Source organism: Gopherus flavomarginatus, chromosome 13, assembly GCF_025201925.1.
Source record: "Gopherus flavomarginatus isolate rGopFla2 chromosome 13, rGopFla2.mat.asm, whole genome shotgun sequence".
NCBI classification, from domain to species: Eukaryota; Metazoa; Chordata; order Testudines; family Testudinidae; genus Gopherus; species Gopherus flavomarginatus.
Window position 1 is genome coordinate 29,333,856 of NC_066629.1, and position 66,028 is coordinate 29,399,883.

Here is a 66,028-nt window from a genome sequence, read left to right on the forward strand (position 1 = left end):
AGGCTTCTTTCTCATTTGGCCTCAGATGAGTGAGTGGCTGGGTTTGCAGTTTCGCAACAACAAAAACAAACCGGGCTGGAGGCACCTGCTGGTATTGCAGCAGCAGCAGCAAAGAGACCGGGGTCCGTGCTCTCCGTGGGGTCAGTGAGCGAGCTCAGAGCGAAGACAATTCTCATTTCCTCTGGAAGAGGCGGAGCGGCGCCTTGAAGGGGCCAGCCCAGCAGGAGGCGGGGCGCCCCCGATCCTGTGTCAGGATTAGCTCTGCGCACGCAGCCCCGCTTGGCTTTTCCCCGGCACAAGCTCGGTTCCGCCCCGGAGAAGCAGCCCCGGGAAGAGTGCAGATCCGGGTAGAATATGGAACCGAGCAACGTCGGCTCGGCTAGTGTGGAACGCGGAGCAGATACAATGTAGCGAGTGGAGGAGCTGGGGAGAGACCGGTAGCGTCCTTCCGCCCTTTTCCCGGGAAATCAGTGGTTATCCCTGGAGTAGCGACTGAGATTTGGGCAGGCCCCGGCCCTGAAGATGCTCCCGTACAACTGCCGGAGCTCGGGGTGAGGCCCGGGGCGGCTCCCCTCCCCCAGTCATGCCTCCCGGACCCCCGTGAAACCCTTACCGGCCTTCCCGAAGTTCCTTGAGCAGAGAGCACCATGGAGCTGGAGCTGGGCTGGGCGGCTCTGGTGCTCCTCTTCGCCGCCTCCCTGCTCACCGTCTCGGCCTGGCTGTTGCAGTATTCCCGGGGCGTGTGGAGCGGCCGGGGAAAGCCGGAGACCTCGGGAGGAGCTCTAAGGGAAGCAGGCATCTGGAAGTCCTTACTGAGGCTGCGAGTGGCTCGGGACGGAGCTCCCGAGGAGGCGGTAGCGGGGGCCAGAGGGCTCCTTGCCTCGCTGTTTGCCTTCAGATCCTTCCGGGAGAACTGGCAGCGAGCTTGGGTGCGAGCTCTCAACGAGCAGGCCTGCAGGCACGGGGTAAGAGGCAGGGAGTGGGTGCTGGTCCGGAGCCGGGCATGGGGCAGTAACTCCAACTGGATTAGGGGGTCGGGTGTTTGGGCACCTCACAGAAATGCCGCTTGAATAGCTGCTAATAGCTAACCCCATTCTCTTCCTCCCCCAGCTTTGATGAAATTGTCCCCCCAAGAACAAAATCAGGGTTGCCTATACAGTGGCAAGTGGAATGAAAGGGGTGGGGGCTTTCACCCCTTCTCAGATTAACTTGAAAGTGCTCTGGAGAACAGAAATTGCTGTGGATTTCCCTGACTCCTGTCCAAATAGTGTTTGAATGGACACAGGGGGTGGACCCTTCTGTAGCCTGAGTAAACTGGGACATGGGGAGCTGGGGTCTTGGCTTGTCCTTAATCATGCAGTGTTACTACTGAACATTTAAATGCACTGAAACCAGAAATGGAAAGTAAAATTCTCACAATCGCTGTAGTGGAAGTAGAGATGGAAAAGATCTTTCAGATCATCCCACTTTGTGCTAGGTCTCTTCCTTGCGGGACATCTGACCACTGGCATATATGAAGTTTTTTGTGGTATTGTATGTAATCTGTTAAATGTAGTGGGATATGTTAGACTAAAATAATATACAATAGTCACTTTCCTACTAATGCCCATAATTACTAAAATTGAGCATACTTTAAAAATGTCTGTTTTTTACGTTCTACCTTTTGCTTATCTGGAACAATGATAATAGACTGGATAATTTCATTTTCTGTCTTTCATGCAGTAGCCTAATACTACAATGCTGTGGTTGTAAGTACTGCAAGCATTTAAGAATACTTAAATATAAACTATTTTTGTTCTAAAAATAGTCAAGATTTCTATTTAACAGTAAGTTTTGTAAAACTATTTTTCTAGCCCCCAACTCTAGGTAATGTAAAACTATCTGACATTGCACTAGAAGGCTTCCACAGTAATCTTAACTTCTGAATTTGCTGGCCAATGTTCACTTTAATCTCTAATCCTTAATGTTGCATAATACTAGAACAGAATATTCCTAATTGATTTCTCATGGAAACAAATGTCACATCCCACAGTACCTGCAAGGTGATGACTTCCACCCTGCACCCAAAGAGAGTACAGGTATAGTGGGTCCAGTATTTGAGGTTTCCTGCTGTGGTGGAAAGGTTCGTGGCCTTTCTGGAGTGTTAAGATGTTGCTATAGGCTTCTAAAAGACTGAGACAAAATTCCCTGAAGGCTAGTTTAAAGTAATGTGCATGCCAGAAAAGGAGATTGAGGAATTTATTATCTTTGTCACATCCAGGACTTTGCTGCCTCAATGAGTGGAGAAGATTGATATAAAATTTGTGTGTATTTTTGGGGAGGGTGGGAATGTTTTATACAAGGGGAAAGCCCCATGATGTTGCTGATTGCATTTGAAAGGATAATGCATAACTATGCTGTGTGGAAGTGTAGCCTGATCAGTGGAGGTTTGAGGCCTAAACTCGCATGTTTCCATACTTATTTTCCATAGCATAAAGCAAGTAACTTTCCCCTGTAATTCTGTTATTAATTCACTTGCTTCAATGTTGATCTCAGGTGATTAATCTGCTGATACACACAAAACAGACCGGGTGGTGGGGAGGCCAAGTTAGTCAGTAACATTGAATGTAGCAAATCCTGCACAGCACAGGAAGAAACACTTGTCTTGTAATCTCTCATTTACATATAAAATTACAGTAATATACCGCTGATTTTTCAAATACAAAGTGAAACACACAAATTCAGTGTTCAGAAAGACAATCTCCTGATAGGATAATGAGGCTGACTATAGACTTTGTATATGTTTTAGCTTATTATTTATGTATACAGTATATCAGGACTACACAAATGTGGCATATTTTGTCATGGAGGAAATGTTACAGGAAGTGATTAAAATGACTTTGTTATCGAGACAGTAACAGTTAGCCGAATAGGGCTACCAAACTCCGTACCAACTGCCTTCCACAGTTTATGTAGCTGAAGTAGGGTTTAACCTGGACAAGAAGCAAAATGGAATAAATAAGAAAGCAATGTTATGAAATAAGGAATAAGATGAGAGTCTCTCTCAGCGTAACCACACAAGATGTTGTCAAAGTTGCTATCCAAATGCAGAGTTTGTGAAGTCTAACTTTTCACAAATGCTAAGTTGAATAGAAACACTTTGGAAAAAAAAATCAGGAAATATTTACTCAATACTCTTTCAATGGAGTTACTTTTTAATCTAAACATTGCACTTTTTAGTGCAGTGATGCACAGCCACAGGCAAGGAAAACTCACTCGCTGCTACTACTACTCTTGCTTGCCTTGTCCAAGCTAAAAGAAACACAGAACCTAAACAAGCAGCATGACTAAAAATTCTTTGTTTTAATAATCTCAAGTGTTACTGGGTAAGGAAAGTTAAAAATAATATATTTAACCTAGCAGTGCCCCAGAAGAGATGGTAAAAAGCATTTTATAAAGGTTAACAGACTTAAAGCAATGTGTTCGTGCCCATTAACTGCCCTACTGGGGATTTGGACTCTGCATCACAAAGGATGCAAGTATCTGGTGTGGATATCCATTCTGTTGCTGTGTTGTGGATTCCTGATGTGGTTGCACGGCCTGTCATATAATGCTATATCCAAAGGGTGACAGAGAAGATATTATCTCTTGGGGGAATTGTATGTTTTGATGTTTTCAGCATTGGTTTTTATCTTGTAAGATACCTGAAGAAATGTAACTAAAAATGCCTGGCCTCCTCCCTTTAGGTTTAGGGGTCTTCCCAGACCTTCCTTTTGGGCTGGGGATTGTCTGTCAAGCAGCACCCTCCTTGGTGCAGAGGCCCCCGGTGCTCCTCTTGTAGCTTTCCTCCAGCAGGACTGCTTCTCCAATTAGTCCCAGGCTCTGAGGGGTCGGCAGGGATGCAGCCTTCTCCGGCTAATGTGTGTGTCTGTTTTGAGGGAATGGGCAGACTATATACAACTCTCTTTCCCAGACTAACTCTACAAGACTCCTGCTCGTGGATCCTTGGGTACCTCACATTAAAGAGGCCATACCATGGGACAGGAGTGAGATGCCTCTACACCCTACTGCCTTTAAAAGGATGGACTACCCCTGTCAAAGAGGTGTTTTGATGTGAGGGGGGATTAGCTAAACAGAGACAAAGGGTGGAAGAGGGGACACCAAAAGACCTCCATGTTGCAAAAGGGTTAAAGCACCAGCTTTTCACCTCCTGACACTTTGGTTCAAAATTAGGTCTCAAGCGAAAATTACTTTTTCACTTGTCTTAAACACTTGTTCATGTTTCAGATTGTCCATTTGCATCACAGCTATGGCTCTTGGTTGGATGAACTTCAAGCTGGAATTGCAGGGCAGCTCCCAGTTAGGACAGAGATGTGTCAGCAGACTAGTGTGTCGGGAGCCCATGACTGAAAGAGCAATGGGACTCTGGGTCAGGATGGAGGAACATTGGCAGAATTTTGCCTGAGATCCCAGGACCATTGTAGCAAATGGTCTGCAGATTGGAACTTGGGGAGCATTTGGCCCATGCTCAGGGACCTTTATAGTTGGTGAGATTCTGCTGAGTCTGGAGATCACATCATGATTAGGTAGCTGCAGCTGGAATCATTTTTTTTTTTTCTGAAGCTGCAGGAAAAGCTGCAGTTTGGCTCTTATACTCTCTCCGGTTTTTCATTCCCCGTATAAGGGAGACATGTCCAGCCTTATACTGACCTCTGCTAAGGAGCAGCATCTGAACTTGCCTCCCAGCAGGTGAGCTGCCATGACACTGTAATGCCCAGTGTTTTATCTGCTGTGCTGTGAAATAGAAGCACAGGTCTAGGCATCTTGCTTTCTGTCTGTCCTCTCCTCAACCCTAGTCATCTCTGCAGACCCAGAGAGGGGGATCACTCCAAAAGCACAGAGCAGCTCACCTCTCTCACCCCCAGACTGGCTGTGGATGGAAATCAAAGTGAGGCGTCTTTCTGAGTGGCAAAAACAAATGCAAGGACAGGGATGCTCAGGTTTCTCCTGAGAGGACAGAAATTAAGGTCCAGAGTCCCCTCTTCTGCAGCAAGCTGGGGGTGCCATAGCTTGAGGGACTGAAATAGAGGGGAAGCAGAACTTGAAGGTGGTAGCTGCCATATTTACTCAATGTGGTGAGATGTCAGACATCCTGAGGGTATATTTCAGAATGGAAATACAAGTCTAGCAGCTGTGCTTGTGTGACAGCATGCTTCCCAGAAGCAGGTTGCAGCTGTGGAGAGGGAGGTACTTGCCTACTGCCACCTGGAGGCAAAAACTCTGGGAGTGGTGCCCATTTTTTCTCAGTACTGGACCCCACCACCACTTGTCTTCTCCTCCATATTTCACAGAGTTCTCCCTTGTGGTTGGAGTGTCATCTGCATTAAATGAACTGGGTTCATGAACGTAAAGCTTTATCAGAGCCTTCCCCGCATCCCTACTTCTCCAAATATGAAGATAGGCAACTAAACTAGAATTGATGCAGGGGGCAGGTAGACTCAAACCCAGCTTGAAATAATTTGGCCCCAAAACCAAATTATTAAAGCAAATTGGCATCAGCCACAACCCCCCACATGATCTGACATTGCCATATCTGTCATTGTGGTCCCTCTGTCTTTGACACAGGTTTCTTTCACATGATTTGTGTATTCAGGGGGCTCATTTCCCTCTGCCCTCTGCCACTTGGAACCTGTCTGCCTTAGTGCTTTGACCGAAACCCTCCTAGTGTGAATGCAGCTCCTATCGGTTTCTTGTTTCTCTCTTTCCCTAAAAAATCTTTGCTGCTGCCCTTAGTGAGTTTATGGGGTAACAAGCAAAGAACTGAGCAGATGCTCTTGGTGATGCTATTTCTTGAAAGCCACTTTGCCATGTAAGATGTTTTGGGATTCTGAAGTGTCTCTGGCCCCAAGGAGAACTGTGTGAGGTAACTTTGTAGCTGAGACTGGGTTGCCAGACACTGTTCTGAAATACTGGTTTTGGGGATGCAACAGCCATGGATGGTTGGGTTCAGATATCAGGGGTTGCTATAATTTCCATCCCTGCTGAGATCTGTGTTGAACGGATAATGCCTGTGTGATCCCTTTATGGTCCTTTTATAACATAACATCCTAGGACTGACTGCATAAGGAGCTGTTCATAAACAAAGCCTTTGTATGCTCTCCAGAGGGAGTTCCTCTCCCTATGCTGTGTGCACAACTGGGTAGTAATTCCTATCTGAGCCTGCAGTGGTGAACTTGTACCCTTCAGCATGATGCTGGCATAGCTACAGATATTATTTGTCACGGAATCCTCCAGCCCTTGTTTAAATCTACCAGGGCCCCCTCAGACTTGCAATTTCACAAGCCAGCTCCATGCCATGCAAGGAAGGCTTTCATCTTACTCATTCTGAATGTGCCTACTCTCACTGTTACCCACTTGTCTTGTGTGGATGCTGCTCTGCACTCTCACAGCTGTCCCATGGCTGCCATGTGGCAGTTCTGGAGGCCTCTCCTTGAAATGGCTTTTAGATAAATTAACCTTGTTTGGGGACTAACAAGATTCTCTTACCCCAGAGTTCAATCCAAATCACGTTTGAAGAGAGTCCTCAGCTTCCACCAGCGGTGAATATAAGTCACGTGACTTGCACAGACCAGGCAGACCACAGTATGGTAAGATACTGCCATTCTGCATTTTGTTGTGCTCTGTATCTTTTCACTGAGTGCTAGTGTATATTCTACAAGGATTATCTTGGCCTTTAAGTCTGGGACAATGCATGGGGGAATGGGGCTGCAGGCCAGGGTTGAGATGTCAGAATTAGGAGAAGGGTGGCCACTCAGTACTGGAATAGCTCTAGGGGCAAGCTCCAGTCTGGGATAGTAGTGGGGGTGCAGGTCAGGAGTTGACAGCTGGCTGAGGAAATTGACACAGTGCTTGTATCTTGCACTATTCTTGGCTCTGATCAGTGCTATTGGACTCTCAACATCATGGCCTTACAATTCAAAACAGAGGGGACCTTGTAAAACTGAGGAGATTCAATAAGAGTACATCAAAGACTTAAGCAGCAAATAATTGAGGTAACTATGGTCACACCATAAGCACCCCTTGACACTCCTCTCCAGTCATGAGTATTTGCATTCCCCTGACTTCTGTTACCACGTATGACAAGATTGGGCCTCACCACCCAGCGCCTCCTGCTGTTTATCTCCGGGAATTAGCTGAGTCCAGTGGAGCACCCTCTCCTGGTGGTGTCCCGCCTGTTGTCTGCCCTTGGTTGGCGTCTGAGCCCGCGTCACTCAGTGGCCAACCACAACCTCCAAAGTCTAGCCCCTTGTCTCAAGGGCCAGTTGCATTGGTTTCAGCCACCCTACTGCATGGCCAGGTGCAGTAGAAGGGGAAAGGGGGGATCCAGGCCTGCTCACTACTCTGGGTTTCAACCCAGGGACCCTTTAGTAGAAACCTCTCTGCCCTCCTTGTCTCCCCTTGTCCAACTGCCCCTGGGCCACTTTCCCTCTGGCCCCTCGCACCCTCTAGGCCCTTTCTATCAGGGCCTGCAGTCTGGCAGGTATTGGGCCGGAGCCCTACTATTCTCCCTCTGAGCCTGCCCAGCACTGCTCTGTCTGCGGTGCTGGTCTTCTGCTCTGGAGACAGATGACCTGCTACTCTCCTGGGCAGCCCTTATATAGGGCCAAGCTGAGCCCTGCTTGGATGTCTCCAATCTGGGCCCCAATTGGCTCCCAAGAAGCCCTTCTTTAACTGGCTGCTGGTCTGCACAGGCATTTCCCATTCAACCCAATTCTCCCAGGGAGGCTGCTGCAGACTCTTTTCTCTTTTGTCCAGGTGTTGCACTGCCATCTGTCAGCTGATGCTGTGAAGTTCCCAGTCTCTGTCACTCAGCAGTCTCCAGCTGCTGTTGCCCTGGATACCTATCATGTCACCTTAGCTCTGCTGCAGGCCCAGGTAATAGTGCCAAATCGATGGATTAAAGACTTCCTCTTTCCCTGTCCCTTAACCATTCTTCCAGTCTGCAGGAGGAGGGGAAGGGCTGGCATGAGAGTCATGTTAACAATCCTCCTGTCAAAACTGTGAGGTTAGCAGAATTTCCCTGAGCTGTGTGTTGAGGGAGCTGCAGTCTGAGAATCATGCTATGAAACTTGCTATAGACCCAGTCTATGTAGGCATAACAAAATCCAGTGACTGGATTTCTGAGGCATGGTAATGGCCTATTTGTGTTTTTGTAAGATGCTGTTTTTTGCCAGGCTGGACTGGAAGCATGGAGTCCACATAGTCAGGCTCTACTGCAAAATGTGAAAGAGCTCTGTGACCCATCTGTGTTATAAACAAAGGATTTTCTTGTCTGTCTGAAAAGAAATGCATAATTGGGAAACTGTGTGTTTAGCTCTGTTGATCCTGGGTTCCTTACTTCACTCATAAGACGTTTTCTCCCTTTTGAATGTTTCATTTATTGGGTATCTTCAAAATTTTCCCAGAGAACAGCCCTTTTAATCCCAAGTAAATTTAAAAGAAACATAACTTCCAATAGCTTCCTGCTGAGTTGTTGTTTGATCCTTCTTGAAAGACTCCGAGGTCTGGGCCTCTTCTGAAGAAAGCATTGTTGGAAATGCATTTTCACTGAGACTGTGTTGCTCAGTGGGATTGGGGAATGGAGCAGTGGAGCCTTCTGCATTGAAGTTACAGGTTCAAATCCAGCCCAGGTTGTATTTGCCCATTTCCAGGCTGTTTGGTGGCCCAGTTGGTTCTCAGTCCAGTTCCTCCTAAAAAGTTATTACTGTAAATGTCCACGCTCAGAACTGGCAATGGTTGGTTGATTGGTCTCAGTGAAGCTCCTGCATTAATAGCCAATTTGTTCTTCGTTGTGTGTCACCTGCCAGGCTTTCTGTTCAATCTGTGAAATAATGAGACATGTTATAGTCTTGTTCTCCTCTCACCAGTCTCTGTGCTTCACATAGAGGTGAGAAATCAGGATGGCTATTACATATCTGTCTTTGTGACTGTGAGGTTTTCTGGGATGGTTCTTACCTCTCTGAACTCTGGATATCATGCTGACATACCATAAGCAAGCCCTCTGTTTACAAAGTATTTGGCACAGATTGATTTGTGATGGTCCTCTTTGCCCTTTCACCATACTAAGTTTAATGATGCCCTGTCGGTGATTTAATCCCAAATCAATGAACAGGGCATCTAATAACAAGTTGATTCTTAATGGTCGTCTTTTGGCCTGAGCCAGGTGGAGATCCGTTTGGAGGAGCTGCAGAATGAGGGCCTGCTGGTGTCATGGACATTCAAGAACAGACCAGACTTGAACCTTTCAGTTGTTCCGAAACTTCAGCCCCGTGAAGTGAGCAAACTGGAGGAGGGAAGAAGTGGGGCTGGGGCTGAGAACAGGCATGGTGGGCTGAACCCATTACTGGGCTGTTACTTGGGAAAGGCGAGGAGCTCTCAGCCTTTCTTCTCTATAGCCTTGTTTGTATTAGTATTTTTTGAACGATTGATTAAACGGTAAGGGGTGGGATCTTCTACTCTTGAATTAGCGTTGGTGCAGCACCACCAGTGGCTGAGACAGTGGAAGCACTAATGTAGACAAGGTGCTAGTTCTCCAAGCATTGCTACCAGTGGTGGAGCTGCTACAGTAGGAGAGTTCCTGAAAAAAGTTAGTGCAGGCATAATCCACAATATTAACCGCTTAATGAAGTGGATTCTGGCACAAATGTGCCTTGCAGCATTTCCTGTTCAGTCCCTCCAATCCCATAAGTCTTAATTGTGTGGTGTGTGTGTATATTGAGTATCTGGCTTCCCCCGGCTTCTTCTTTCTGACTCATTGTAGCAATCCAACTGCTATTCCAAAGCGCAACAGGTTGGTCACCCATCTGTCTCTCTCACTTGTGATGGTGTGGGAAGCTTTAACGACTATTGTCATGATTTGGAGTGACTGCAGCTCTTAGGGAAATTGCAGGCACTTGTCCTTAACTCATTTGCGTTGAAACAGTGTGAGAGTGTGGATGTATGTGTATGTACACTGTGTATATAAGCTGTACTATGTACGTAAGCTGTGAGTGACACACCTGGTTTACCCCTTTTTAGGAACCCTAGAGGGAATGCAAAATAGACAAATGGAATGGGCTGAGTATGACTCTGGGAGGTGGATTGGGGCCACTTTAATGGCTTTGATGAGAAATCAGGACAGCAAATTATCTTCTTTGGAGGAAACTGTTCCAGTAACTTGTTTGTGGTTTTTTGGGGGGTCTTCTTCATTTTGGTTTGTTGGGAAGAAGAATGATGGGAAAGTGGATCTGTCCACCATAAAGGACCTGATTGAGGACTCAGTTATCAGCACCCAGCCTGCCATGATGGTGAATCTGAAGGCATGCACTGCTGGTAGTAATATGGTAAGGCTCTCCGTGTTTTCAGCCTGATTAGCCTGTGGAAGTCACTGCAACAAGATTACCGAGGTTGAGAGCATGGCAAGAATCAAAAAGCGTTAGATGTGTTTTGGGGAGGGTAATACTCACCATTATACCACTGGGATTAAAACTACATGGCTGTTAACTAATTTTTCAGGACATAAAATGGCTAGTAACTGCCAGGAATTAGGAAGAAACTTCCCCTGTGGGTTAAATCCATACCTGTCTATTATAGGCTTTTTCTGCCTTCTTCTGGAATAGTAGGTGCTTGCCACTTTGAGATGGGAAACCAGACTAGATAAGAAAATTGGTCTGATGTCTAGTAATCCTTTTTTCTTTTCCCATATGCCTTGAAAGCAGTGGGAATTGAGGAGGATCACTGGCAGGCTCAGAGATATCTATAATAGCAGGTATGGGCAAACTACAGCCCATGGGCCGCATCCGGCCTGCCAGTCATTTTAATTGGGCCCATGATCTCCTCCTGGGGAGCAGGGTCGGGGGCTTGCCCTGCTCTGGAGCTCCAGTGGTGGAACAGGGTCAGGGGGGTGCTCTGCAAGGGTCCCGGAAGCAGCAGCATGTCCCCCCTCTGGCTCCTACGTGGAGGTGCAGCCAGGGTGTTCTGCTCCACATGCTGCCCTCACTCCGTGCACCACTCCTGAAGCTCCCAGTGGCCGGGAACCACAGCCAATGGGAGCTCTGCCTGTGGATGGGGCAGCGCGCAGCAGGGCCGCCTGGCTGTGCCGCCGTATAGGAGCCAGAGTGGGGGCATGCCACTGCTTCTGGGAGCCGTTTGAAGTAAGCACTGCCCCGGAGCCTGCACCCCTGAGCCACTCCTCTGTGCCCCAATCCTGCTCCCCGCCCACCATCCAAACCCCTTGATCCCAGCCCGGAGCACCCTTCTATACCCCAACCTCTCATCCCCAGCCTTGCCCCGGAGCCTGCACTCACAGCTGGAGCCCTTACCCCTACGCCCTGTGCTCCAACCCCTTGACCCAGCCCTGATCCCCCTCCTTCCCTCTGAACCCCTTGGTCCCTGCCCGGAGCACCTTCCTACACCCTAAACCCTCACCACAGCCTGGAGCCCAATCCTGCATCCTGAATTCCTAATTTCTGGCCCCACCCTGGAGCCCACAGCCCCAGCCAGAGCCCTCACCCCCTTCCACACCCCAACCCCAATTTCGTGAGCATTCATGGCCTGCCATACAATTTCCATACCCAGATATGGCCCTTGTATTAGAGTGTTAAAGGAGGAAATGGAATCTGGGCTCAAGAGTGGGGACTGGATGTGCAGGTGAATGCAGAAGAGACCACACAGAAACAGAAATTAACAGTCTAATAGGATGTCTGACTTATTTCACCCATCGTCCATAGGCAGTGCAGATTTGTTCCCTATAGTCAGTTCCTCTGTTTGCTTTACAATGTCTTAAGCAATGATGCTCCCATAGTCACTTCCTTGACAGACTCCTCCACAGGTTAATAGGCTGTGGGACCAGCTCAGGTTCATGAGTGGCTTCTCTCCTCTATTCATGCCAGATACCATGAATTGCCACAGGGCAATCAGGGATGCATATCATAACTGTCAGCACTGTATTTCGTTGATTGAGGTTATTCAGCATCCTCCTTCTCACTGGGCTATGTCCTCTCTTTTAATGTTCCTATCTGGCCTGCTGTGGCCCCTTACTCCTGTCATGGGTTAGTTTTCTTTATCACTCCAATCTGCTGGTTGGGGAAAGGGATTAGAGAGAGTGTTTCATTTGGGCATGGTTGATCTGTCTACCTCCCATTTTGTTCCTCAGATGTCCTGTGAAAAACTGTCCCAAGAGTCCTCATCTAATATAGTGGCCTCTACAGTGTCCAAGTTGCTTCTCCGGCATATGCAGGTGCTCAACTTGAGCTGTGAAAAGGAAGGAGGTAAGAAGGGAGAAACCAGACAACCTTCAGGAGAGGGGGCGTGAGTGTGTTTGACTTCAGAGGATGAAAAGACACTTTGCTCTGATGGTCTTCAGGATTTGGGCTGGAGGGATGACAGCATGCTGAGCAATATCCTAATAATTCACTCTGTAGAATTCCAATCCTCTGGTCCTCGTTTCCGTTTCCGTTTCTTCTGATCCGTTCTCTCTATCCCAGGAGGTGGGAAGCTATGCTGTGTAGCCGAGCTAGACAGTCCTTTGCAGCAGAAATGGACAAAGCCAGCGAGAGCAAGCATCTCCAGTGCTGCAGCAGCGGTGGAGTGGAATGAGGAGCTCATGCTGTAAGGAGCTGGTGTTTGCTTTTTCAGCTAAGGGAGGGCTGCAGCCAGTGTGCCAGGTCTCTGGGGTTCATTAGGGATGGGTATGTGTCAGATGCCAACTATCCTAGATGCAAATTCCTTTGTGTTGGCAGAAGTTAGTGTTCATATCCCTGCTCTTCCCATCCTGAGTACCCATGCTGTTTTCCTAGTGCACCCCAATCCATATAATAATTTCACTTCTGATTGTACCACGGCTGTTCCACCTCCCCTTGTGTTCTTAGCAGCTGTGCAATCGCACCTCACATTTAGAGCAGGAGCTCTCTTCTATCATCACTCACACACAAAAAAGTGCACTAAATTCTGGGCCCTGTGAAGAGGTGGAGGTGGGTGAGGAATAGGGTCAGTAGAGGAAGAGAGTTCTTGGATGGAAGTCTTTTGACGTGTGCCGAGCGCCAATCCTTCTGCTTCTATCTTGACAGGGAGCTGGGGCCACGAAGCAAAGAGTTGAAGCTGAGAGTACTGGGGAACAGCAGTGGTGGGGAGAGTGAGTATGATCAGCCATAAACAGGATCCAGTAAGGCTCAAAATCACAGGATTGAAGAGTCATTCCTGGTGTTACAACAGCCCCTGAGATCTTTACAAGTGAAAGGATCATGAAATCTTCTCCTTGGAAAAAGGCTGGTCAGTTCATAAGACCCACATATTGAAAACAGAGTGTCTTAGTGCAATGCCACGATGTTCGGGTTGCAAATTCGGCAGGGACTGTTCACATACCAACCCAAACTGGACTTTTGACTTCATGAAAAACACTTTACTGTAGTTCTCAGGTTTGACATCTTCAAACCTATATTTTGGGCCAGATGCTTTCCTTTTCGCCCTTCAGATGCCCAGACACCCCCAAGCCATTGCATGCTCTAGCTGAAGGGGAAGGGGGGTATGAGCATTACAGAGAGCAGCTGGATTTCAAATCAGTTGCACTAAGCTATGCACTAGTCACAGGACCTGAGTTTGAAGGAACTTGCAAAACTCCACCTTATTTTCACAGAACGAGCAGACTCTCAATTGGTTTGTGGCATAGTACAAGCATAAGGCCCCATTGAGCCCTCCTGTGATTCAGGAGCTACTGCAACTCTGAGGCTGCCTCGTGGGGACATGGAGTTAGGTCCTCAAAAGCAAACGGGGCTTTTGGGGGTTTCTGGCCTGAGTTTGTTCTCCCTCTCACAGATGTGCTTCTGGGATATACTGCTGTTTCACTTGACTCCTGCACCAAACAGCCATCTGGGAGGCTGATCTATTCCCTGAGTCCAGGAGCTGGACAGCTGCTGACACCTGCGGCTACCCTTACGCTGGAGGTAAACATATGACCTACGAATAGCTGGGAAGTGTTGTCTAGATGACAGGCCACTCCACAGGAACTGGAATTCAGGATCTGGGAATGATACAGTGGCAGCAAACGAAGCTTCTAGAGTGAAGAATGGTGTTGCCTTCCCTTTTACTCTCTAGCTTCCCTACAGCTGACTGAAGGAGTGGTGGTAATGGATGGTGTATGGCTGGCCTTCCTGGTTTGAGGACAGTGTGATATAACAAAGGGCATATGTCTTTCTGGCCTGATGTAGCTGCTTATGAGCTATCACTTCCCTGATAGTGATGTTAGTTAGGACATTCAGTGCACAGCAATCGGATCCAGGTTCACTCTCTGATTTCAACACTGTAGGCTTAGCAGATAAAAGACGAGGCTTGGAAGCTGCTTGTGTGACTGGGGATTAGAGAAAAGATGCAATGGGTGGTTGGATGAGAAAGGGATAGTGGGCTGTGCCTCTCAGTTAGTAACCCAAGAGCAGTCTAAAGCTCTGGGGTCACAAGTTGCTGCTCTGTGCAAGCTCACACGCCGAGTCCTCTTACCATGTGAGCGGAAGTCAGGCCTTTACAGCCTTTCTCCCCTGGGATGTCATCAGAGAGAGACTCTCCGTGACTAATTTGCTTCCTGTTCTCTTTGAAGCTGCTCTACCACGAGTCTCCTTTGTCCCCGAATCCCCAGTATGCCACATCGCTGCGCACCAGCATCACTCCCACCAAAAAAATTGAAATGGACCGTACCATCATGCCTGATGGCACCATTGTGACCACTGTCACCACCGTCCAGTCCAGACCCAAGGTGGACTGTAAGCTGGGTAAGGACTGATTAGAACTTCATACAGAGTCAGGTGTCTTAAGACTTGGCCGGTGTTTGCTTTATCAAAATGAAGTAAACTCTTATCTTGCCAGGCTAGCTCTGTGGTAAGAAGTTAAATTTTTGTTGCAGTCAGATCCAGCAATCCCTGCAATCTGCTCCTTTTGCAGCAGGAAAGAAGGGTTGCTGTTGGCATCACAAGTGGAGATGGTGGTGGTAACACTGCTATTTCACTTCCTACAAGCTACTTAAGAACGGCCATACTGGGTCAGACCAAAGGTCCATCTAGCCCAGTATCCTGTCTTCTGACAGCGGCCAATGTCAGGTGCCCCGCAGGGAATGAACAGAACAGGGAATCAAGTGATCCAGCCCCTGTCACCCATTCCCAGCTTCCGGCAAGCAGAGGCTAGGGACACATGGGGAATCTCACTGTACCCTTGGAGGACGCTGTTGGTACTTTGCTAACACTGGGGAGGCAAATGTAAAATAAGCCTCTTAAACCACACATGATAAAGGCTGTCTGGAGATGTGGATTTTAATCCCTTCTCTGTTTTTTGGCTTTTGGTATGACTTTCAGTCAAATCACTTCCCCCTCTCTGCTTCAATTGCCTTGTCAGTAAAATGAGGATAATACTGAATGCATGTATTTGGGAGGTTAATTTGTCAGCACAGAGTGCTACATATTATTATTTTACAGACCCAAATCCCCTTCCACCCTGCTGTGGGATGATAAGAATCCCTTTTCTTGGCACATTTCTTGGGTGGGGTTCCAGGTGGAGTGAAGAGGAGATCTACAGTTTGCTCCTCTGGTGTCACTGTTTAAAAATATTTCCTGGGTTGGGGTGAGGAAGCAGGGTATGCCAGGTCCAGTGTTTGGGCTGCTACATTTGCCCCATCTCTGGTGAAGATCACCTATCTCAGTGTGTGTTTTGGTAAACAAGTCCTGCTGGATGTAAGGGGTCCAATGGAGTCCCCCAAAGAGTTCACCTCCTTGTGTCTGTATGGGGAAATGGTGAGTTCATTTCATCCTTCTCAAAAGACAGGTGACCTCAGCTTTGGCCCAGATCCTTCACTTCATCGTCATCTTAACTTTGTGCCTCTTTCCTTTTTGAGTCTAGATTCACCTTCGAGGTCCCCATCCAAAGTGGAAGTGACAGAGAAGATGACGACAAGGCTTTCAGAGAGCAGTTGTCCCAGCACTGCCTTAGCCAGCAACAGCTGTAAGTGCACAAGAAACCGAGATCTTAATCTGGAGCAAAGGAGCTCTCTCCTCCTTCACAGTGGAAGCTGGGGATTGAGTCGATGAGACTCATTAGCAGTGGCCAAATGCAGCTCATCCTCGTGGTCCCACTGTACCCACTGCAGGAGGAGCCTCTTGGATTAGAATGTTCCATATGGTTCTACATTCTGGACTTTGAATTGTTCATGATCATTGAAGCAAATTTCCTGAGTTTCTCTAAGGGGAAGAGTGGATTAGTTAAAAACCCAACCCTCTACTCCTTGTTGTCAATTGTGGGCTGCGTGTGTACATGCTGTCCCAGCTCTGCGCAGAGAGCTGACACTGCAGATCTCAATTGAACTGTCAAAAAAGAGACAGACCCTGTTCTGTAGGAAAGACGTTCAGCCAGGTTTATTGTTGACGAAGCACAGTCCTAGTATCCCATAGACTCTACAGGACCACTAATGCGTGTATTTCCGTTACAGTGGACTAGCTCAGTGAGTGGCGGGACTTGCAATTCTCCCTCCTCAGCCCCACAAAGACACCCCTTCTAGGACTCCCTCTTTATACACTGATACAGACAAGTTACCTATTACCCTTCTGACTTGGTTAGTTACCACCCATTACCTTGTACATGTTGGTTAGATCAAAACATCTCTGTCCATCGCTGCTGTTGTCCTGACCTTATCTTTAAGAGAGCCAGTGTGTCCCTGTACCATCTTCGGGGAATGTGTTTACACCATATTGTGGTATTGGGGTGTTCTGGCACTAACCTTGTGGAATGTGTTTACGTGAATACTTAGTGCCAAGAAGTCCTTGTGGTTTTTGCAGTACTAGCCCTGTTTCTGCCAGGTTCTGTGAACTTGCAAATAAGCATTTTTTGTAACCAGGCCTGACTTCTGCTTGACTCTTGCAAACTTTGTTTTCTTCATGTGATTGCTCATGTCAATTAAAAGTAGGTGTGTGTGCACCACGTGCACAATCGTCGGAAGGTTTTCCCCCTAGCACTACCCGTCGGGTCGGCTGTGGGGCTCCCTGGAGTGGCACCCTTATGGCGGTGAATATAGGTCCCTGCCAACCCACCGCCTCTTCAGTTCCTTCTTACCGCCAGTATCAGGGGGTAGCTGTGCTAGTCTGTATCCACAAAAACAACAAGGAGTCCGGTGGTACCTTAAAGACGAACAGATTTATTTGAGCATAAGCTTTCGTGGGTAAAAAACCTCACTTCTTCAGATGCACTAGTGACAATCATTGGAGCTGCTTTGTTTTCTTGCCTCGAGCAAGCTCTTCTCCTAGCGAACAGTTGTTCTTGTATCCTATATAGTTAGTTAGTTCTTAGATAAGTTTCTGTTGGGGGTTACCCCTCATCCCCTATTTTTCTACTTCCCTCTGGGGACTGGGGCTTGCCTTGGTCTCAAGGCTTCAAATCCTGCAGGTCTTGCCAGAAATCTATGCCCAGGGAGATTCTTACGACTCCTGCTTAAAGTGCTTGGGGGAAGTCCACCAGACCTACAAGTGTAAGATTTTTAGGAGCTTCCCCCCGTTGGACTCCCTGGGACAGGAGAGCCAAATCGGGGAGTTGGGCCTCATAGAGATGGCAACCCAGCACTCCCCGGGGCCGACAGAGCTGGCCATCCTCACCTCAGCACTGATCACCATCACTGTCCCACATGCCACTGCCGTGGAGCCTGAGATCAGACTCTGAGCCAGAGTCATATGTCTCCAGATGCAGCCAGCACCGGTCTCGTCGCTCCAGGCATAACAAGACCTAGCAACTTTTGATGATGCCCTGGCCACTATGGTGACAGGCACCCACTCAGTGACCTCATGGGTGTATCATCAAGCCCAGGGACCAAGCTCTAGGTCCCTTTTGGTCACCTCAGATAGATAGGGACCGCCATCTGCCTTTATGGTGAGGGAACCTCCCAGGGGTTCCAAGACCAGCGCCTGGGCCAGCACCAAACTCGGCACCAAGTTTGCGTCCAGCATCGCGTCTGCCACTGCACAGGAAGTACCTGCATGAGAGGACCTCCATGAATTGGAAGGTCAGGAGGACCCCATGCTGATGAGGGCTGCTTCATCCTCCTCCCCGGACAAAGCAGTAGCAGCCTTGTCTGTCTCTTTACTGGCTTTGGCCAATAGAGCTCATCAGGAGCTGCTCAGAAGAATAGTCCCCAATCTTGACCTGCAAGCAGAGGAGGTCTCAGAAGAAATGGACCCTATGGTGGACATTCTGATGCCAGAAGGTCCTTCCAGGATGGCCTTGCCATTGAGCAAGACCATCCACAACACTACCAAGACCCTCTGGCACACGCCTGTTTCCATTTATCCCACGGCTAAAAGGGTAGAGAGGAAGTACTTTGTACCCTCTAAAGGGTACGAATACCTTTTCACCCACCCTCAGCTGGGCACACTGGTCATGGATGTGGCCATCGCCAAGGAAAGGCAGGGTCACCAGGGCCCCACTCCAAAGTTTATCTAAAAAGAGGAAAAGAAGCTGGATCTCTTCAGCCATAAGGTCTATTTCACCGAGGGGCTCCAGCTTCAAATCACTAATGGGCAGGCGGTTCTTAGCTGCTATAGTTTTAACTCTTGGAACTCCTTGTTCAATGAGGAGTTCAGGGTGCGGGAAGGGGCTCCAGGTGAAGGAGTGGGGGGGTGGGATGGGGGCTCCGGATGGGGGTGCAGTCTCTGGAATGGGCCTGGGGATGAGGATTTGGGGTGTAGGAGGGTGCTCCAGGCTGGGACCAAGGGGTTCGGAGGGCAGGAGGGAAATCAGGGCTGGGCAAGTGGGTTGGGGTGCAGGAAGAGGTGCAGGTTCCAGCTGGGAGTGCAGGATTTGGGGTGCATGAGGGTGCTCTGAGCTGGGATCAAAGGGTTTGGAGGGCAGGAGGGGAATCAGCGCTGGGGCAGGGGGTTGGGGTGCAGGGAGAGGCTATGGGGTGCAGGCTTCAAATAGCGCTTACTTCAAGTGGCTCCCAGAAGCAGCGGCCATGTCCCCACTCCGGCTCCTAAGCGGAGCCTCGGCTAGGCGGCTCTTCGCACTGCCCTGTCCATAGACACCACCCCTACAGTTCCAATTGGCCGCAGTTCCCGGACAATGGGAGTTGTGCGGGCGGCGGCAGCGTGCAGAGTGGAGCCCCCTGGCTACCCCTACATGTAGGAGCTGAAGTGGGGCCATGCTGCCACTTCTGGGAGCCACATGGAGCACCCCCCAACCCTGCTCCCCAGCTGGAGCACCACAGCACTGGAGCAGGGCAAGCCCCGGACTCCTCTCCCCGGCGGGAGCTTGAGGACCAGCTTAAAACAGCTGACGTGCCGGATCCAGCCTGTGGGACATAGTTTGCCCACCCCTTTCTAGAGCAACCTTAAAGTCCTTGGGGTTTCATGAGCCGGCCCTGCAAAGGAAGCGTTTTAAGCCTCAGCTCCTGCCTTGCTTTTACCCCTCTTGGCCGAGGCAAGACTATAACAGGAGGTGGGGTAGGAGTAATAGAAAAAGGCCTCTCCTCCTTTACCCAGGGCCAAGGCTCGGCGAGACAATCGCTGGCTCCTAAGAACCTTCTCAAAGAACGTGTTTATTCCAAGACTCACTTGCCTCCCCTCTGTTGGGGTGTCGAGCAAGAAGAACTGAAGAGGTGGCAGGTTGGCAGGGACCTGTATTCACCACCATAATTGTGCTACTCCAGGGTGCTCCACAGCTTACCTGGCGGGTACCGCTAGGGGAAAAACCTTCTGTCAATCATGCATGCGGCGCTCACACACCTACTTGGAATGAACATGAGCAACACATCTCGAAGAACAACAACAGTTACAAAAGGTAGGTAACCATTTTTTATCTCAGCAGGGCCTGACTTTAGTTAAGGCTTTAGACCTTACACCAAGCCCCTCGTACCAGCCCTCATGTCTCAGGCTCTGTTTCTAATGCATCCTCTAATTTCCTTCCACACCTCCAGACACCTTGTCAGCCATCTTGCATGTCTGTAAGACGTCCCATCCCAAAGTGCTTTGCAGGTTGTATACCCGTGGATTGCTTCTCACCTCTGAGAGAGAACACACCAGTTGTTTAACAGTATACAACAAATCTTCAGGACGGTTTAGGACAGGAAGTGAAGCAGAATCTCACATCCATTTGAAACTGCATGGTAGATTTAAGGAGGCAAAGTGGAATTACCAGAGTCAGTAATTTGTGTCAGGGCACAAGCAACCAAATGCCTAATAATTTACAAAAAGTTCTAGGGGAACTTTGTTACCCATGAGTGGCTGGGACTCTGAATTTTTAAGTCTTACAGTTCAGCTGTCAACTCTTCCAAGACTTCCTTCTCCAGCATCATGCAGGTCATTCAGGAAAGTCTGTGGTAACTCTTCTTCTTGGGCCTATTTTCCCCCCTCTTCTCTCTCTATCTTCTCTCTCTTCCCCCACCCCCCACGCCTCCGCACTGGGTACACTTGGTTCACTGATAATGCATCTCAATCTGGAGGTGACTTATCTCTGCTCAGGAGCGCTGCAATCATGTCCGGGGGTTGTTTCCTCTTTTGTGTTCAGGGGACAGTCACATGTCCAATGGCTTGGATCCTGTGGCCGAGACAGCAATCAGGCAGTTGACTGAAACAAATAACAAATCTGCCAAGAAGACCCCTACAAAACGCAGCACACTTATCATCTCGGGAGTTTCCAAGGTAACTGATGATCTGGGAATTCTCCTCCAAAGTTGTTTTTGTGCACTGAGGGTTGTTAATAGGGGTATGAGTGTCATGATGGTTGGCCCTGCAGGGTACTCATATACAAAGGAATCTGTTTGTGCTGAATAATGACCTGCAGTCATGTAGCATCACCCCACAAAGGATCTCAAAGCACATTGCCGTCGCTGAAATGCAGCTGTCTTTGGGGGTTCAGTAGGTCACAGCAGTAGGATAGAAAGTTAGTGAAGATGATGCAGCGTCCAGTTGAAATTTCATGGGGGATTTAGAGAAGGGGAATGGGATTTCGCCAGATGTCCCTGGCTGGAGGACGGAGGAGGAGAATCATGCTGTGCTTTGAAATCCATGCACTTCAAACATCTCTCTCCAAATATTGGCAACTATACAAACATACACTCTCCTAGCACTACACTGACTGGGGCATTGGCTCCTCTGAGGAAACAGAACTTGAAGGCTTCAGAATCAAAACGTGGAGTTTCACAGTGCTTAAGAACATGTGCAAAGCCCATCCGTCCTGAGCCTCAGAGTCCCACCTAATGTTCCTCTCATGGGGCAGTCTAATGTTTTGAAATATCACTCTGTAGTTTCTCCTCTCCTTCCAGGCCACAGAAGCTCATTTTTCTCTAGATGGGAGAATTAGTAAGAACAGCTTGAGCTCTTTATTTTTAAAGAGAGGAGGAGATAGCCCAATGGAGACGAAGGTCATTTGTGAACTTTAACTCTCAACTTCTGTCTGTTTGACCTTTGCATCCCCTTCAGGTACCAATTGCCCAAGATGAAATGGCACTTTCTCTTGGTTATGCGGCATCTATGGAGGCCACCATGCATGGATACTCCATAATGGCAGGCATGTGTGACCACCCGCAGAGCTCCACTGAGCCAACCCAGCTGCTGGAAGCATCGTTCTCAGGACAGAGAGCTAGTCAGGAGCTGGATGAGACAACACGATCAGACATCTCTGAGAGACCCTCGGTGGAGGATGTGGAATCTGAAACTGGCTCCACAGGAGCCCTCGAGACCAGGAGCTTAAAGGATCACAAAGGTGAGGCTGAGTGAGCAATGTTCAGCGCAGCAGGGCCTGGGGAATGACATGACAGTCTCTCACTTTGGTAGTACAACATCCTCTGTCTAGCATCCGACGTGCGGGTCACGTTAACTTTGCTCGTGTTCTGTGTTTCTGCTTTCATAATGAGGGGCAGAAGGGAAATTTTTTTAATGAGTAGTTATGGCTATTTTCGTTAGGGTTTGGGTGGGATGTTAGGGGTTTTTTTTGTGTGGGTTTTTTTTTTTTTAAGGCAGTCACTTCTTGTGAGCAAATCAAGGTGAACGGTGTACTGTAATTCATGCTGCTAGCTAGGAGATCTTGCTAATTACTCAGCTGAGTAAGTGAACAAATAAACAAGCAGAATACATTACAAAATACCAGAAGAGTATAGTGTAATTTTTAAGACTAGCTCGCTAGTACGTATTCTACAGGTATAGCTCGTAAGTTACAATGGCTATATCATGGGAGACCTTGCTATAGTGTCTGTTCGAGCTTTGATGAGAATTGGAGCTGGTGTTAGGTGTATGTGTGTGAATTATGTGCTGGAGGTTCTGCTGTAGTTAAGGAACAGAACCAAACACTTCTGCCTAGGCTAAATATTGATTGGCCGTCTGCATATGAGGTAGTAGACTTGTGCTGGAGCCCCAGTTTAGACATAAGAAAATGGTCCTGAACGCATCCCTAACTTCCCCAGACCCATTGTCATGGATGTAAGACTAAAGAGTTGAAATTCAGCAAAATATGAACCATGGAAAAGTTTTTTTTATTAGGAGAGAATCTTGCCCTCATATTGATGAGCCTGAGAGAAAGGTGCAGGATTGCATTGTAGTCACTAGCAAAGAGCTAGCTCCAGTGATCACCAGTAAGAAAATGGAGACAGAAGGGTGAAAAAGGTAAGGAAGAAATGGCACACTAAATCATTGAGCTGATCTCTTGCCCACTCCTTCTTGCTCAGAGGTAGGCTAGTGTAGTGGTTCTCAACCAGAGGTCCAGGGCCGACTGGGGGGCTGCGAGAAGGTTTCAGAGGGTCTGCCAAGCAGGGCCTATGTTAGACTTGCTAGAGTCCAGGGCAGAAAGCCGAAGCCCCTGTCATAACATTTTTTTCCAGATCTGGACCTTAGCGTCCAAAATATGGGTGTTAGCATGAAAACCTCCAAGCTTAGTTACCAGCTTGGACCTGGTAAAGCTGCCACTAGCCAGGAATTATACAGTGCCTAGCTTACTGTGGTCTCCCCAAAACCTTCCCTGGGGGACCCCCAGACTCAGATGCCTTGAGTTCTACAAGAAAGGAAAATAACCCCCTCCCCTTGTTTCCTTGTTACTTCCTCCCAGGCTCCCCTCCCTGGACGACCCTAGGAGATTCCCTGCTTCTAGTCCTGGAAACATAAGTACCGAGAGAGCTAATCTCTCTCCCCACCTTCACCCACAGGGTATGCAAAGTCAGGCTTAGTAAATCAAACACAAAGAGATTTTCCCCCTGACTTCTTCCTCCCACCAATTCCCTGGTGAGCTGCAGACTCAATTCCCTGGAGTCCCCACTAAAGAAAAACTCCAACAGGTCTTAAAAAGAAAGCTTTATAAAAAGAAAGAAAAATACATTAAAAATAGTCTCTGTATAAGGTGACAATCTACAGGGTCAGTTGCTTAAAGGGGAAAAATGAATAAACAGCCTTATCCAAAAAGAATACAATTCAAAACACTCCAGCAACTTCACACATGTAAATACAAAAAAACAATATAAACCTATTGTCTTACTATCTTTGTACTTACAACTTGGAAACAGAAGATTAGAAAGCCAGGAGATAGAAAAATCACTCTCAGAGCCGAGAGGGTCAGACCCAAGACAAAGAACAAAGAACTCAGACCCAAAACTTCCCTCCACCCAGATTTTAAAAAGTCTTGTTTCCTGATTGGTCCTCTGGTCAGGTGTTTCAGGTTCCCTGTGTTAACCCTTTACAGGTAAAAGAACCTTAGCTTTCTGTTTATGACAGCCCCACCTCGTGGGGCTGAAGCTGGAGGCCCTGAGCCTTGCCACCTGGGGCTGAAGCTGAAGCCTGAGCAACTTAGCTTTGCGGGAGCCCCCTGTGGCATGTGGCCCCTGGCAATTGCCCTACTTGCTACCCCCTATGCCAGTCCTGGCTTTTATATGCAAAAAAATAGTAGTTGTGGCACAGGTGGGCCATGGAGTTTTTATAGCATGTTGGGGGGGTGGGGGGGGGGCTCAGGAAGAAAAAAGTTGAGAACCCGTGCGCTAGTGTATCCCCCAAGCTCAGACTGGAAACCAAGTGGTGGTACTCTCCCAAGTTGCAGGCACAAAGCAAGTTCTACCCACTTCAGATGCTGCTGAAAGCCTATTGTGTGGATGGTGAATATACAGTACAATCACATGTACTCAGCTCGTCATCTTGGGCCTGATTGTCCTTTAAATTACGTTTGAATACAACCTTGGGACTGGATTAAGGCATAAGCACAGTAGACACATACTGAGGGCCTGTGGTCTACCATGAGATTTTGATTCATTTCATTTTTAATGAAAGCTGTTTCTAGCCCTTGTAGTTTTTAAGAAAAACTTGAAAATGTGAACTGAGTGTAACTGGTGCAGTGATACCTGCCCAAGTCAGATTGTCTCTAGCAGAGAAGGAAGCAGCAGCCTCTAGAGCTGTGGTTTTCAAACTTTTTGTATTGGTGACCCCTTTCACACAGCAAGCCTATGAGCGTGACACACACCCCCTTATAAATTTAAAAACACATTTTTTTTAAATATTTAACACTATTATAAATGCTGGAAGCAAAGCAGGGTTTGGGGTGGAGGCTGACAGCTTACGATCCCTCACTTAATAACCTCATGACCCCCTGAAGGATCACAACTTGTTCCCTCTAGGCTGGGCGGTTGGGTGGCAGTCCAGGAGTGATTCAAATGCTGTGCACTTGATTAGCCCCTCCCCCAACTGCTTTGCTGCCACGTTGCTCCTGCAGCTGCTCCTGGGACCCTTCTGCTGGCTGTGCAGAGTGGGGGATGAAGTGAGTGCTGATGTCAGGGTGTCCCCCTTCCCCTGCCCCTATACCCTGTCCCCACAGAGAAGGGGAGAGGGGACAGCCTGATTGAGGACATGGAACAGGAGAAAGCTGTTGGGTCTGAGATCTGAACCAGCCTTTCCAGTAAATAAGTACCTTAAAGAGACCATGCACAGTCTCTGAGAGTTCCCCAGCAGCCGGCATACACTGTCTGTCTGTCTGTCTGTCTGTCTCTCCCCTCCCACTCCTGTGCCCATGTACCCCAACTCTGCGGGAGGGGAGACAGGGCTCAAGACAGAGCAAGAGAGCTTTCAGCGAGTGTCTTTAAAGAGACAGTGCACAGCGTCTCTCAGAAACTTCCCCAGCAGGCTGCGTGTGCACACTGTCTCTCTCTCACACACTCTTCCACGCTCACCTCCAAACACATACTTACGATGATGATGATGTTACTTCTTGATACTTCCTGCAATGCGCACACATTCTCTGTAATTTTCTTCTTTCAAAGCGTGTTGTTTTAGTTTTTTGACTGGTCTCTGCATTTCATAGTTTTTATGTCTCTTACACTTAAACTTAATTCTTTGAGTAGTGAGTTCTAAAATGCCTGACCTGTCCAGGCTGGAGTCGTCATCCCTATGGTAACTTTTTAAAAATATATATTATATTTAGGTTTTTTGTTTCTACTGGTGTGCACATAACAAAATTTATTTCACACATGGATGGAAAAAAATAGAGGGAACATTGGTCACGACCCCCAGTTTGAGAACCCCTGCTCAAGAGCCAAGGAAGAATCCACCTGGCCCCCCGAATCCATCATTGGAGCAGAGCTGGCCACTAGGGTTGGGGGCTGGCTGATGGAAAGACTTGTATGCCCTACTCGTCTTTCTGAGACTCGATCCCTTTTGGGACCAGAGCTTCATTCTTACTTTCTCTGGACTTTAGGCTTCTCAAGTCATATTATGGAGCAGGGTGATCAGCAGGGCCGGCACTACCATTTAGGCAGCCTAGGCAATCGCCTAGGGCACCAGAATAAATGGTGGGTGCCTTTTTGCCAGAGGGGGTGGCAGGCGGCTCCGGTGGAGCTGCCGCAGTGGTGCCTGCGGAGGGTCCGGTGCTCCGCGGCTCCGGTGGAGCTGCCGCAGTGGTGCCTGCGGAGGGTCTGGTGCTCCGCGGCTCCGGTGGAGCTGCCGCCATCATGCCTGCGGACGGTCGGCTGCTCGCATGGCTCTGGTGGACCTCCCGCAGGCACGACTGCGGCAGCTCCACCGGAGCCACGGGACCAGCGTGCGGGGTGGCGAAATTGCCATCCGCCTAGGGCGCTCAAACTCCTAGCGCCGGTCCTGGTGATCAGACAGCAAGTGTTAAAAATTGGGACACACTTTTTCAGGGGTTGGGGGGTATATAGTCACATATATAAGGCAAAGCCCCTAATATCAGGACAGTTATGATGTTATCGGGATGTTTGGTCACCCTAGGTGGGGGGAGTAATGATCCTTCTCCCAAATGCCACCAAAATACATGTCACTCAGAATAGCTTGTGTTCAGATCTTGGTAACATGATCCTCCCTCTCATTCCTTACATGCTTTGTGATAGTAGCAAAATAGCTAATGCTTTCAATATTTAAATATCAAAAGTATTATCTGAGTTCACCGCCTTTTGACAATAGTAGGGCAGTTCACATTTCTCTGAGCTATTGTCTGAGACTGTGTAGATAGACATTGCTACATCGGTCACACATTTTCAAGTTCCTCTGTGCAACACTGAAAGTCTTTGCTAGCAACTTAGCCCAGGTCTGCGCCAGGAAATTAGATCAGTATAACTAGGTCATTTAGGAATGTGAAAAATCCATGCCCTTGGGCTTGTCTACACACTACTGGCCGGATCTATGGGCAGCGATCAATCCAGCGCGGGTTGATTTTATCACATCTAGTATAGACGCGATAAATCGACCGCCGATCGCTGTAGTGTCAACTCTGGTACTCCACCTCAACGAGAAGCGCAGGGGGAAGACACCACAGTAAGTAGATCTAAGTACATTGACTTGCTGCTGAAGTTGCGTGACTTGGATCGATCTCCCACCCCCTAGCGTAGACAGCCTCTTGAGTGAAACAGCAGTACCAGTCCAACCCCTGGCAAAGACAGCACTCAGCTGATAGGATAATTCTCCTGTTGACATAGCTACCACCTCTTGGAGGTCGAGTACCTACACTGACAGGAGAAACTCTTTTTTGTAGACATAGATAGCGTATTCACTGAAGTGCTGCAGTGTTTGAAGTGTAGAGCTGCCGTTACTTTAAAAAAAATTTTTAAAAAAATCTGAGTGTCACTTGTTGGCTGCATGTGTGTGTTCTCAGTGTGTGCTGTCCCTGCTCTGTGCAGGTCGCTAACACAGCAGACCTCTATCAAACTACCCAAAAAGACCATGGACTCTGTTCCGTAGCAGAGGCGCCTGGCCAGATTTATTGCTGATGAAGCATGATCCTAATATCCTATAGATTCTACAGGACCAATAACGCATGTTTGCCCATTACAGTGGACCAGCTCAGTGAGTGGCGGAACTTGCCATTTCCCCTTCAGCCAGACAGACACCCCTTCTGAATTTTCTACACGGATACAAACAAGTTACATATTGCCCTTCTGACATGGTTAGTTACCACCCTTTACCTTGTACATGTCAGTTAGATCAAAGCATCTCTGTCCATCACTGCTGTCATCCTGAGCTTATCTTTAAGAGAACCAGTGTGTCCCTGTGCCATCTTCGAGGAATGTGTTTACACCATATCGTGGTATTGGGGTGTTCTGGCACTAACCTGGAATGTGTTTACGTGAATACTTAGTGCCACTGAGTGCTTGTGTTTTTGCAGTACCAGCCCTGTTTTAGCCAGGTTCTGTGAACTTGGAAATAGGCATTTTTTGTAACAGGGCCTGACTTCTGCTCATAGCTTGAATCTTGCAAATTTTGCTTTATTTCAGCAGGGCCTCACATCAGTTCAGGCCTTAGGCCTTACACCAGGCCCCTTATACCAGACCTAATGTCTCAGGCTCTCCTTTCTATTACACTGAGATTGTGCAAAACAAGAAGGCAATCTTTAAAAAATGTTGGATCGCTGACCCTCCCCAATTCAAACCTAGGCCATCTGTCTCATCCCAGGTATGGAGAAGGGGTATTGCACAAATTAGCACAAGACCCAGCTGAAAGGAAAGACTTCTAGGGAGAGCTCAAGGATAGTAGGAAATAAGTGACTAGCACCTAGCTAAGTTGTGACTCTCTTCTGCTGGCCTGTGGATGTCTCATCCTTTCTCCAGAGAGGAGACTTTGTAGTATAGTGTTTTAGAGCAGAGGACTAACTTCAGAGGCCCTGGTTCTAGTCACAGCTCAGGCACTGACTCTCTGCATGTCCCTTTTCTGCTGTACTTCATAAACCTGTAAAATCGAATTGATGATGGTCCTTCACAGGGAGGTGTCTGTAAAGCACAAAATCCTGTTGTTGAAAGCTCCCAAGGCAGGGCATGGTTATGTCTGTCGTCTTCTTCATTTTGTCTTATTCTCCAGTCAGCTTTCTCCGGAGCGGCACCAAGCTCATCTTCCGGAGGAAGAATAAGCAGAAGGAAGCAGGCCTGAGCCAGTCGCATGATGACCTGTCCAATGCCAGCACCAGCTATGCCACCAGGAAGAAAGCCAGCAGCTTCTCCCGGCGCCTCATCAAGCGCTTCTCCTTTAAGTCTAAATCAAAACCCAAGGCCAACGCCAGCACAACATCGATGGGCGAGAAGTAAGGTTGGGATGAGCCAGTCTGAAAGATTGCATTGAAGCCCCCTTTGTTTCTGTGTCTTTCCCACCCCAGGTATCTGTGAACTACAATCCAATTCCTTCCTTCCTCAGCTGAGGCGGACACTGCCCCTCCCCTGGTGCTTTATGTTGGTTGAGGAGGTAAGGGAGTTATGAACTGAAAGTTTGGGTTGATTAGCCACCCTGTTTCTGCCTCTTCTGGATATCATGACCCATTTGCTCTTGCATAAGACCTGATAGCTTGCTAAGCAGTCATTCTGACTGCTCCCGGCACTGGTGGAATGACTCCATATCCTCCTGATTGCCTTGCATCTTTGACTTCTCCAGATGACCTTCTAGAAGGGGGACAGGGCCTCTGAGATGTCTTCTCCAGGGTTAAGACTTAACCCTTTAGTTCCTGAAATCTTTAACTGTATGGCAAAAGAGACCTTTGAATAACTTTTTTGGGGAAAAGGGGTTAATCTATGGAAAATCAAGGCTCCTCCACTGTACGTCTGCATGTTGCAGAGTTCATGGCCTGACTGAGGAGTAACACCTGTTTGCTGCAGCCTGCCAGCTGAGGTAACTTTTCAGGGGAAAGAGTAACTCCATAAACCAGTTATGCTATTTGAACAGTGCCCCCCTGTTTTGTAGAGTATTTTGGGAATTTTTCTTTTAAATGAAAGGACGTACCAGAAAAAGGGAACACGAGATGAGACTCTGCAAGACAACTGGGTCCTTGCAAAAGTCCTCTTATTATCACTACTGCAGCAGCTGCTAGCCAGACATAAGGCTCCCTACTATTGCCAGGGTGTTAATAGAAAGATGAACTGATCCATAGATGTAGCTCCCCCAAATGTGGTGTCCACCACATCTAGCCGTCTGGACCAGCAGCTAGTCTTTGTGCATATGGCCTCCTTTCCTTACAGAGGTGTTTGGGGCCACTGGAGAAACAGATGTTCTTCGGTCTTGTAGGATGCAAGCACAGCTGTTGTGGTCCATGAGTGCTGTACTCTGAAGACCAACAGGATGCTTGGAAAATGAGGGGTAGATTTGCACTAGAGGAGTGTTTGCTATGTAACTTGAAGTTTATTTTAGTGCCCCATGTGCCCCATTCTTTAGTGGAAAGAGTGAAGGTGAAGTCCACCACAGAAAAGATTTAACTTGTTAAAATGGACCTTTCCCTAGTGACTCCTGATGGCACTGACTCTTCCTCCTGCAAATCTGATTCTGACTATGTATCTTTCTTTCAAGTAATATATGAATGTACTCGATTTGTCTTGTATTGGCAGAGGAAATGAAGGACCCTGCATTTCTTAGCATCAACTTCATTGCATGAAAGAGAATCAAGTAGACAGCTAGGCAGACTCTCTGCCCTGAATGTGGCAGGGAGTTAGAAGTCGCTGAATTTACTTGTATTGTGAAGTTCCCTTCAGGCCCACTTTGAATGAGTCAAACCAAGAACATTTTGGAAGGAACCAATGTCCTATGAGAGTATCATGTGGGAATAAATGGTTTGAAAAGGAGCATCTGCTCTTCAGCAGGATGTAGAAGTGCGGAGAAGGGAGACCAGAGAAGAAATCATCCTAAAAGATGAGGTCACCTGGGACTGGTCTTATTTTCCTCCTCCCCAAGTCACTAGGGTGGCTACTAGGATGGGAAATCATTTCTGCCTAGAAAGGGGATGTTGTGGTGTGTGTGTTTTTGTATTTTTTGTTTTGTTTTGTTTTAAAGGCAGCTTGTATGTGGGAAAAAATTATTCCTGGGTGATTGCAGGATGACAATTATTAGGTTTTGCAAAAATTACAGAGGAAGTCCTGTCTATGGGAAAATCCTTGAACAGTGATCGTGGGGCACATCAAAAGGCTAGAAGGGGGTTAGCAGTGTATAACTGTGAAAAGTTTAGGGCCAGGAACTATTCATGTTCCTGGGCTCAGGGAAGCACTAAGTTCTGGGTTGGATCCAGAGTGCTCAGCTATGCTTTGAAAGCTAACAAGTGGGACACCTAAGTTAGAGGTGCTCTTTAGCATTGTCCCGCTCACCCCAGCTAGACTGGGGTGTGCACAGTATAAAACTGATCCAGCTGGCCAGTAGCCTCCTCTTTTTTTCCCAGCTTTGGTCCTGAACAGTCTGTTCAGTCTTGACATCCTTTCTATTTTTCTCCCTTTTCCTTCCTTACTGAGAAACCATCATGCTTATGCCACTCCTTCCTACAGCACCTGCTATCTGTCACTGAAACATGAGCTCCTTGATGGAGACTGTGCCAAGATCTCAGTTGTGTCATGTTGGCAGTTTTGGATGACTCCTAGAAAGATGTACCACCCACCTTTCTGTCACAGCTCACCTTCCTCTGTGTCCTTTTCTGACTGGAAATCTTCCACCTCCCTCATTCTTTGTTTTGTTTGTTTTTTCTTTCTCAACTTTCGGGAGGTAGTTTGAGACTAAAAGTGGTTAATGTTCTGAAGCCAGACAACATCAAGATTTCTCCAACAGCTACCTATGAAACCCTTCAGTGGACACTGTAGCAGCTTCCCTGGAAGGCTGAAGATAGTGAAATACACATATTTGAGGTTAGACTGAACATAAACTACGATCTGAACATGACTTTGAATAAGAGAAACAAGCAACTTCTGAGCCGGAACTTAACTGTTTCCTAAGTTTTGAATTGAGCTTTAATTCTTCGTAAACAACAAATGGAATGGGCTGGCTCTGCTGGAGAGGATGTGACTATGGAAATGCCAGTGCAGGTTGTTTTGTACTTCTTGAAATGTAAGAATCCAGGCACTTCAGTACACCCAGATAGCCGTTTACAGGTGGCTGCAGGGCCTGGTGGATATCTCCTTAGCAGGGTTAAACAAGGAGTCACGTCTTTACTTTCTTATGAGCTTTTATTTAAAGTGTCTGGTAATTGGGTGATGGTATTCTTAGAGCAGGGTTGCTCAGTTGTATGGTCTTGGTTAAATGACACATTCTTCTCCTGTTCTGCATCTTCACATTTGTACCCAGTATTTTTCATAGGTAGCTGCTACCATGCACAAACAGTAGATTGTGGGACTTTTGCCCATGCCTTTTGTGTACTTCTGGGTACCTGATATATAAGGAATGCTGATGCTTCAGCCTCGCAATTAGGTGGGATTAGGTCAAGTAACTGATCTACCTTTGGCATACTTCCAGGTGAAAGAGGCCATGTACATCTTTAGCATCCAAACACTTTGAGAATTTGATGTGTTTAAGGAGCAAGTCCTGTGGGATTTTATTTTCAAAATTGGTCCTTGAGTCTTAAAAGATCTAAGTTTTTCTTTCTGTACTTGTATTTATTGCTTTGAAATGTTTGCGATGTAAACTACCTTTCACAGAGGCTGTCATACCCTCAGAGGGTTATTTATTCCCTCAACCACTTGATTGCTCATCTTGGTGCTATCACAGTAATTTGTGGTATAGCCGCCAGGATCTGCAAGGATGAAGATGGCAGATTTTTCTGCACTCTTTAGATTAAAGCTGCAGAGCATCTCCTTAAAGGGTCACTGGGGTCAAACACGTAAATGTAATAAAAACTGGTTGTTTACCAAATATCAGTGTGTTGATGTGTATTGGAGGAAAACTGAATGTAAAGTTTTAGGGTTTGCTTGCTTTTTGGGGGTGGGAGGGAAGAATTGCATTCTTTTGACACATCTGCTGTGCATATAGTGCAACATTCTGCTGGCTGTTTGAGAACCAAAAAGTGAAAGTGATTCTGAACAAATGAAAACACAGTGTCATTGCCTAGGCTGAAGCTAATGTAAAAACTACACAATGTAAATGAATGTTAGTCTCTAATGTGATGGTAATAACACACAGCTAAAGAAATGCATTTTAAAAATTAGTTTTTAATTTGAATGCCCTTTTCTAATTAGCCATCAAAGCTGTTATTTAAGCCTATAGATGAAAAATTAAAGTCCATTTTCTGTCCTTAGTCTACAGGCAATCTCATCTCATGTCAATAGAAACTGCATGCGTAGATGAGGGATGCTATGCAGTTTTAAATGTTAAGAGACACACACACATACAGGCTTAAGTGCAAAAGGCAGTGTAATGGAGATCTCTCTTTTGAAGGATGTTTCAGAAAGCTTCTTGTTAATGGAACCTAATTGTGTGTGTGTTGGGGAGTGGGGTTCTTTGTAAACAGCATTGTTCGGCTATCTTTTTACAGGCTATAATATGAACTGATTGAAAAGGAGAGGTATGATCAGTAGGTCTGCTTACTAGCCTTTACAGACTTTGTGGTGAACCAAAATGGCAATCCTCCCCATTCCCATAGGCATTTTTTGTAATGTGGTATATTTAAAAAATAAAATAAAAATGAAAACTGCTTCTCACAAATATCTGTTGAATACACTTAAGAATTTCATGGTCAGATGAGTTGAGGTAATGGAAAGGGGACTACAGCCAGGCAGAGAATAGGACAAATAACTGGGGTGAAGTTGGGGATATTGAAAAATTTTATACAGACCTCTGCAAATTGTTCACTCTTTACTCAGCTAAGTTAATTACTGCTGTTCAAATTAGAATATGCATATATGTATATACAGGGTGCGTATGTGTACAGAAGTTTTCTTCTGTTTCCTCTAAGTTAACCTTACTTAGGGACTTGTTTCCTGTGAAAACTTCTTTCTTTGGGTTAGATTTCAAATCTATAGAGCTGGGGGCTTGTGGGCAACTAGCAAGCCAATCTGATCCCGGATGAGACAGCAGCTGTGACTTAGATCTTATTTGTTCCTTTCAGCTGTCTTTTTCTTCCCTTCCTGTACATAATTAATATACAGTGAAGGTGTCATATCCTTGGTAGCAGAGATTCAGTGAAACCTCTTGTAAAATAAAAAGCAGGTGTGTACCATGTGATATTGTAGCTCCTTTACATGAGTGCCCCTCAACTCAGGACTTCTTCCACAGGTATCTGCTTGCTTTGCTCACTTGTACAGGTTCTGGAGCAAACACCCACACTGAGTCTGAGCTAGTGCCCCATGCTTGTGCTCTTTTTTGTACTTCGATGCCTTCTTCGTGGGTGGATTATTTTAACACCAGATTTCAATACAAAGAAAAATAGGAACTGTTTAGCTATTTAAGAGATTAGAGTACAATGATTTATTTAAAGATGAAATGGATGAAATTCTGCACCTTTGTAAATGTTTAAGAAGATTTCCATTGCTGTGTAATGGCCTGAATTTGTTAACTTATTAAACTAAATGGAAGTTTATAAACAGTATCTTGTGTCCTCACTTCACATGCCTTGGAGTTCGTTGAAAGGGTTTGAATAGCCAGAAATTCCTGGATTTTTTTGTTGATTTTGTGTTTTTTAACAAAACAACTGTTACACTTAACAGCTTATGGAATTTGAAATATAGTGTAGTGGTGGAATAATAGTTAATGAGAGATGAAACCATCAGCAGTTGCTGTGTGACTAGACTAGTACTATCAGTCCATCTCTTCTGCAATATACCGTTTTTCAGAGAGAAGCAATGGGTGAGGGGAATGCACCCATACAAGTTTGTGGTGTGGGTGATGTAATACTCCAGCAGCCTTAGTTACCTTGGTTAAATAGTTAGCTCTGTTCCTTCTTGACTTTCTTTGGTGTATACCTTGTGTTCCTGGCTCTTCCTTTCCACTTGCCTCTGCAACAGCTTTGGTATACATTTTAATCTGTTAAGTGATGCAACTCATTAGACCTCCCTTTGTTGAAATTTAGTTCTGCTGGATATAAGATGTAGCCTATGCTGAGGCATGTCTTATTTCAAATCTAGTGTCCTATATCCTGTGTCAAGTCTATATAGGATACATTGTGTCATTGATTCCACTAATACTAAGGTAAAGAATCCAACACTTTCAGCATGGTTATGATTACAGATAATGGTACTCTTAATCTATGTATGGTTGTTTCCACATATCTGCCCTTTATTGCTTTGAAAAAAATAGGAAAACAGCTTCCTGTGGGGTGGGCAGGCCACCAGCAGCTGTGTGGCCTTATGTACAAATATCTTGTATAGTGATAGCTATATAGAAAAGCTGCTTGCATATCATGCAACAACAAATTGGTCCTAGAAAACCTATGAACAATGCTACATATTCTTGAGCCTCATCCAGTGGCCAATTATCTTTTAACCAACTACTTATGTATGAATAGATAGAAAAAAGGTGCCGTATAGAAATTAATGTTATCCCCTGGAACATAGAGGGAAGAAAGAGGAAGGATATCTGGAGTGGGAGCATTCATGAACAACTGAAGGGAATGGGGGAGTGTTTCGAGGATCTAAGGAGCTGTCTATGGGGGGAGCAGGAGGAGAATAGTGTAGGGAGTGTTAAGGAGACAGACACACCTGGAGATATTTGCAAGAGGAGGCACGGTGGCAGATTGGAGGAGGTTGCAAATGGAGATGGCTAAGTTGAGTTGAGGGTAGCAGTTAGGGAAATGATAAAGGGAAGCCCTCAGTTCCTATTTTGGGGTGTGAGCTCAGGAAGATTAGTGGTGGAGGAGGGAGCTATCTAGTATAGCAGATGAAGGCAAGAGGACACTTAACTTTGAAAATGTTCAGCAGGGGTAATGAGGGAGACTTGGTTAGGGAGGGCTTGAAGGGGGACTTTTTTTAGGGGGCAGATGCAGGGATGAGTACAGGGTGCTGACAGAGACTTGTAAGGGGGAGAAAGTTGCAAATATACTCAATAGGGACTTGCTTTTGGGTGAGCAGACAGGGAGAAGTTTAGAGTTTGCATCCCTAACACCAACCGTACATATTCTTGTCCCAGTGGTTTACTACCATTGGAAATGAGGCGAAGGAAGCATGTAGTTTTGGGGGGAATGCACGTGGGAGACTCTGAATGTGCAGAGGTGTAATTTCAAGGAATATGAATGAGCAAATATGTATAGTAAAGGGCACGTACAGGGGATGTGTTTATGTTTGGAGGGAGAATCATGTGGAAAGGTGACTGGAGTGACACACACCAGGGGCCTGTTTAGGGAAAGGACACAAAGTAATTAGTGGTGCATACAGGAAAGGTTAATAGAGCGGGGAGGTGATTAGGGTGTCTGACAGGGATGTGGTTAGAAAGGGAATGTGTGGTTGGTTTGGTATGGTTTTCTGAGGAAGAGAGGGAGATTAGAGAATACCATTCTTAGGCATGCGAGAGCATGCAGATTATGTGAAAAATCATTTTATCATTGCTACTAAATCAATTCAGATTAAACCCTGTGCTTCAGTTGCAGACGGGCTAAGATCTGAATAGAACACAAACAGGAAACCCCCTTTTTTTTCAGATTTTGAAATAAATGTGCTGACGTGAATAGAACTGACCTGGAGGCTATTTTTTTAAGTTATCATTGCACAATCAAACGTGATCCCTTTTTTAAAATATTTTAGAATTAAAGCTATCTTAAACATTCCATGCTCCTTAAAGAGAGAAAAGTACAATATATAAGCTAGATGCCAGGGCCAGGTTTTGCTAAAATAAGCATGTGCAGCAGAAACCCAGAAAAGTGAAAGTGACTTGTCAGAATTAAGCAGCGTACTCAATGACTGTTGGCCTCTATCTCCCATTAGCCTATTGGTCATTGCAGAGCCCTGCCAGCCAGGACTTCCCCTTTCCGGGGCATTGCCCTTGCGAGGCCAGAAGGCGTCAGGCTGTGCTGCCATCAGGAGAAGGTCAGAGAGGAGCACACGGTGGCAGGACTTGTAATAGGCTGTGTAGGAAGCAGTCTGGGGAAGGAGCAGTAAGGGTTGGGAGATTAAAGACCTGAGATAATGTGTTGAGTGTCCCTGGGCTGTAGCCCAGTGTAGAAGTCTGGCCCAGGTTCCCTTACAAGCAACTGTGGGAGTGGCATGCTAGGGGTGGCCTCTTTGAGGACTGATAATACCTGGGCTAGGGGGAAACTTCAGTGCTCTACAGAGCAGGAGTGGGCAAACTACAGCCTGTGGGATGGATCTGGCCTGCGGGATTGCCAACCCTGGGGTGTGGCAGGCCCTGTGCCACTCCCAGAAGTAGCCGGCACCACGTCCCTGCAGCCCTGGGGGGGAGGAGGACAGACGGCTCTGTACGCTGCCCTTGCCTGCAGGCACCTCCCCTCGCAGCTCCCATTGGCCAGGAAGGGGGAACCGTGGCCCATGGGAGCTTCAGGGGAGGTGCCTGCAGGTGAGGGCAGTGCATGGAGCCCTCTGTTGTCGTTGTCCTCCTCCAGAGGCCACAGTGACATAGTGCTGGCCATTTCCGGGAGTGGCACGAGGCCAGGCCAGGCAGACGGGGCCAGGGCAGGTTCCCTGGTTCACACCGCTGCCACCTCAGAGCTGCTCCAGATAAGCGGTGCCAGGCTGGCACCAGCCCCCCGAACCTGTCCTGCACCCTGCATTCCAAGCCCCTTCCCTGAGCCCCCTGCTGCACCCGTCCTGCACCCCAACCCCCTGCTGCACCTGCACCCCAACCTCCTCCTGCCTCTCACCCCTCCTACAGCCCTGCCTTGAGCCCCCTGCTGCACCCCTCCTGTACCTCAACCCCCTGCCACTCCCCTCCTGCACTCCTTCCTGCACCCCTGTCCTGTGCCCCCTCATGCACTCTGCACCCCCTCCTGCATCTCAATCATCTTCCTTGAGACCCCTTGCACACCCTACACTTCTCCTCCACTCCAACCCCTTGCCCTGAGCCACTTCCTGCACCCCAACCCCCCTGCCCTAGCCCTACATTCATAGCCCTGCATACAATTTCCCCACCTGGATGTGGCCCTCAAGTCAAATGTTTGCCCACCCCTGTTCTGGAGTGTTTGCTGTCATCAGTGAGACTGCGCCAGATTGGGCAGGTGCTGGGCAAGGTGGGGGCTGTAAATTTCTGAAGTAGTATGCCGATAAATAAAGTTACCCCATGACAAACAGCGGCATTGGTGCTTTTCTTAAAGCGTGAAATAGGAATGAGGGGTCACTGCCCCAAGGAGAGGGAGGGGTATGGATGGACACACATGGCACTGTCCCACCTGTGACACCCAAACACCTTAAGTCCTCAAGTCCTTGTACCTGCCATCACTCATTAACGGTGCCTCCCTGCATTCCTTAAAGCAATCCAAGCTGCAGGGTGGGGACGTGCTGGAGATCACGATGTAGCACATGGAGAGCCTGCAACAGAGCAGCCCCGTGGATAATGACCCCCTGACCCCCTGTAGTCTTCCATGGGCTGGAGAGGAGCCATCTGGGGGAGAGTCTGTCTGCCCCAATGCAACCCAGAGGGAGGGCCCACGCCTCTGATCAGGCTCAGTGGGATGCACTTTCTTGCCCCCTGTGGTCTCGTATGGGTCATATAGGATCTGTCTGCCCCAGGGATGGTCCAGGCCATGCTGAGGAGAGTTCATGCTGCCTGCTAGGCTCAAGGTGTCACTCCTCCTCCATCTTCATAAAGACTTTGGGGAGATTCTTGTTGCTGTAACGAGATCACAGAGCACGAGTGGCTGGTTGAGTATCTTCAGGGCTATGGGGTCTGGGCCCGAGAGGTGTGAACTCAAGAGTCATGGCTTTGGACTCAAGAGAAAAGGGGCTGAGACTAGAGATGCCCAGAGATGCCCTGTCACCCTACAGCTCCAGTACTGTAGCACCCAAAAGCCTCACTCAGGTCTGAGTCTCATTGTGCTGGGCACTGCATGGGAAATCAGAGAGAAACAGAGCTGTCTGGAGATGGATAGATGAGCGTCTCTCGTATACAGAGGAGGGATGGAGAGGTGTGTGTGGCATATGAAGGACAGATGGTGATGCTGCAGGCTGACAGGTTTGTGGGTTTGGTTGGTGGCTGATTGCCATAGCAGCTCCTGCCCTCCATGTGCTGTTTCTGATGCTGCCACATCTCTTGCAGCCAGCACCAAGCAGAGCCTGGCCCCAGAGCAGCACTACAGCCGTGGCTACAGCAGGTGCTCTGTACTCCTGAGCTGCTCAAGGATGAACAAGCATGTGGGCTCCTGGCTGCTGAACAACCTGCCCCAGATCTCACCCTATCCTGCTCCCAGAGTAGCCTGCTCACCACAGAGACCAAGACCAGCCCCCAGCTGGCCTGGCAGCCACTGCCCCTAATGTGGAGAGCCTGATGTCTGGTGGGGGAAAACATCCCAGCATCTCGTCTGCAGTGTCAGGATGTACTTACTATTACAAACTGCTCCCTGTCCCAATTTCCTACCAGTTGCAGTTACTGACATCTACATAGCAAGTTTTTGCTGTCCTGATGCAATTCACCACCCCCACAATTCACCAGCCTTGGGTCTAGGAGTAGTGATTTGTGACGGATGAGGTAGGTCTTGTCACAATGTGCTACTTCTGGGAAATCTCCATTTGAAAATGGGACACATGAAATGAGTTTTATAACTGAATACCTTTTTCTAAGTTAGAAAGCATTTGTGTTATTGAGATCCAAATTTAATATAGAGATTTCGTGGGGTAGGAAACTGTGACAGGGCAGATACCATCCATCACAAACTGCTATTTCTGGACCAGGGCTGAGGCAACCAAGAAAATTAGGCAGCATTCAAGTAATATTGTCACAAATAATAGCCTGACATCAAAAACAAAACAAAACAAAACATGAGTATTAAAACCTATAATGTACAATGTCACAATAAAAACATAAGTGGTGTTATAATAATAATGAAACTAATGTTTTTGAAAAGTCAGTAAAAGGAATTAAACGACATTTACAGGAAATTATGATACAGAATGGTCAAGTCAAGCAATCAGAACAGCAATTGTGACAAACCCTGAGCCCTCAGCTGCTAACCCTAATCCCAAACCCTAACTCCTGCCTCCCAGTACTCCCCCAACCCAATTCCTCCCCCTAACCTCTGACCCTGTCCCACACTACAACCCAACCCTAAACTCTGACCCCTCCCTTCATCCTAGGCAACCCAACCCTGACCTCTGCACCCGAACCCTTCAACTAACCCTGAGCCCTGACATCACCCTATTATATCATAAGCCCCACCCTGACCATAACCCTAACCCTTTAACTCTAACCCACCTTTGAACCCAAACGCTTACCCAACCTAATCCCTAAAGTTTATCCTAACCCTTGCTTTAAACACAACCCTCTAACCCTTAATCCTACCTTCCAGAACCCTAACCCCTCCCCTCCCCAATCCAATTCTCCCTCTCAACCCCTAACCGTTCCAAACCTAAGCCACACCCTAAACCTAACTCCTGTTTACCCTCACCCTAATCCAACCCCTAGACCCTGACCCTGTAATCCCAACCTTAAACCCCAGTTTCCCCCCTCCATGGGTGGCACCAGCCTCTTCCCGGTGAGGGGGCTGAGGTAGGCTAGACAGAAAATTGGGGGCCAGCAACCCCCCCTTGCAAGGGCAGCTCTAGCTTTTTTGGTGCCCCAAGCACGGCAGGCAGGCTGCCTTCAGCAGCTTGCCCGCGGGAGGTCCGCCAGTCCTGTGGCTTCGGCATACCTGCTGCTGAGTTGCCGCCGAATCCGTGGGACCAGCGGACCTCCCACAGGCAAGCCACCAAAGGCTGCCTGACTGCCGCCCTCGCAAGGACCGGCAGGGTGCCCCTCGCGGCTTCTGCCCCAGGCACGCACTTGGTGCGCTGGTGCCTGGAGCCACCGCTGCCCCGCCCTTGCCATAAGGCCCCACCCACCTCTATCACTCTGCTCCCTGCTCCTCTTAAGTGCCAGCCCTGCCTCCTGCCCCATCCCCTGCATTGCCCTCCTCCTGGCCGGGTGGCGGCTGGAGCCAGCCAGTGGGGGGGTGGGGTGACTGATGCACTGGCTGGTGCCATGGGATGAGCAGCTAGGCTGCTCCCATCTCCTGCTGCTGCGCTTGGCCCTGGGGCTGTGGCTGCCCCTCAGTTTCCAGCCTCCCTTCAACTGCTTGCAGCCCTCAAGAGCTGTCCGGGCAGGGGAACCTGGCTCTGTCAGAGCCCCTAGGGAGTATCAAACCCGGGGCAGCAGGCCCAGGAGCCTGGGGCAGAGTGGGTCTGTTTGGGTTGCTGTGGGGCACCTGGTGGTCAGTCGGGGTATTGCCCAGAAGGTGTTCCCCTAGGCACGGAAGTGCCACCTAGTGGCCAGTCGAGGTAATGCACAGAGAATGTTTCAATTGGCAAAGTAGTGACACAGGGTGGCCAGTCAGGGTAAGGCAGAGTATGTCGCCCTTGGAGCAGCAGTGACACCCGGTGGCCAGTCAAGCAAATGCACACAGCACGTTTCCCTTGGCACGGAAGTGCCACCTAGTGGCCAGTCAGGGAAATGCACAGAGCTTATCACCCATGAAGCAGCAGTGACACCCGGTGGCCAGTGGAGGTAATGCACAGAGTGTATCTCCCATGATGCAGCAGTGACACCCGGTGGCCAGTCAGGGTAATGCACAGTATGTCACCCTTGGAGCAGCAGTGACACCCAGTGGCCAGTCGAGGTAATGCACAGAGCATGTTTCCCTTGGCACAGTAGTGACACCCGGTGGCCTATATGGGTATTGCACAGAAGGTGTTTCTCTTGGAGCAGCATTGACACCCGGTGGCCAGTCGAGGTAATGCACAGACTGTATTGCCCATCAAGCAGCAGTGACACCTGGTGGCCAGTCAGGGAAATGCACAGAGTGTATCTCCTATGAAGCAGCAGTGACACCTGGTGGCCAATCAAGGTAATGCAGAGAGTATGGCATGCTTGGAGGAGCAGTGACACCCTGTGGCCAGTCAAGGTAATGCATGGGGTGGGGCTTCTCCCATGGAGCAGCAGTGACACCCAGTGACCAGCTGGGGTAATACAGCATGGGCAGCAAGTGTGGCATCAGCCTTTTACCGTTTGCTGGGGTGGGGGGCTGAGGTGGGCTGGAGAAAAAAATTGAGGGACTGCACCCCCCTCTTCACATTGCTCCGCCTGCGTTGGGACCATGCCTTTGCTCCTCAGTTAAAGACCAGGTTCATCTCCTCTCCCCCCAGCCAGGATTTACAGTAATATCACTTTTATTAAAATAAAATAGTAAACAAGATTTAGTCCAAATCCATATAAATAATCTAAATCTATCCAAATGTTAGTATTAAATCCCAAATCCTCTTAAATAGCCCATCAAAAAACAGAATTTGAAACTGTAAACGATGCTTAGTTTAAAACACAAACATTAAGCAAAACTATTTTGTTTTTAAAAACAAAAATTAACAAATGTCATAAATTATCAAAAAAGAGTGCTACTACAGGATGATAAAATAATAAATAAGTAATCTGTACTATTAAAACCACCTATAAAGCAATTGAATAGTTGAATACTGGCCAAAGCTGTATAAAATATGCAGAACTAAATAAAAACTGGTATTGCATGTCAGCCATTCCAATCCAGCAAACGTCAATTAAAAGCTCCTTTTTAACTACAAAAACAAAAAAACAAACCAATAAACCAAAACAGTCAGCCCTAAACAAACCTGCACTTAAGCAAAATTAAACCTGTACCAACATTGGAACAAACTATGTAATTTTCTAATTCTAACTTCTTGTTTCACCCAGGAGTGAAAGTATTTTGTAGCCCCAGTAACCGTGCTGTCACACCAGCATTTCTTTCACTAAATAAAGTTTTTGCCAAATATTAATTGCCCTTACAATTGTCTAACAGAAATTCTAATTGTATTTTTGCAATAATAGCCCAAGTATGCAAGTACGTCCACTCAGAGCTGCACCACATTCCTCAACTGCTAACCCAAGTGATTAAGTGATATTCTGCCGCTAGAATCCTAGAGATGCATTTGCAAACCCTGGGGCCTGAAGCTGATGGGAGAAAGGTCAGTGAGCGAGCTCCACCACCTGATGGAGAGCAGAGGGAATTGACCGAGCGACGTACTAGCTAATTTAAATATCAACGTTGTCTCTGGCGGCAGCTTCCACTGGAGGGTAAAGGGGAGTTGACCAAGGGTGGCATATCTTATTTGAATATTAAAAGCCTGCATTTTGGGGACACCGGTGTAAAATTTGAATAAGTTTTGGGGTTGGGACTCATATTTTTAGCATAGCTTCTTGGGAGCCCACTACTGAGGGGGGGGGTCACCCTGAGCTGGAAGCCTGTTGCCCGACATGGGAAAGGTGTGCCCGGCACTTTGATTAACCCAGAGATGAACAACCTTTCAGAAGTGAGGTGTTGAATCTTTATTTATTCACTTTAATTTAAAGTTTTACTGGCTAGTAATACATTTGAACTTTTTTAGAAGGTCTCTTTCTGTAAGTCTATAGTATGTAACTAAACTCTTGTTGTATGTAAAGTAAATGAGGTTTTAAAAACATTTAAGAAGTTTATTTAAAATTAAATTAAAGCACAGACTTCCTGGGATCTGTGGCTAGGACCCAGGTAGTGTGAGTGCCACTTAAAATTAGCTTATGTGCTGCTTTCAGTCTCTGTGCCATAGGTTGCCTATCCCTAGACTGAGTTAAAGAAGAGAAATTACACACGTTTGGTATTGTGCCATGATTATGTTTCCTGGTGGTTAGAGGCTAAACCGCTGGTTTTTTTTCCCCGTAACAGAGCCGGTGCCTGGCTGTGCTGTAGGGTGTTGGTGCCCATGGCTTAGGCGCGTTATGTGATGGCGGTTCCGGGTGACTGGCCACAGAATGGGTGTGGGGGGGTGGTGGTTGAGGCATGCAGCAGGGCCTGGACTGGAAAGTAGCATGGCTGCTGGGAATTCCCAGGTCTTCTCATGGTGGCTGGAGCTATGGGGTCCCCCAGCTGCCTGCAGAAGCTGGGGGCTCTGGGGTCCATCTGTTGTGGCATGGGCCTGTGGGAGTTTCCCCACCACCCATGGCTGCTGAGAGCTGAAGGCTGCCCCTGCCACCACCAGTGGCTAATAACTACGGGGCCCCCACCTGCTGACAGTTCTAGTGTTGCTGCCCCAGGGCTGAGGCGGAAAATGTCACTGAGATCTCTGGAAGTCACAAATTCTGTAGTATAACCTTAGCTATAATCATTGTTGACTCTCTCTCGTAATATAGGTCTGCTCTAGAGTGGGTGAGGCAGGGAAGATAGAAGCTCACACCCCAGCATAAATTCTGGAAGCAATGGCTCTTGGTTTATGTGCTGTGCTTGCCGAGGACTTGTCCAGGCCAGTGGAGGAGCCCAGCCCGATGAGGGGCAGGAAGAAGAGGACCTGAGCTGCCTAGACATCCCAGTTGGCAGGAGCTGAGGAGCCAGAGAGTTCTGTCTGGCAGTGCCGTAACAAGGGCGAGGTGAGTGAGGCACTTGCCTCAGGTGCACAAAGTCGAGGGCCACAGGAAATGGTGGGGGGAAAAAAAAACCCACCTGGCACAGAGATATTTATAACCCAGGTGATCTTCCCCACACCTCTTCCGAGTGTCCCCCGGCCCAGACTTGTTTCCCCCAGCCCCTTCCCGAACCCAGAGCAAAGCAGCTCCATGTTGCCTCCCTACAGCAACTGCTGCCGCAGGGTCCTAGCGCCCGCCATCTCGACTGCCAGGTCAGACTGACTGTGAGCCTGCCCTTCCCCCTCAGACCCTTTCATTTTCCAATGGGACCCTCTAGCAGCACAGCACCCCCCACCCCACTCTCTCACAATCACTGCTCCTGCCCCATGCTGGGCAAGGAGCCAGCCCCATCCCTCACCCCCCAGTGGGGCTACAGTCAGGCTAGGAGATTCCTGGACCTGAGAGGGGCCTAGGAGCACATGCAGTGACAGTGGTGGGGGTGAGTGTGCTGCTGGGGGGGCAGGAAAGGGGCTCCTCCCTCAGAGCTTGCTACTGCTGGCAGGGAAAGGTCTTGGGGGGAGTCCTCTCTGGCCCCTCTCCCAGAGCAGCCTGCCTGCACCCCAGATTCGTCCCCAGCCCTGCCCTGCCCCAGAGGCCACACCCCCAGCCAGAGCTTTCACCCCCCCTACGGCATCCTCAACCCTCTGCCCAAGTCCTGAGCTCCTCCAACACCCCAAACACCTTATTCTCAGTCCCAGCCAGAGCCCTCATCCCCCTCGCACCCTGACCATCTGCCCCAGCCCTGAGCCCCTCCAGCCCCTCATACACCTCAGTCCCAGCCAGAGCCCTCACCCCGCCCCGACCCTCTGCCTCAGCCCCTCCAGCACCCCAGACCTCCCATTCCCAGCCCCAGACAGAGCCCTCACCCCTACTCTCGTCCTGAGCCTCTCCCACACTCCAAACCCCTCATCTGCAGCCACAACCCTCGCCCCCGCACCCCATCCCTCTGCACCTCCTCCCATTCCCAAACTCCCTCCCAGAACCTGCACCCCCTCCTCTCCCCAAACTCCCTCCCAGAGCCTGAAACCCAATCTCGTTCCCCAGCCTAGGGGCTGCACCCCAGACCTCCTCCCTCACCCAACTCCCTCCTAGAGCCTGGGGCAGGTGGGGAGGTGGAGTTTGGGTGGACGCGGGTTCTGGGCACCCACCAAAATTTCTACAAACCTGCCACCCCAATCCTGCCCTGCAAACCTGAACTCTCAGCATTCTCAGGACACATGCTGATCCCTAGTGGCCACTTCTGATATCCAGCACCTCCCTCCTCTCTTAACCTGTGAGTCCCTCTCTGGATTGGAACTGTACTGGAACGAAAGACCATCTTGGAAGCAACATTACTAGCCCAAGCAGTCAAAAAGCATGAGTTGACCCCCCAAAATCACGGTGTCCACCACCCCTTCATTCATTCTTTGGCAGCAATTCGGCGGCAGGCCCTTCCCTCTGAGAGGGACTGAGGGACCCGCCACCGAAGAGCTGGCCCTGTGGGAGGGTGCAATTTTATATTCTTGCTTCAGGTGCAAAAATACCTAGTTATGGCTCTGCTATCTGGTGATGGGGGAGGAGCAGTTTTGTAAATGATGTTTCTCTATCCAGTGTCTGAGTAGCAAGGTGCCTCCCTGAGAGCAGAGAGATGCTTCATGTTTGCATGGGATGGGTCCTGGGGAGGTTGGAGCCTTGCATTTGGCTGTTAATGGGATAGAAGCATCACCCTGCTCCCACAAAACTGAATGCAAAGGAGGAAAAACCTGCTTGCAACTAGAGACGCTCTGTTATTCCCGAACTGTCCTTCCAAGTCACTGGGTGTGAGTCACTGGGGACAATATCAAGTACAGCCAAAGAAAACCATCTTTTGTTCCTTCAGAGGACCTGAGCATCCTGGCCAGGCATGGGATGGGATGAGGTTAGAGAGAGACCTGCAGGACTGTAGTATCTTACCAGAGCTCACCACTTCAAGCGCTTGCTAGGCTGGAGGGGACTAGGGAAGGGGGCTTCAGGAAGCAGAAGCCAGGTACCTGCCTGCCCGTGTCTGTCCTCCACATGCCAGTGCTGGCCTGTGTTCTCTTTTCAGTTCTTAATGACATTGGGCAGATGAGAGAATGGCCAACCTGGAGCAGAGACCAGGAGAAGGAGCAGCCACCCTGAGCCCATTCAGAGGAATGGAAACCAGACAGCGAGCTGTGGCATAGGTGCAAATGGAAATTTACTTAAATTAAGTATTGAAAGAGGGCTCCAAACACTCTTCTCTATGGAGAGAAACGTATTATGTTAGCATGGGGTGGGTCCATGAGAAAAAAGTTGTTGAATATAACTGTGGCATGTGAAGGTTGGGGGAGCCCTGGCTTCCTGCTCGGAGTTGTCAGGGCCCCGGGAATGGAAAGCATTAGTTTTCTTGAATTACAGTTATCTTCCAGGAGCGCAAATTGCCTGTAACCAGAGATGCTCAGGCCTCAACTCTCTTCCTTCCACGTAACTGGGTGTGAATAATTGGTCACTGCACTCTGCTCTTTGTCTGTACTGACTAGCTTCTTTCAGAGGATATGAGCATTCTGGTTAGGTACATACCTCTTTGGGATAAAGGGAAGGGGAAGGGACACTAGTCTGATGTGCAGTGTGATTGCTTTGGGTGCAGGAGCAGCCAGATGCCTCTTCAGTTAGCCATTAGTGCCTCAAAGGGTGTAGAAAAAATTCCTCTAGAATAGCAAGAGCCAGAGCTAAATACCATTGCTGTCTCTTCCACTAACTTTTTTTCTTCTTGGGTTGTGTTTTCTGCAAGGGAACAGTTGTGGTGGATTAGTTGAGCTCCGCACAGCTAGCCTGGCCTGAAGACAGATGCCAAGGAAGACCAGTGGGGAGCAAAGCAGCTGTTGTTGTCTCCTAATGGCTGTGGTGACAGCTCAGGTGACTACAGAGAGTACTTCCCTTTGGCTGGGGCTAATATCTAATAAAATGTGTCAAACTAGCTTTAGGGGGGAGGTGGAGAATTTGTCCATCTTGAGAGCTGCTGATCTTCCTTGGCAATATCTAATGCAGGGGTTGGCAACCTTTCAGAAGCGATGTGCCGAGTCTTTCTTTATTCACTCTAATTTAAGGTTTCACATGCTAGTAATACATTTTAACATTTTTAGAAGGTCTATTTCTATAATATATAACTAAACTATTGTTGTACATAGAGTAAATAAGGTTTTTAAAATGTTTAAGAAGCTTCATTTAAAATTAAATTAAAATGCAGAGCCCCCCGGATCGGTGGGCAGAACCGAGGCAGTGTGAGTGCCACTGAAAATCAGCTCACATGCCGCCTTCGGCACTTGTGCCATAGGTTGCCTACCTTTGATCTAATGTGTATTTCTAGCGCAGCTCCCCACTGGGCCCTGATACCTCATGGGAGTTGTCTTCTCTGGCCTGTGTTTCTAGATTGTGGCGACCTGGGCACTGCTTGGTGCAGCTGGATGTCTGTTCAGTGACTGATCAGTAGGGTGGTTTATTTGTGTGTGTACATGTGTAACTTAACTTTTGCAAAGACTCCAGTCAGGCCTAAAAATTTGTTCCCTTGAAGTTACCTTAGGCTCCTTCCGTCCCTGTTGCAGCAGCCTAATCCCCAGTAGGAAAAAACAGCTTAATGAATACTTGACTTTAAGTGAATTTTGTCTGGTGGCTATAGTAGAAACTCTAGTGTTACGAACACTGGGGTTACATACTGACATGTCAAACACACACCTCATTTGGAACAGGAAATAAGTAATCAGGCAGCAGCAGAGATAACAAAAAAAGCAAATAGAGTACAGTAGTGTATTAAATGTAAATTACTTAAAAGAAAAAGGAAAGTTTCAAAAAAAGGTTTGAAATGGTAAGGAAACTGTTTGCTTGTTTTCATTTAAATTAAGATGGCTAAAAGCAGTATTTTTCTTCTACATAGTAAAGTGTTAAAGTTCTATTCAATCTATGTTCAATTGTAAACATTTGAAAGAACAACCATAACATTTGTTCAGAGTTATGAATGACCTCCATTCCTGGGATATTTTTCATGCTGAGGTTCTACTGTAATTGTTGAGGGTGGTCCTGTACCTGCAAACATTCAAAGGATATGCATCTAACGTTAGGCACATGCATAAGTGTCTGCAGGATTAGGGCCAGTCCCTCCATGGACTCAGTTACATAAAGGACAGATCTTTACTTCAGAGTTAGAAATGAGCTTGAAGAGAGAGTCTTAAAACTTCAGTTTATAAAGGCTGCAGTATAAACAAGTTTTCCAGTGAAATGTTGTTAAATTAGTTGATGCTTTTAAGCGTACCAAGAGCAGTAGCCTTGAAAGCGTGAGGAGTGACATACACTGCTCCAATGGGGGGTCATTATATGTTATCAGTCAGGCTACATTAGCTGCTCTGGAGGGTTTTTTCCTGCAGAGGTTGAAAGGAAAGAGGCTATAATCCTCAGCATTTTACAGATGGGGAAACAAACACACATCAGTTGCAGTCTTTCTCCAGGGACTAACGATGTAGTTGTCATTGAGTTAAAAAACTCATAACAAAACCACAAAAAGTTTGCATTGGTGGACTATGGAGTCTAGCCACTCCTTATTCACTTTCTCCGCACTATTCATGATTTTATAGACCTCTATCATATCCTCCTTAGTCAGCTCTTTTCTAAACTGAACAGTGCCAGTATTTTTCCTCTCTCCTCTTGTGGAAGTTTTTCTATACCCATAATCATTGCTGTTGCCCTTCTCTGTACCTTTTCCAATTCTAATACATCTGTTTTGAGATAGGGCGACCAAAACTGCACGCAGTAGTTAATGTTTGGGCATATCATGGATTCATATAGTGGCATTTTGATATTTTCTGACTCATCTATCCCTTTAGTAATGGTTCCTAACCTTCTATTAGATCACTATGCAGTGGCAGTCCAAAACCTGTGTGAGGGCCTTCCATTACATACCACAGTTAGAAGTTATATAATTTCATATGTGAGTTCCTTCAGAACTCTTGGGTGAATACCATCAGATCCTGGCGACTTATTACTATTTAATTAATTTTAATTAATCAGTTTGTTCCAAAGCATCCTCTGTTGACATCTCGGTCTGGAACAGTCCCTTAGATTTGTCACCTAGTAGGAATGGCTCAGATGAGGGAATCACATCCTCTGCAGTGAAGACCAATGCAAATAATTAAATTAGCATCTCTGCGATGGCCTTGTCTTCCTGGAGCGCTCCTTTAGCACCTTGATCATCCAGTAGCCCCACTGATTGATTGTCAAGCTTCCTGCTTCTGATATACTTAAAAACTAACTGCAAAATTATTTTATCTTTTGCAAGTTGCTCTTCAAATTCTTTTTTTGGCCTAGCTAGCTCTACTTTTGTATCATCAGATCTATAAGAGATCTATATATTATCACAGAAAGGGACTCTCCCACATTGCCTGTTAGGTCCACTCCCTCTGGGGCACCTGGCATTGACCACTGTTGGTAGATAAGATACTGGGTTAGATGGACCTTTAGTCTGACCCGGTACAGCTGTTCTTAAGTTATGCCTCTCATAGTAGTTTTTGCTCACAACCTATCCACTTCTGCCAAGAGACTTCACTATCTTGAAAAAGCTGACAGTGAAGAGTTACAAAGGGACCCTCAGAAAACTTGGTGACTGGGCAACAGAATGACAGATGAAGTTCAGTGTTGTTTAGCTGTTATCATGCAAGAAAGAAATCTTGGAGTCATAGTGGATAGTTCTTTGCAAACATCTGTTCAGTGTGCAGCAGCACAAAAAAGCTAACTGAGTGTTAGGAACTATTAGGAAAGGGAAAAATAATAAAACAGAAAATACCATAATGCCATTATGTAAATCTCTGATATACCGACATCTTGTATACTGCATACAGTTCTATTTACCCTATCTCACAAAACATATTAGAAGTAGAAAAAGGTGCAGAGAAGGGCGTCAACCACAACGATTGGATCCACATCCATAGGAGGAAAGATTAAAAAGACTAGGACTGGTCAGCTTAGAAAAGAGAAAGTTAAAGGAGGTTATAATAGAGGTTCATGAAATCAGCAATGGTGTAGAGAAAATGAATAAGGAAGTGTTTTTTACTCCTCTCTTAACATAAGAACCAGGGGGCCACCCAATGAAATTAGTAGGCATCAGATTTAAAGTAAGCTAAAGAAAGAAGTACTTCACACAACAAACGGTCAACCTGTGGAGCTCATTACTAGGGATATTGTGCAGGCCAAAAGTACTGGCCACAGTCATAGACAGGAATATTGGACTAGATTGACCGTTGGTCTGACCCAGTATGAGTGTGCTTATTATCTAATCTCCCTGGAACTCCCCCCTACATCCCAGATATAGGTATCTGCATCCTTCCCCAAAGCCCCATGTATCCCCAAAAGCCCTCCCAGACCCTGAGCCCCCAAATCCTTGTATACCCGGTGCCTGCCCCTGCACATGGCAACCCAAGGCTGAGAAAGCTGACATCATGTGGAGAGCCTGCAACAGAGCCAAGTAATGGATAAGGACCCCGCGGTCTCCCATGCTGCAGGTAGGATCCATCTGCTCTGGGTGAGAGTCCACATCACTTGTCATGCTCATGGCATGCACCCTCTTCTCCCGTGCCCCCTCGATCTCTCATGGGGCTGAGCATGGGCATGGTCTCTTCTGTACTGCAAAGAATGTGTACTGCCTGCCAGGCTCAGGGGGCCGCTCCTTCCACCCCCCATCTTTGTGGAGAGTTTGGGCTTAGAAGAAGTGGGGCTGGCACTGGAGCCGCCCAGACCCATACTGTCACCCCCAGCTCCATTACTGCAGCACCCAAAAGCCTCATTCAAGGTCCAGGTCTCATTGTACTGAGCAGTACGTGGACAATCAGAGAGACAGAGGGATGCATATGGAGATGAGCATGTAAGGCATGTGGATGGATGTAGCGATGTATATAGCATACAGGGGGATGCATGGTTGACTGAAGGGTTTGACAGGGCTGAAGGGATGGACGGTGATGTCACAGGCTGCTAGGTTGGTGGGTTCAGCTCATGGCTGCTGGCCCTGTCACCTCCAGGCCCTTGTTTCCTGCACCATCCACTCAGCAGAACCTGCCCCCGCAGCACTAAACTGGTGCTACATGCAGTGTGCAACCTGCTCAGAGACGTACAAGCATGCAGTCTTGGCTGCTGAACCACCTGCTCCAAAGCCTGCCGCAGGTCTCACCTTCCTTGGGCAGCAAGACTCTGGCCAGGGTGGTCCCTCAAAGCTGCTCAAATCCTGTACCCAGAGCAGCCTACTAAGGACAAGAGGCTAACAAACCCCACCTGCTCCTACCCGCCTCCAACTGGAGCTGCAGTCCAAGGCACAGCTGAGCCAGGCAGCCAGTGACCCAAACAGGTGGGGACCCTGGTGTCTCTGTAGTGGGAAATGTGCCACCATATTCTCTAGCACCATTACACCATAGTGACTACCTGTGGGGCACAAAACTGGCTCAATGGGGTGGACAAAGCTGGGCTGGGGGTGTAACATCACAAACTGCTCAGTGTTCCAATTTCCTACTACTAGGAGTTACTGACACCTAATTTTGTTTTTTTTGTGGCTGTCCTGCCACATTTGCTACACCCACAATTTCCCATTCCCTGGTCTAGGGGTAGGGAGTTGTGATAGATGGGTTGGACAGTGTCAGAGTTTTGTGAAATCTTTTATTTTAAATTGGGACACTCATAAAATGAGATTTTTCTAATTTAATACGTATATGTTCTAAATTAGCAAGATCTTGTTTTACTTGTGTCCAAATTTTAAAGAGATTTCATAAGAGGAACAAACTGTGACAGGAGGAACAGCTGTCTGCACCTCCCCTGGTTCAGAGGTAGCCATTTGTGACAACCAGCAATTCAGGCACCAGTGAAGTCAGGTTCATAAATAATTTCCAGAGGATTTATTTTTAATACTGTATTAAATATGGTAAATACAACACCACAATAAAAATATAGGAAGGGTTAAAGTTTGGGCAGTGGGCTGGGTTCCCCCCCTTGGGGGAGTGACCCCAGGTGGACAGATTGGGGCAGGGAATGACCTGTGTGTATGCCTCCCCCAGACCATTTGGGCAGTGACTTCTGGTGGCCAGCTGTGGCACTGCCCTGTGTGTAACTCCACCAATTGAAGTACTGACCCGTCCCCCCCTTGTGGCAGTGGCCCCTCAGCTGGGCTGGGGACAATAGGTCTCTGTGGAACTGGGTTGGTGGATCCTAAGGAGCTGTGTAAGGGGAGGAGTCCCAAGGGCCTGGTGTGTCTCTCTCTCTCTCTCTCTCCAGGGATCAGCAGCGTGTCCATGGTAAACATTTTGTGGCTCGTGGTAATTTGTCAAGAAATGTTGAATGACTGAATGACATAACCGCCCCAATCTCCGTCACTAAGTATGGTAATTTTGTCAAGTGTCCGTTGCACAACATGGTGGTGCCAACCCTGTCTCTCTCCCCACTGGCCAAGTCCCTGTCTGCACTAGAAGCAGCCAGGCCAGGCCCTGCCTCTGCCCTGGGAGAAGGACCCACTGCCAAGATGCTGGGGCTTGTGTTGTCATGGATCCCTTCCAAGTGTGGGCCCAGTGCAATGGTGCCATTGGCGCTGTAGTAAACCCAATACTGAGAGCAACACATGAGGACAGCCGGTCACCTCTATGGCTGCCAGCTTGGGTGTATCCTGGGAGTTGGTGCCGCCACTGCCCATTCCACAGGTGCTGGGGAAGGTCCTAGGCCTGGAAATACCTCTAACTGCATGAGTGTGCAGCCCTGCTTGAGTGCACCTATCATAAACAGATAGCTAAGTGTTAATGTCTCTTTCACCTGGAAAGGAGTAACCTGAAACACCTGACCAGAGGACCAATCAGGAAACAAGACTTTTTCAAATCTGGGTGGAGGGAAGTTTGTGTCTGAGTTTTTTGTCTTGAATCTATCCCTCTCAGCTATGGGAAGGATTTTTCTGTTTCCTGCTTTCTAATCTTCTGTTTCCAAGTTGTGAGTACAGAGATCATAAAACAATAGGGGTTATTGTTTTTTTCTTTTGTATTTATATGTGTGTAGTTGCTGGAGTGTTTGGAATTGTGTTCTTTTGAATAAGGCTGTTTATTCATTTTTCTTTTAAGCAATTGACCCTGTATTTGTCACCTTAATACAGAGAGACCATTTTTATGTATTTTCCTTTCTTTTTACATAAAGCTTTCTTTTTAAGACCTGTTGGAGTTTTTCTTTAGTGGGGAACTCCAGGGAATTGAGTCTGTGCTCAACAGGGAATTGGAGGAAGAAGTCAGGGGGAAATCTGTGTGTGTTAGATTTACTAGCCTGACTTTGCATTCCCTCTGGGTGAGGGGGGAAGAGAGATTAGCTCTCGATACTTCTGTTTTCCAGGACTGGAAATAGGGAGGGTGGAATCCCTCTGTTTAGATTCACGGAGCTTGCTTCTATATATCTCTCCAGGAACCCAGGGAGGGAATACCTGGAGGAGGGAAGGGAAATGGTTTATTCCCCTTTGTTGTGAGACTCAAGGAATTTGGGTCTTGGGGTCCCCAGGGAAGGTTGTTGGGGGGACCAGAGTGCCCCAAAACACTCTAATTTTTTGGGTAGTGGCAGCTTTACCAGGTCCAAGCTGGTAACTAAGCTTGGAGGTTTTCATGCTAACTCCCATATTTTGGACGCTAAGGTCCAAATCTGGGAATAGGTTATGACAGCACCATTGTTTGACTGAGCAAGGGCCAAAACTTTTACAGGGCTAGTCATGTAAAGGACAAATTTCTGCCTATGAAGAGCAGAGCTCTTTGGAATCACTGAACAGAAAATCTGCAGCAGAATCAAGTTTTCTAGTAACTGTTAATTCGTATTCAGTGCTTCTAACTGCACCAAGGCAGCTAGTCTTCAAAGGTGTGTGTGTGGGAATTGGGGTAATGTGCTAGCACAATCAACATGGCGGCCCCTGTGGAGGGCTTTTCATTCACAGATTAAAAGGAAAGTGTGTTGTCATCCACATATTACAAATTAGGAAACAGAGAATCTTTTACACTAGCTATTTACTAGTAGGTTGTGTGTGAGATGGAGGTTTTACAGAGCAGGTAGCTACTTCACTGCCTCATGCTGTTTGCTTTTCTTTTTCAATAGCCTTATTCCTGTGGCAAAGCTTACAACTGCTCTATAAGAACATACAATCACTTGTTTCATCGTGAATATATAAATATGCAGTGAAAAATCCTCATTATTCAGGATAATGTAGAAAGTGAAGATGCTGGCTTTGATTGTTAATTATTCATGCCCCAATTAATAAAACTTTACGGGAAGATCCAAGTTATTAATTGTTTATAAAATGCATGTCAAATTTAACTTGTTTTCAGCAATAACCAAAGCTCTTTAATGTTTGTAAATCTCAAACAGTAATTATCCTATATTTAACTGGCATCCAATGGGGAGCTTTGTGGTGGGGTGTCCACCCCACCCAGGACTGGAAGGGTTTTAGGTGACTTGCGAGGTCTTTTAACTCCACAGGCTGCAGCTGGAGGAACAGCCAGGGAGCAGGGAATTGATTGCAAGCAGGCTTAGCTGGCAGGGCCTATAAAGCTGGCAACACGCAGAGGCTGATTCCTTGGGAAGAGGGAGGAATGGTGGGAGGCTGCTACTGAGTAAGAGTCACTACTAGGGAGGAGAGCTTGAAACTGGTACTCCCAGGGTTGGGGGCAAGAATTGTAGAAAGCAGTCTAGGGAAAGAGCAGTGAGGACTGGGAGAGTAAAGCCCAGATCTGCTGGGTTGAGGGTCCCTGGACTGGAACCTTGACTAGAGGGTAGACCCAGGTTCCCCTATTGTCTGCTGGAGAAGTGGCACCATCAGGGCGGTACAGGAGATGACTGCCTGAGACTATTTCCATAGAAGGAATTTGGGTAATCCTGGAAGGGGAAAACATGGATGATGACCTGTCTCGAGGGCCTGGTCATGAAGAGGCAGTTGCAGTTCCTGGAGTGAGAGGTCCCCAGGGTGAGAGACACACCAGCTGAGGAGGACATGGCAACTGTAGAGCAAATCCCGAGTGGCCAGGCAGAGGCACCACTAGCAGTGAGTGTTCCGTGTCTGTGATGGGAACCCTTGGGGTGCAGTCTGGGGCTGTGCCCCCTGAACTCTCACCAGCCTGGGCTGCCTCTCACAATGCCTTGCTAGTGACTAGCAGCAAGCTCAATAGGAGTTGTGATCACTCAGCACAACTGCATGTGGAGCTCCACGTCCAGCAAGATTGCATGACTGCCCCCAGAGAAAGGCACTAGCCAGGCCCCTCCCCCCCAGTTCCCAGCACTGTACCCCAGAAATATACCATCTTGCCCTGCTTATTAATTGGTTCACTACTTCAACAATGGAAAGTGGACCTACACCAAACTTTGCAAAGCTCAGCAGATTTGCCCCACACTTTGTACAAACCCACTGGTAAAGATAAACAAACAAATTTGACTATAAAAGGCAGATTTTAAGTGATAGGCAGAAAGTCAGAGTTAGTTACTAAAAGAAATAAAATATAAGCATGCAGTCTAAACTCTCAACCCTATTTGACCTGGCAGCAACTAGATTAAGCAGTTTGTCTCCCCGCACTGGATACTGCTGTCCTTAATATACAGGTATGTACCTTAAACCTGGGCCAATCTCCTGTGTTGGAGTCTTGTCATCTTCTCGGTGTCTTGGTTGCTTGCAGCACAGGTTGGTGTAGAAGAAGGGCCCATGATTTGTCCACTCTGTTTTCTACCCCCAGCACAAGTCCAGGCATGTCTGCGTAGCACTGCTGAGTCTCTCCAAGCAAGGTTGAGCAATTCCTCTGGTGTGGCCTCATGCAGGTGAGTCATTACATTGTAGCTCCCTTGCTGGGCAATGGCTGTTGATGGGCTGTTTGACACCCCACATTGGCGTTGGTTACTTTCCTTGCTGTTGCCCCATGGGAGCTACTATCTGGTTGATTTCCCCAACTTACAGCATGTTTTAGTGACCACCATACAACATGATTCTCATAACTTCATATGCATTAATGATACACATATATGGATAAAGAACCGATTTCCAGTAGATTGTAACCTTTCCCCGATACCTTACAAGGCATGCTTTGTATGTAAGATCAGGCCTGTACAACATGTGGCCTGCGTGGGCTTGCTGTGTGGCCCTGGGCGGGGGGGGGGTGAGGAGGAAAGTGATGGGTGAGGGAGGGGGGCTGAGGAGGCAAGCGGGGGGGGGCAGGTGAGCTGGTGGGTGAGGGAGGGGGCCTGAGGAAGCGGGGGAGGGAGGGTGAGCTCGCAGCTGGCCCCAGCTCTCCTCTGCTCCACTGCCTCTCCTGAATGCTTTACCCCGCTTCTCATGAATCAGCTGTGCGGGAAGCCTGGGAGGGCAGAGAAGCGGTGCGCCAGCTTTGCACTGAGGCCCAGGGAGGTGGAGATGCCTGTGCCTCAGCAGGTAATCTGGGGAGGATGCACAGGGGAACCGCTCCCCACCCTAGCTCACCTCTGCCTCAATGGGCCTGACAGCAAAGCCACCACTTCTCAGCCCTCCCAGGCTTCCCGTGTGAACAGCTGATTTGCGGGGGGGCTGAAAGCTTGGCCTGACTCAGTGCTCTAGGCATTGCATGGTGGTGTGGCCCGGCCCCAGCCAAGTGGCGTGGCTGTAGCGCTGCCAGGTCAGCTCCAGGCAGCGCAGTAAGGGAGTGGGAAGGGAGGGGTTGGATAGGGGTAGGGGAGGTGGGGGTGTGGATAGGGGTCAGGACAATCAGAGGGAGGAGAACGGGGGGTTGAATGGGGGCAAGGGTTCCAGAGGGGCTGTCAGGAAGGAGAGGGGATTGTTGGGGGTCAGTCAGGGGTAGGAGTTCCAGGGGCAGTCGGGACAGGGAGAAGGGGTGGTTGGATGGGGCAGGGGTCCTGGGGGGCCATCAGGAAGGACAGGAGGGGTTGGATGGGGCAGGAGTTGCAGGGGTGGGCCATGATCCCCTTGTGGGGTGAGGAGGGAACGAGTTGATAAGATTTTGGCAGCTCCTCACTGGCCAGCGGGGGTGGGAGGCTGAGGAGGTGAGTGGGTGGGCAATGGCAGGGGGTGAGTATGTGAGCCAGGGGAGTGGGGGTCTGAGCAGGAGAGTGGGCAGGCATTGGCGGGGGGGGGGGCAGGTGAGCTGCTGGGAGGGGAGGAGGGCTGAGGAGGTGGGCAGGCAGTGGTGGGAGGGTAGGTGAGCTGTGGGGAGTGGGGGGGACAGGTGAGCTGGCAACGGGGGGCTGAGGAGGTGGGTGGGTAGTGATGGGGGGGAGGGCTGAGGAGGCAGGCAGTGGCGGGGGAGGTGGGGTGGGGGGCTGGGGAGGGGGGCAGGTGAGCGGGCAGCGGGGGTGGGGGGGCTGAGGAGGCGAAGGGACGAACACTGGCAGGGGGCAGATGAGCAGCAGTGGTGGGGAGCAGGCTGAGGAGACCTGGCTCCCATCCCCTCTCCAAGGGTGGCAGCTGTCTGGAGGTGCTGCCTTCCACACCTTCCTCAGTCACACCTCATTCATTCAACAGGGCAATTGATTACAAAGTGGGGGGAAGATCTTATTCTACTTTTAGCAAAAAGACATTTTTCTTGTACCTTAATTATACTACCTTAGGGGCCTGGTATAACATTACTAAGGTTCAATACTACTGTTTGGGCGGGGCGGGCCTGGGGAAGGAGGGTTTGTTGCTGGGGGCGGGAGGGTTGGGCAGCGTGGGTGGGGGGATGTTTTCACAGGCTGGGCGGTGCTGGGGTGTGTGTGTGTGTGTGAGGGGGGGCGGGGGCTGGGCAGCACAGGGGGGGTTTGGCCCTCAGCTGTTTTCTTTGGAGTAATATGGCCCTCGCTGCTTGACAAGTTGTGCAGGCCTGTGTAAGTTCATAATTATATGATGAGAAATATGGGGGTTACAGTATGCTCCCAAAGGATAGAATGTCTCACTGTCACAGGCTTAAAATATGTGACTTAAAAAGCTTGTCTAATATGTAACTATAAACTATTTTCTCTTCAGACAAAGTTAAACGTTTTTACCCAGGAAGATGACTGAAGCTGGTCATTGCAGAGCTATATTTACTGTTTACCTTGCACAGTGTAATTGCTTTGTTACTATTAGGTTCATCCCTGGAGATGGCTATATGTGGAAGTGCTATTACCCTATGTAGGATCAGACCTATAGCTGGAAAAATTAAGGTACAAGTGAGACAAGTTTAGCTTTTCTCTCCAGGTGGGGAGGGCAAATAAGAATTGAGGAGGTCATGAGACCTGGGGAAAATAAGGGAGAGGACAGGTTCTTGGGATAGGCTCCCACCAGAGCTCCCTTCCCCAGGGACTAACTTCAATTAAATGGAGCTTGGGCAAGGCAGGTGCCTGAGAAGCTGCAGCAGGAGTAAGGAAGTAGCTGCGGCAGTGATGACCTGCCCAAATATTAACAACCAGTTCCCTCCTCTTCACCCCACTAGGGGTTCATTCCCCCCCATCACTCCTGCCCCATCCAATCCCCCCACATTGCTTGACAGGCCCCCCCGGGACCCCTGCCCCATCCACCCCCCTTGCCTGTCCGCTGCCTGCCCCCTGCCACCCCATCCAACCCCTCCTCTCATTCCTGATGGGCCCCCCAGGATGCCTGCCCCATCCAACCACCCCTTCTCTCTGTTCCCTGCCTGCCCCTGGAATCCTTATCCTTGACTGCCCCCCACTGCCCCATCCAACCCCTGCTTCTTCCTGACTGGCCCTCCCGGGACTCTTGCCCCCATTCAGTCCCCCTGTTCCCTGCCCTCTAACTGCCCTGACACTAATCTACCCCCCCAACTCCTCTGCCCTCTATCCAACACCCCTTCCCTGCTCCTTGCCCCCTCACCGTGCTCCCTGCAGGTGGGGGGCGCCAGGCCGGAGTCACGCTGCCTGGCCGGTTGGGGTCGGGCCTGGGGGCCGGGTCGGGCCGGACATGCACCGGCCGGGGACGAGGTCAGGCCCGGGCTGGAGCCACGCCGCCTGGGGACGGGTTCGGGCCAGGCTGGAGCAGTGCAGTGCCTGGAGCCCTCGTCACGCCCCCTGCCCCAGCTCACCTGCGGGAAGCCACTACTTCCTTCTCAGCCCTCCTAGGCTTCCCGTGTGAACAGCTGATTTGTGGGAAGCCGGGGAGGAGAAGCCGAGGGAGGGTTCAGGGGAGGAGGCAGAGGGAGGTGAGCTGGGGCTGGGGGAAGGGGCTGGTCCTGGGGGATGGGACAACGGGTTCTAAAAGGGCTTCTAAATTTAACAACTGGTTCCTGTGAACCGGTGGGAACTGGCTCCAGCTCACCTCTGGTTATACCACAGGTGCAAGGCCTCTGCCACCTCCCCCTGCAAGGGTCTCCACACAGAGATCAGCTCCCTGTAAATGGCCTCTCACTGCTCTCAGAGGGCTCTGACTACCCAAGTCCTTAATACATAATTTCAGGGAAGCAGACAGGTCCCATCAGCTCTAGATCACATCCACTAGACTAGAGATAGCAGCAACAATAAGTCACTTATTTTCATACCTCTCCAACTGTAAATCTATACCTAACATGACCCCTCTAGGCACAGAGCTATTGACACCCAAGTCTGCATCCCCCACAGGTTTCTACATCTGCCCATATCCAATGATGGGAGATAGTAGAAGTGTCGTTGGCTGGTAATTGTCTGGAATTGTCCTCCACATCCCCATAACTAAATGCGAAGGCAGGTGACCTGCGTGCAAGTAGAGATGCTTTGTAGTTTCTGGTCTGTCCTTCCATGTCATCTGGTGAGAGTCACTGGAGATCACATTGTTCTTCAGTTCCATACTCAACCGTTCTTTCTTCAGAGAACCAGAGCATCCTGGACAGGCCTGGGTGTCGTGGACTGAGGATGTGGAGAGACCTGGTTGGTTATAGTTCCTTATGAGTGATAAGCATTTTAGGCTCTGGGGAGGCTGGAGAGGTATAGGGAAGGGGGTCCAATGAGCAGCAGCCAGATGACTTGTGTGTGTAAGTCTTCCTGGCACCAGTGCTTGCCTAACTTACAAGTGTTTTCTCCCTCTTTCTTCAGTTACTACTGATTTTGGGTAGAGGAAAGAATGACCCACCTGCGGCAGAGACCAAAAGGAGCAGCCACCCTGAGACCATCCAGGGAGATGGAAACCAGACAGTGATCTGTGGAGTCAGAACAAATAGAAATTTGTTAAGTATTGAGGGAGGACTGCAAGAACTCTTGTCAGTATGAGGTGAGTCTCTGAGAAAAGGCCTTTGCATCGATGTGAGGCACAATAAGCTTGGGGGAGTCGTTTGTACCCTCTCAAGGACTTGTCTGGTGCTATGGAGTCTTCCTGAAGTACGGTAATTATGTGGAGAGCAACTTGCCGGTAACCAGAGATACTTAGTCCTCAACTCTCTTCCTTCTACATCACTGAGTGAGCTTCCCTGGTCACACCACTCTAGTCCTCCTCCCTACCAATTTTGGCTTGCTTCAGAGGACGTGAGCAGTGGGGACGGAGAGTAGCCCTTGGCACGTGTTTCCGCCCGCCAGGAGGCACCACATTAGGGCAGGTGGAGGGTCCATGGCTCAGCACAGCATCCTGGACTGATCTGCTCCCCGAGGGTTGTGCTAGCCCCGTAGCTGGTCCCTGCACCAGGGAGGCTCTTATGGGCGGTGAGTGGTTGAAGTGTGGCAGGGAGCTGAGGAGCTGCCACAGCCCCGGAGTCCCAAGCAGCAGGAGGACAAGATAGGGAAGTTCTGCTGCTGCCTGCACTCTGACATCAGCTAGTGCAGCAACTGCTTCACCCTGCCCAGCTCTGGCTTCTGGCCTCTGACAGGGCCATGGGCCAGAGCCTTTGAGAAGAGGAGGCAGGGTTGGCACTTCACTGAGGAGGAGGAGGGGGTGGAGCTATGGGGAGGAGCAGTCTCATGGCAAGGGGGATTGCAGCTGCCACAATTTTGTCTGACCCCCCCGCCCCCCAGCGGAAGAGGCTGGCTCTGGCCACGGAGTGTTAACTGTTTTTTTCTGAGAAACACTGTGCATTACTTTGAGTTGCCACTGGGTGTCACCGCTGCTCCATGGAAGAGACAAAAGCAGCAAAGAGTCCTGTGGCACCTTATAGACTAACAGACGTTCTTTGCTGCTTTTACAGATCCAGACTAGGGGCTGGTCCACACTACGGGGGGGGAAATCGATCTTAGATACGCAACTTCAGCTACGTGAATAACGTAGCTGAAGTCGAATATCTAAGATCGGATTACTCACCCGTCCACACCACGCGGGATCGATGTTCGCGGCTCTCCCTGTTGATTCCGGAACTCTGTTGGGGTTGATGGAGTTCCAGAATCGATATAAGCGCGCTCAGGGATCGATATATCGCGTCTAGATTAGACGCGATATATCGATCCCCGAGCAATCGATTTTAACCCGCTGATATGGCGGGTAGTCTGGACGTGGCCTAGCATGGCTGCTACTCTGATGGAAGAGACTTAGGGGTCGGGGTTAGGGTTAGGGTTGTTAGGGTTGGGGTTTTAGGGTTTAGGGTTAGGGTTAGGGTGAGTAGGGTGAGGGTTTAGGGTTAGGGGTTGGGGTTAGGGGTTGGGGTGGGGGTGGGGTTTAGGGTTGGGGTTAGGTTTAGGGTTTAGGGTGGGGGTTGGGGTCGGGGTTAGGGGTCAGGGTTAGGGGTGAGGGTGAGGGTTAGGGTTGTTAGGGTTGGGGGTGAGGGTGAGGGTGAGGGGTAGGGGTAGGGTTGGGGTTGGAGTGAGGGTGAGGGGTAGGGTTAGGGTTGTTGGGGTTGGGGTTAGGGGTTGGGGTTGGGGTTGGGGTTAGGGTTAGGGTTGTTAGGGTTAGGGTTGTTAGGGTTAGGGGTCAGGGTCAGGGTCGGGGTTAGGGTTTAGGGGTCAGGGTTGTTAGGGTTAGGGTTTAGGGTTGTTAGGGTTAGGGGTTAGGGTTTAGGGTTGGGGTTTAGGGTTAGGGGTTAGGATTTAGGGTTAGGGTTTAGGGTTTAGGGGTTAGGGTTAGGGTCAGGATCAGGGTCGTTAGGGTTGGGGTCGGGGTTTAGGGTTAGGGTGAGGGTTGTTAGGGTTAGGGGTTAGGGGTTGGGGTGAGGGTGAGGGTTAGGGTTAGGGTTGTTAGGGTTAGGGTTAGAGTGGTTAGGGTTAGAGTGGTTAGGGTTAGGGGTAGGGTCAGGGTTTTAGGGTTGGGGTCAGGGTTAGGGGTAGGGGTAGGGTTAGGGGTAGGGGTGGGGTTGGGGTGGAGGGTGAGGGTGAGGGGGTCGGGGGTCGGGGGTCCGGGTCAGGGTGAGGGTGAGGGTGAAGGGTTTAGGGTTGGGGTTAGGGTTAGGGTTTAGGGTGAGGGTGGGGGTTAGGGTTGTTAGGGTTTAGGGTGAGGGTGGGGGTGGGGGTTAGGGTTGTTAGGGTGAGGGTGAGGGGTAGGGTTAGGGGTTAGGGTTAGGGGTTAGGGGTTAGGTTTAGGGTTTAGGGGTAGGGGTAGGGTTGGGGTTGGGGTCAGGTTTAGGGTTAGGGTGAGGGGTTAGGGTCGGGGTCGGGTTTAGGGTTAGGTAGGGTTAGGGTTAGGGTTGTTAGGGTGAGGGTTAGGGGTTAGGGGTTAGGGGTTAGGGTTAGGGTCAGGGGTTGGGGTTGGTTAGGGTCAGGGTCAGGGGTTGGGGTTGGTTAGGGTTAGGGTCAGGGTCAGGGTTAGGGTTGTTAGGGTGAGGGTAGGGTTAGGGTTGGGTTAGGGTTAGGGTCAGGGTGAGGGCGGGGGTTGGGGTTGGTTTAGGGTGAGGGTGAGGGTTAGGGTTAGGGTTTAGGGTTTAGGGTTTAGGGTTTAGGGTTAGGGGTAGGGTTAGGGGTAGGGGTAGGGTTTGGGGTTGGGGTTGGGGTTGGGGTTGGGGTTGGGGTTAGGGTTGGGGTTTTAGGGTTGGGGTTAAGGGTGAGGGTGAGGGGTTAGGGTGAAGGGTTAGGGTTAGGGGTTAGGGTTAGGGTTAAGGGGTTAGGGTGAGGGTTGGGTTAGGGTTTAGGGTTAGGGTTTAGGGTTGGGGTAGGGTTAGGGTTTAGGGTTGGGGTTGAGGGTAGGGTCGGGGGTAGGGTTAGGGGTAGGGTTAAGGGTTTAGGGTTAGGGGTTAGGGTGAGGGTGAGGGTCAGGGTCAGGGGGTTAGGGTTAGGGTTAGGGGGTTAGGGTTAGGGGGTTAGGGTTGGGGTTAGGGGTAGGGGTTGGGGTTTAGGGGTTAGGGGTAGGGTTAGGGTTAGTTGGGGTTGGGGTTAGGGTTAGGGGGTTAGGGGGTTGGGGTTAGGGTTAGGGGGTTGGGGTAGGGTGAGGGTAGGGTTAGGGTTGGGGTTTAGGGTTGGGGTTTAGGGTTTAGGGTTGGGGTTAGGGTAGGGGTAGGGTTTAGGGTTTGGGGTCGGGGTCAGGGGTAGGGTTGGGGTTGGGGTCGGGGTCGGGGTCAGGGTCAGGGTGAGGGTCAGGGTCAGGGTCAGGGTTGTTAGGGTGAGGGTGAGGGTGAGGGTGAGGGGTTGGGGTTGGGTTAGGGTTGTTAGGGCTAGGGTTAGGGCTAGGGCTAGAGGGTTAGGGCTAGAGGGTTAGGGCTAGGGCTAGGGTTGGGGTTAAGGGTTAAGGGGTTAGGGGTTAGGGATAGGGTTGGGGTTAGGGGTTGGGGTTAGGGTTAGGGGTTAGGGTTTAGGGTTGGGGTAGGGGTAGGGTTAGGGTGGTTAGGGTTTAGGGTTTAGGGTTGGGTTTGGGGTTGGGTTAGGGTTAGGGTTGTTAGGGTTGGGGTTAGGGGTTGGGGTTGGTTAGGGTTAGGGGTTAGGGGTTAGGGGTTAGGGTTGGGGTAGGGTTAGGGTTAGGGTTTAGGGTTTAGGGTTGGGGTTGAGGGTAGGGTCGGGGTCGGGGGTAGGGGTAGGGGTAGGGGTAGGGGTAGGGTTAAGGGTTTAGGGTTAGGGTTAGGGGTTAGGGGTTAGGGGTTAGGGTTAGGGGTTAGGGTGAGGGTGAAATAGAAATTTGTTAAGTATTGAGGGAGGACTGCAAGAACTCTTGTCAGTATGAGGTGAGTCTCTGAGAAAAGGCCTTTGCATCGATGTGAGGCACAATAAGCTTGGGGGAGTCGTTTGTACCCTCTCAAGGACTTGTCTGGTGCTATGGAGTCTTCCTGAAGTACGGTAATTATGTGGAGAGCAACTTGCCGGTAACCAGAGATACTTAGTCCTCAACTCTCTTCCTTCTACATCACTGAGTGAGCTTCCCTGGTCACACCACTCTAGTCCTCCTCCCTACCAATTTTGGCTTGCTTCAGAGGACGTGAGCAGTGGGGACGGAGAGTAGCCCTTGGCACGTGTTTCCGCCCGCCAGGAGGCACCACATTAGGGCAGGTGGAGGGTCCATGGCTCAGCACAGCATCCTGGACTGATCTGCTCCCCGAGGGTTGTGCTAGCCCCGTAGCTGGTCCCTGCACCAGGGAGGCTCTTATGGGCGGTGAGTGGTTGAAGTGTGGCAGGGAGCTGAGGAGCTGCCACAGCCCCGGAGTCCCAAGCAGCAGGAGGACAAGATAGGGAAGTTCTGCTGCTGCCTGCACTCTGACATCAGCTAGTGCAGCAACTGCTTCACCCTGCCCAACTCTGGCTTCTGGCCTCTGACAGGGCCATGGGCCAGAGCCTTTGAGAAGAGGAGGCAGGGTTGGCACTTCACTGAGGAGGAGGAGGGGGTGGAGCTATGGGGAGGAGCAGTCTCATGGCAAGGGGGATTGCAGCTGCCACAATTTTGTCTGACCCCCCCGCCCCCCAGCGGAAGAGGCTGGCTCTGGCCACGGAGTGTTAACTGTTTTTTTCTGAGAAACACTGTGCATTACTTTGAGTTGCCACTGGGTGTCACCGCTGCTCCATGGAAGAGACAAAAGCAGCAAAGAGTCCTGTGGCACCTTATAGACTAACAGACGTTCTTTGCTGCTTTTACAGATCCAGACTAGGGGCTGGTCCACACTACGGGGGGGGAAATCGATCTTAGATATGCAACTTCAGCTACGTGAATAACGTAGCTGAAGTCGAATATCTAAGATCGGATTACTCACCCGTCCACACCACGCGGGATCGATGTTCGCGGCTCTCCCTGTTGATTCAGGAACTCTGTTGGGGTTGATGGAGTTCCAGAATCGATATAAGCGCGCTCGGGGATCGATATATCGCGTCTAGATTAGACGCGATATATCGATCCCCGAGCAATCGATTTTAACCCGCTGATATGGCGGGTAGTCTGGACGTGGCCTAGCATGGCTGCTACTCTGATGGAAGAGACTTAGGGTTAGGGGTTGGGGTCGGGGTCGGGGTTAGGGTTGGGGGTTTAGGGTTTAGGGTTAGGGTTAGGGTTAGGGTGAGTAGGGTGAGGGTTTAGGGTTAGGGGTTGGGGTTAGGGTTGGGGTGGGGGTGGGGTTTAGGGTGGGGGTTGGGGTTAGGGGTCAGGGTTAGGGGTGAGGGTCAGGGTGAGGGTTAGGGTTGTTAGGGTTGGGGGTGAGGGTGAGGGGTAGGGGTAGGGTTGGGGTTGGGGTTGGAGTGAGGGTGAGGGGTAGGGTTAGGGTTGTTAGGGTTGGGGTTGGGGTTAGGGGTTGGGGTCGGGGTCGGGGTTGGGGTTAGGGTTAGGGTTGTTAGGGTTAGGGTTGTTAGGGTTAGGGGTTGGGGTCGGGGTTAGGGTTTAGGGGTCAGGGTTGTTAGGGTTAGGGTTTAGGGTTGTTAGGGTTAGGGGTTGGGGTTTAGGGTTGGGGTTTAGGGTTAGGGGTAGGGTTAGGGTTAGGGTTGTTAGGGTTAGGGGTTAGGATTTAGGGTTAGGGTTTAGGGTTTGGGGTTAGGGTTTAGGGTTTAGGGGTTAGGGTTAGGGTCAGGATCAGGGTCGTTAGGGTTGGGGTCGGGGTTTAGGGTTAGGGTGAGGGTTGTTAGGGTTAGGGGTTGGGGTGAGGGTGAGGGTTAGGGTTAGAGTGGTTAGGGTTAGGGTTGTTAGGGTTAGGGGTAGGGTCAGGGTCAGGGTTTTAGGGTTAGGGGTCAGGGTAGGGGTAGGGTTAGGGTTTGGGGTTGGGGTGGAGGGTGAGGGGGTCGGGGGTCCGGGTCAGGGTGAGGGTGAAGGGTTTAGGGTTGGGGTTAGGGTTAGGGTTTAGGGTGAGGGTGAGGGTGGGGGTTAGGGTTGTTAGGGTTTAGGGTATAGGGTTTAGGGTGAGGGTGGGGGTTAGGGTTGTTAGGGTGAGGGTGAGGAGTAGGGTTAGGGGTTAGGGGTTAGGTTTAGGGTTTAGGGGTAGGGTTGGGGTTGGGGTTGGGGTCAGGTTTAGGGTTAGGGTGAGGGGTTAGGGTCGGGGTCG

At 49.1% G+C, this 66,028-nt stretch overlaps 1 protein-coding gene across 6 annotated transcripts; it reads left to right on the forward strand.

Moving 5' to 3' along the window:
- Positions 1-433: 433 nt before the first annotated feature.
- C2CD2L (C2CD2 like) lies at positions 434-33,757 on the forward strand. Of its 6 annotated transcripts, none has more exons than XM_050922004.1 (16): positions 434-965; positions 6,531-6,626; positions 7,795-7,914; positions 9,203-9,313; positions 10,245-10,361; positions 12,173-12,287; positions 12,504-12,627; positions 13,086-13,150; positions 13,831-13,958; positions 14,606-14,777; positions 15,895-15,996; positions 20,539-20,672; positions 21,453-21,735; positions 28,305-28,529; positions 28,635-28,682; positions 31,014-33,757. In XM_050922004.1, exons 1-14 carry the CDS (start codon positions 648-650, stop codon positions 28,526-28,528), a joined length of 2,109 nt encoding a protein of 702 aa, XP_050777961.1. In that variant the 5' UTR covers positions 434-647; the 3' UTR covers position 28,529; positions 28,635-28,682; positions 31,014-33,757. The 6 variants fall into 6 exon arrangements, with proteins under 6 accessions (XP_050777961.1, XP_050777959.1, XP_050777958.1 ...); XM_050922002.1 differs by having other exon boundaries at positions 28,305-28,524; XM_050922001.1 differs by lacking the exon at positions 28,635-28,682.
- Positions 33,758-66,028: the final 32,271 nt, after the last annotated feature.

What these genes read in the sequence shown, in the direction of transcription:
- C2CD2L (XM_050921999.1), top strand. Translation starts at nt 648, where the DNA reads ATGGAGCTGGAGCTGGGCTGGGCGGCTCTGGTGCTCCTCTTCGCCGCC. An exon ending in ACCAGGCAGACCACAGTATG is followed by an intron (nt 6,627 to 7,794) that starts GTAAGATACTGC and finishes TCTTTTGTCCAG; the next exon opens with GTGTTGCACTGCCATCTGTC. An exon ending in GCACTGCTGGTAGTAATATG is followed by an intron (nt 10,362 to 12,172) that starts GTAAGGCTCTCC and finishes TTTGTTCCTCAG; the next exon opens with ATGTCCTGTGAAAAACTGTC.